Source organism: Trichomycterus rosablanca, chromosome 4, assembly GCF_030014385.1.
Source record: "Trichomycterus rosablanca isolate fTriRos1 chromosome 4, fTriRos1.hap1, whole genome shotgun sequence".
Taxonomy (NCBI): Eukaryota; Metazoa; Chordata; class Actinopteri; order Siluriformes; family Trichomycteridae; genus Trichomycterus; species Trichomycterus rosablanca.
Window position 1 is genome coordinate 15,931,131 of NC_085991.1, and position 72,089 is coordinate 16,003,219.

The following is a 72,089-nucleotide window of genomic DNA, read 5'->3' on the forward strand; positions in this document are numbered from 1 at the left end:
ACATGGATTACTGGAATGCCCTGTGGTCTGACGAGACCAAGATAAACTTGTTTGGCTCAGATGGTGTCCAGCATGTGTGGCGGCGCCCTGGTGAGAAGTACCAAGACAACTGTATCTTGCCTACAGTCAAGCATGTTGGTGGTAGCATCATGGTCTTGGGCTGCATGAGTGTTGCTGGCACTGGGGAGCTGCAGTTCATTGAGGGAAACATGAATTCCAACATGTACTGTGACATTCTGAAACAGAGCATGATCCCCTCCCTTCGAAAACTGGGCCTCATGGCAGTTTTCCAACAGGATAACGACCCCAAACACAACCTCCAAGATGACAACTGCCTCGCTGAGGAAGCTGAAGGTAAAGGTGATGGACTAAACCCAATTGAGCACCTGTGGTGCATCCTCAAGTGGAAGGTGGAGGAGTTCAAGGTGTCTAACATCCACCAGCTCCGTGATGTCATCATGGAGAAGTGGAAGAGGATTCCAGTAGCAACCTGTGCAGCTCTGGTGAATTCCATGCCCAGGAGGGTTAAGGCAGTGCTGGATAATAATGGTGGTCACACAAAATATTGACACTTTGGGCACAATTTGGACATGTTCACTGTGGGGTGTACTCACTTATGTTGCCAGCCATTTAGACATTAATGGCTGTGTGTTGAGTTATTTTCAGAAGACAGTAAATCTACACTGCTATACAAGTTGTACACTGACTCCTCTAAGTTATATCCAAGTTTCATGTCTATAGTGTTTTCCCATGAAAAGATATAATAAAATATTTGCAGAAATGTGAGGGGTGTACTCACTTTTGTGATACACTGTATGTTCTCAGGTATTGTATCTATTTGACCTATTCTCATATACTGACTTTTTCCCATATTTACCTTCGCTTCTGTTCCTCGACAGTACATTTCTAGTATTTCAACTGCTTTTTCTATGCTAGCAGTATCTTGGAGTACAAGTGTTGTATCATCTGCGTATTGGTATATTGGTTCACTGTTTTCATTTCCTTCAATTGTAATACCTCTAATGTCTCTATTTTCTTTAATTGCTAGTCCTAATGGTTTAGCTACCATTGTGTACAAGAGTGCAGACAGCGGACATCCTTGTCTTATAGATCTTGTAACTTTAAAATAGTTTGTTATAAAACCGTTGCACTTAACACATGTTAAAACTTCATAGTAAAAAATTTAATCCATTTTATAAATTTATCCCCAAAACCAAATTTCTTTATGACGTCAAACAGAAACTGATGCTCTACCCTATCAAAGGCCTTTTCAATATCTATATTTATTAAGTATCCGTTTATGTTTTTCTCCTTCATGTACAGTATTATGTCTCTTATGCTACCTATCGTATCAGCAATATCTCTTCCTTCTACCCCATATGCTTGAGTTGTTTGTATAATAGTTGGTATAACCTTTTTTAGTCTGTTTGCAATTATTTTTGCTAAAATGTTTACATCTGTATTTAACATTGTTATAGGTCTATAGTTCTTAATTTCAGTAACCTTCCCTCTTTTCTTAAATGTTAATTGTATCATTCCCATTTTCATTCTTTCACTTAATTCTGCTCTGTTAAAAATTTCATCATAAATTTATTTTAGAATCGGTACTAAAATATCTTTAAAATTTTTATAAAATTAATTTGTTAACCCATCTATACCTGGACTTTTCCCTGTCTTCAGTTGTTCTATTGCAGTTAAAATTTCATCTTCTGATTTCTCATTATCACACTCCTCCTTGTCTTCCTTGGAGACTTCAGTTTTAATTTGATCCAGTAGTTTCTGTTCTGCTGGTCTATCAATACCTCTTCCTCTAAACAGGTCCTCATAAAAATCCTTAATAGCATTTAAAACTTCTTTTGTTCCTTTTTTAGTTTCCCCTGTAATATTTTGCACTTCCTTGATTGTAGCTGAAGCTTGTCTACTTTTTCCTAATGCATAAAATAATTTAGTACTTCTTTCACCTTCTACTGCATATCTTACTTTACTCCTCAGTATTAAACCTCTGCATTTTTCTTCTTCAATGGTTTTCATTTTATCTTGTAATGCTTTTACCTTTTCTATACTTCCTGTACTTCTATTGTTCTCAAGGTTTCTAAGCTCGTTTTCTAGTTCTCTTCTCACTTCATTTTCTGTATTTTTCTTTATTTTCTGCACTAATCGACAGTGTTTAATTGACAACTTTTTAATATCAAACTTTAAATTATCCCACCAAATTGTTTTATCTACATTATATAAATGGTCATTTTTACTCCATATTATCATGTCTTTTACTAGTCCATTATATAATTTATCTTTTAAAATTGCTGACTTTAAAACCCACACTCCTGGGCCCTTTTCCACCTCTGTAAAGTCTATTTTCCAGATTAAATAGTTGTGATCACTAAAAGTTGTTCTTTTATAGTACAGGGTGGGCCATTTATATGGATACCCCTAAATAAAATGGGAATGGTTGGTGATATTAACTTCCTGTTTGTGGCACATTAGTATATGGGAGGGGGAAAACTTTCAAGATGGGTGGTGACCATGGCGGCCATTTTGAAGTCGGCCATTTTGGATCCAACTTTAGTTTTTTCAATGGGAAGAGGGTCATGTGACACATCAAACTTATTGAGAATTTCACAAGAAAAACAATGGTGTGCTTTAACGTAACTTTATTCTTTCATGAGTTATTTACAAGTTTCTGACCACTAAAATGTGTTCAAAGTGCTGCCCATTGTGTTGGATTGTCAATGCAACCCTCTTCTCCCACTCTTCACACACTGATAGCAACACCGCAGAAGAAATGCTAGCACAGGCTTCCAGTATCCGTAGTTTCAGGTGCTGCACATCTCGTATCTTCACAGCATAGACAATTGCCTTCAGATGACCCCAAAGATAAAAGTCTAAGGGGGTCAGATCGGGAGACCTTGGGGGCCATTCAACTGGCCCACGACGACCAATCCACTTTCCAGGAAACTGTTCATCTAGGAATGCTCGGACCTGACACCCATAATGTGGTGGTGCACCATCTTGCTGGAAAAACTCAGGGAACGTGCCAGCTTCAGTGCATAAAGAGGGAAACACATCATCATGTAGCAATTTCAAATATTTAGTGGCCTTGAGGTTTCCATTGATGAAGAATGGCCCCACTATCTTTGTACCCAATATACCACACCATACCATCAATTTTTGTGTTCCAACAGTCTTGGAGGGATCTATCTAATGTGGGTTAGTGTCAGACCAATAGCGGTGGTTTTGTTTGTTAACTTCACCATTCACATAAAAGTTTGCCTCATCACTGAACAAAATGTTCAGCAAATCCAACACTGAACCAGTTTCACGAAACTTTGCAAACAGTTTGCTAACTGTAGCATGGGAGATGGGTGGTCTCTTGCATTGAAATCTGCTGCAATGACCCGGGTACTGCGTTCACCAGACATCAACACAATTTCTATCCGCTCCTCACGTGTTAACCTCTGCGACATGTCAATGGCTGTAAACAAAGAGAAGCTTGTAAATAACTCATGAAAGAATAAAGTTACGTTAAAACCAAGCACACCATTGTTTTTCTTGTGAAATTCTCAATAAGTTTGATGTGTCACATGACCCTCTTCCCATTGAAAAAACTAAAGTTGGATCCAAAATGGCCGACTTCAAAATGGCCGCCATGGTCACCACCCATCTTGAAAAGTTTTCCCCCTCCCATATACTAATGTGCCACAAACAGGAAGTTAATATCACCAACCATTCCCATTTTATTTAGGTGTATCCATATAAATGGCCCACCCTGTAGATCCCTCTTATTTTTCCTTCCATCTCTTTAGTACACAAAAGCAAGTCTATTCTACTTTGCTTTATTGTTGTTTGAACATTTTGTTCTCTGGAATACTCCCTTTTCTGCTCATTTCTTAATCGCCATACTTCTATCAAACCATACTTTTCCATTAGAATTTGTATTTGTTCCCTTCCTTTATCTGCTCTAAATACATTTACATTTTACATTTACATTTTCAGCATTTAGCAGACGCTCTTATCCAGAGCGACTTACAGAAGTGCTTCCACAGTGAACATTTCATTCCTTAAGTTTAGATAGACAACAGTCGAAGAACACAACTCTGGTTCTAACAGGTTTTAGCAAAGTGTCCTTTTTTTTTTATTTATTTATTTTTTTTTTTTAATGGAAAAGATTGGAATAAAGTGTTAGTAAATAAGTACAAATCAGCCTAAGTGTTTAGTAAAAAGGTGTGTTTTTAATCGTTTTTTTAAAGACAGCAAGAGACTCAGCTGTTCGGACAGACAGAGGAAGTTCGTTCCACAATTTGGGCGCTAGAACAGAGAACAGCCTTGATGCTTGTCTTCCTTTAGTCCTGGATGGAGGCTCAAGTCGAGCTAGACTAGAGGCTCGGAGGTTGCGTGGTACAGAGCGGGGTTTGATTAGACCCCGAAGGTAGCTTGGGGCTGGTCCATTTTTGGCTTTGTAGGCGAGCGTCAGTGTTTTAAACTGAATGCATGCAGCTACAGGAAGCCAGTGAAGAGAACGCAGCAGTGGGGTGATGTGGCAGTGTTTAGGTTGGTTAAAGACCAGACAGGCAGCTGCATTTTGAATGAGCTGTAAGGGTTTAATAGTGGCCATGGGAGCTCCTGCCAGGAGGGAGTTGCAGTAGTCCAACCGAGAGATTACAAGTGATTGCACCAGAATCTGGGTAGCTTCTCTGGAGAGAAATGGCCGAATCTTCCTGATGTTGTACAGGAGGAACCGGCACGATCTCGTTATGTTGGCTATATAAGGAGAAAAGGTCAGCTGGTTATCCAGGACAACACCAAGACTTCTTACCTTATCAGATGGTCTAATCTGGAAGTCATCCAGAGAAATGACTAGGTCCTGGGTTGGAGACAGATCTCCAGGAATGAGCAACATCTCTGTCTTGCTGGGATTAAGTTTTAGATGATGAGCTGACATCTATTGTGAGATATCTCGCAGACATGCTGAGATGCGAGCTGAGACTTGTGTGTCTGAAGAAGGAAATGACAGAACAAGCTGAGTGTCATCTGCATAGGAGTGGTAGGAGAAGCCATGGGAGGCTATGACCTTACCCAGAGAGCGGGTGTAGATAGAGAAGAGAAGTGGGCCAAGTACAGAGCCCTGAGGAACACCGGTTGAGAGAGTGCATGGGGTAGATATGGATCCCCTCCATGACACTTGGTAGGAGCGCCCTTCCAGGTAGGAGGCCATCCATTGCCATGCTGAACCTGTTACTCCAAGGTTGGAGAGAGTGGTCAGGAGAATGCCGTGATTCACTGTGTCGAAGGCTGCAGAAAGGTCAAGAAGAATAAGAACAGATGACAGTTTGGCTGCATGAAGCTTCTCAGTAACAGCTACAAGTGCTGTTTCTGTAGAATGTGCTGCCTTGAAGCCAGACTGGTACTGATCGTGGAGGTCATTCTGAGTAAGAAAGGCAGATAGTTGGTTATAGACAGCACGTTCAAGAATTTTGGATAGAAAAGAGAGGAGTGAGACAGGTCTGTAGTTGTTAATGTCTGTAGTGTCTAGTGTAGGTTTCTTAAGAAGGGGAATGACCTGAGCCTTCTTAAAAGCAGTAGGGACAACACCTGATGTCAGGGAGTTGTTGATGATGGGTGTGATGAAGGGGATTAGGTCCTGCGAGAGGTCTTTGAGGATGGTGGATGGTATAGGGTCAAGTGTGCATGTAGTGGGATTGCTGGATGAGAGGAGCTGTGTAACCTCATCCATGGTGAGTGGGGTGAAGCTGGTGAGTGTGTTGGTGGGTTGAGGGTCAGTTGAAAGTGGGTCAGTCGGAGACAAGGATTGATTGATTTTGTCAATCTTGTCCTGGAAGAATGTTGCAAAGTCAGTAGCAGTGAGAGAGGCAGAAGGGGGAGGAGGAGGAGGGTTCAGAAGAGAGGAAAAGATAGCATGAAGCTTACGTGGGTCAGCAGCAGATTGTTCAAGCTTGCTGCAAAAACATCTTTTTACAAAGCCAGTCACATCAGATGAGAACCTGGACAGCAGATCGTGGTAGGAGTGAAGATCAACACTGAGGTTAGATTTCCTCCACTTTCTCTCAGCTGCCCTCAATTCTCTTCTGTTGCTGCGCAATGCGTCTGAAAGCCAAGGAGCAGGGTGAGAAGGTTTTCCTCGTTTGAGGGTAGGAGGACAGAGCTGATCGAGGGATGTTGAAAGAGAAGAAAGTAGAGTATTAGTTGCAGAGTTAAGTGGAAGGGTAGCAAGAATGTCAGGGTTAGGTAGTGAAGTTAGGATGGTGGAGATCAACAGGGAGGAAGATAAAGAGTGAAGATTGGGGCGTGTTGTAAGGGTGAAAGTGTGGTTGGAGGTAGGAAGAGTTGGGAGACAGAGAGAGAAGGACACAAAGTGATGGTCAGAGAGGTGCAGTGGGGTGACAGTGAGGTCCAGAACAGAAGCTGCACGGCTGAAGACCAGGTCCAGAAGATTGCCTCCTTTGTGTGTTGGAGGGCTGTGGTTAAAGAGGAGGTCGAAAGATGAAAGAAGAGGAAGAAGACAGGAGGACTGAAGTGAAGGGAGATTAAAGTCACCAAGAACAGTCAGAGGAGTACCATCTGAAGGGAAGAAACTCAGAAGAACATCCAGCTCTCCTATGAAGTCTCCCAGTGCGCCAGGTGGTCTGTAAATAACAATGACATTAAGAGTAATCGGAAAAGTAACAGTAATAGCATGAAATTCAAAAGATGAAATGTTAAGGTGAGAAACATTCACAGTAGTGAATTGCCATTTCTTGGTCAGGAGCAAACCTGTACCACCACCCCTACCAGATCCTCTCGGTGTATGAGAGAAGGTGTAGGCAGAGGATAAGGCAGCTGGTGTTGCTGAGTTCTCGGTGGTGATCCACGTCTCAGTCAGTGCCAGGAAGTCAAGGCTGTGAGAAAGTGCATAAGCTGAGATGAAGTCAGCTTTTTGGACGGCTGATTGACAGTTCCAGACCCCACCTACCACCACTGTTTGAGACTGTTGCAACAGTTGGGGGTAGATGAGGTTGCTGGCGTTGCTGTTTCTATAATGTGCCCTCTGATGTCTGCAGGGTCTGTGAGATATAAGCACAGGAATGTTTGAGTAGCACATGCTGAGAAAAGTAGATAGTTTAGACAATGTCAGAGAGTGATAGTACTTACCCAAGTTAGTTTAGATTAGTAGTAAAAAAAGATAGATAGGTTAGACAATTCAGACAGATATTAAAACCTAGTGATAGAGAAGACCAGATGTTGTGATAATAAGTAGCTTCAAAAGATTAATAACCTTTTTAATATAAAAGGGGCACCACCGGAATTTAGTTTATTTTAACTTTGGTCCTTAATTTGGTTTTTCTGGAATTTGCCAAAACCTATCAGCTCTATTCTGTAGGATGGAATTCTTTAAGTCTATTCTCGCTTCTGGTAATCAAAATTAACACACAACTTAAATGATTATCATATTTATTGAAGATTAAACATAGTAAAACAGTACTTGATAAAAAGGAATATATGGTTAAACAGTAACAAGAGTAAAATTATGGAAAATACTAAATCAAATATTAAGAACTTATGAATGGAACCTTTTTGGTGAAAAGAGGGAGACATGTCTAATTAGGATGTCTGTTATTAATAAGTTTATGTAAAAAAAATTAATAGCCGACAGAACCAAGCCCTTCACGAAAGCGAGAATGTATTGTCTACCTTTGTAGTCTTCAAAGTCCAGTGATGGTTCCTCACGTTGGAGCTCTTTTGACAAGTTTTCAACAGATGGGATCGGTGACTCCTCTGTTCTGGTCGGCTCAACAACGCGGTGCGTGTAGTCTGGATGTTCACTCCCTTAGAACAGCTCTGCAAGGAGACTCATGCCAAGGATTGCGTGAAGAGGTTGGGTTCTGCCTTTGCGTCCGGATCTGGGCAAGGAGCGTTGAAAAGAGGGCTTGTGGCTGATGTCTGTCTGGTGGATGCGGCCAGCGCTTCTCCTAGACGGTAGTGGCTCTAGAGCCAAGCCAGCTGGGGGTCACGGTTACCAGACTGGGGATTCAGTCGGGTCAGTTGTCCTCTGGACTTCAACAAGGAAGAGCTAAAGCCATCGGACCTGAGAAGATCACCAGAGTGTCGAGTTGGAGCCTTTTTCTTGGGTCCAAAACGTGTTCCTTTTTTTTCCTGAGAGAGCCTCTTGCATCAGCTTTACCGCCTCTTTTCAAGGGACAGTGAGGGGAGGAGTTTTGCTTAGGGAAAACCAATAAGATGACCAGGACCTCCTACCGAGGGTGTGGCGTAATTTTAGCTTTCTACATTCCACCAAAAAGGAGTAACTTATAAGTAACCACTGGATGGCACTATAGCTCTTCTAAATTACCACTTTTATCTAGCATTAAACATTCCAATATTTCTTACGATTTAAACGTTAATACTAGATACGGACTGGTATAGGCACTCTTATAAGTATATCTATATATACTGGGATATGTTAACTTTTAGCAACAAGAATCAACAACATCAAGTGTTTTTGATAACTTTAGCACACATTAATAGGATTATACAGGTATTACTATAAACACACAACCTGATAAATGATTACTAAAACAACTTCATACATTCACATGCAAACATTCTGTGGAGACAACAGAGCATGAAATACTTCCTAAGATTTTAAGCTTATATTGGGTCAGACTAATATTTGAACAGTTTTACCCTGAGCCGGTTATAACATAAAAGAGGGCACACATTAACAAACATGACACAATTGCAGTAGAACTTTGAGGTGTGTAATTGTGGCAAATTATAACATATAAGCAGACAGCATATTACCAAAACCTAGCACATTTAAACTCTGGAATGTGTAACTGTGAGTGGGTCCCTCTGTGGGGGTAGAGGTGTGATCTTTTCCCAGCAGATCTGGGGGACTCTGAAAGCCCCGGTGCCTTACTGTCTAGAGAAGTGTGTCCCTGTAGCAGTGACTGAGTCGTTAGAGAGTCATTAAGAGATAGACTCCCACACATCAGAAATCCTCCGGGTAATAAACATTGAGCCAAATGGGTTTTTATGGTGAAGGTCTGCCTTTTGTTTAGACAAAAGAGGTCTGGAAAGTCAGTCCGAAATCAGGTTCTCCCCAGGGAGCCTTTCAGTGTGTTAGTTCAAAGGGTCTTAAACCCAGAAAGGAGGTGTCAACCGAAGTTCAGGCAGTAACTTTTAAAGATTACCATCTTGTTGATACATCCAGCTTGACTTGAGAAAAATTCTTAGTTTTTAATGTTCTGAAAGAAGAAATGCAAATATCCATGACACTACACGGAGCTTTAATTTTATACTAAGCTTAGCCCTGCCCCTCAATTCACACCTAGGCCTCTAACAACAGGCCTAACAAGTGTCACCTGAAACCACTTTAACCAATCAGCAGAACACTGATTATTAACTTGCTTAACTGTGGCTGCATTAATCTAAGTTGCAGAGATAAATTCTAAGACAAGTTATTCTAAAACAAGTTACAGCAAATAATATACTTTAACCAATAGCCTACCTCACCCAGGAATACCAATGATCACAAAGTTACAAGCACTGATTAATTCAATGGCTGGAGCTTTAATTTTATACTAAGCTTAGCCCTGCCCCTCAATTCACACCTAGGCCTCTAACAACAGGCCTAAAAAGTGTCACCTGAAACCACTTTAACCAATCAGCAGAACACAGATTAATGCAGCCACAGTTAAGCAAGTTAATAATCAAAGTTGCAGAGATAAATTCTAAGACAAGTTATTCTAAAACAAGTTACAGCAAATAATATACTTTAACCAATAGCCTACCTCACCCAGGAATACCAATGATCACAAAGTTACAAGCACTTTTATATTTTTTAATAATGAAATACCATTTCATTATTAACATCTAGCTTGCTTAACACTGTGTTGAAATCCCCCAATAAAAACACATTTTCCCATGTAGACAAATTTACCATAATCCTTTTAAAAAATTCAGCTTTTTCTTTTTCCTCATTCGGAGCATGTATATTATGCAGTATTAATTTCCTTCCATCTTTTTCCCCCTGCACAGCTATGCTTTTTCCTTCCCCATCACTGAAAATAACCTTTTCTTTTTCACGTGTTTCTCCGGATTAGAATTGCCACCCCTCTTTGTTTCTTATGCCCATTATTAAAATAAATATTTCCATCCCACTGTGGCTTATATTTTTTAACACATTCTTTATCCCAACATGTCTCTTGAAAACATATTATTTCAGCATTACTGTTATTGGCTATGATCATTTGAAATTTCTCATTTTTATGTAAACCCTTTGCATTTATACTAACCACTGTTGCTGCAAGCATTACAAGTGGAACAAGATGAAAGGAAAGTATCAACTTTTTCATTTAGCTTAATTATTTATTCCAGTTCTTCTTCTTCTAATAATTCAAATATTTCTGTTCTTATCTCCCCTTCTTTCTTTTTGCCTTTCTAAAGCATTAGTTATATTGGGTTTTATAGCCATTTTTCTTTTTCTTATACATTCTATTTTATTTCTCAGTACCTCCAGTTTACTGTCCTTTCCGCCTTCTTCCTCTTCCAGCTCCATTTCGTCCGCTTGTTGTTGCTGCTGTTCAGATGGTCCCGCTTCAGCCTTGTCCTCAGTCATTTTTTTCATCTCTGCACTGTTGTTGTTATTCCCAGAGATCAGTTCATTGTCCATTTGCTCCTTCCCTTGTTCCTCTCTTGTCTTCGAACTTTGTTCCTCCTCCATTTCTTCTATGTTTGCTTCTTGGTATAGTCCTGCATTCTCCTCCATGTTCTCCTCATCGTCTTGTGTTTTTGCTCCTGGTTCATCCCTGTCTTCTTTTTGTCTCTCCATTTCGTCCGTCTCTGTTTCCTTTTGGCACCTGCAATTTGTTTTTCCATTTCCACAGTCCAGACATCTCCCAGCTCTGCACTCATGTGCATAATGTCCTTGCTTCTGACACATTTTCCGGGCTCATGCACAACCTACAAGTCTTGACCTGCCGGCTGTGGATCACCCGAAAGTACTGGGGACCCGCCACTGTTGAAAAGCGTGTACTGTAGGGTAGTGACACAACTTCTTTTGGAAACCGGACTTTGACAATCCTAGTTCCATCTGTTATGTCCGTTCCTGGGTAAAAACGTCTCCTTATTGGTTGTAGTGGTACAACCCACCACAGTCTTAGTTTTTGTAAAATTTCATCATCCGATATGTATGCTGGTAGGTGTAGGAATGAGACAACTATATCCGTTGTATGCAGCTGTCTCACTTCATACAGCTTTCCATTTATTTGTAGTCCATCCAGAAGTTCTTCAGTTGTTTTTTTGTCGATCAGTGTAAGTTCAAACTCATTTGATTGTCGAGGTCTGAACGCCAGTAGTTTTCCATGTCCAATTTCTTTAATTATTTCCTTCATGATTTCCATCGGGCTGACGTTTGCCAAGCCAGCAGTATCCAGTATAACAGTTTGTTCCTTACAATACTTTTCAGTTTTATGTTGTCCACTGGTATTTTCCATGCGTGTATTGATTTCTGTATGATCCATAGTGTTCTTCTTCTTTGTATTATTATCCATTGTTGTGTTGAAAAAAAGCAAAAATATCCAACTCTCCCCAGTCAGCAAAGCTGCTGGGGAGTACAAAACGTTATACAAAACAAAATTTTATATATATTTGTCTTATTAATGTCTTTTTTGTTCAACAGTCCGAAACACACTGGGAGAGCCTTTCCCTCCCAAACTGCAAAGGTAAAAGGTTGCTTCCTGTCACCACTAGGAGGCGCTCAGAGATCAGGCGTTCTCAAGGTGGTGTGGCCGTAAGCGAAAGAGGCTGGATTTCAAGGCCTGTTATACAGCTAACAGCCTGCTAGCTAGCTACCTGTGCCGGGAGTGACAGGAAGGCCTTTAGATAGATGGATGGATGGATGGATGGATGGATAGATAGATGGTAACTAAAAGCTAAATGACACTAAATGAATGGAGCTAAACAAAAAATAAAAAGCTTACAGCACTCAGTATTCCCAGGCGGTCTCCCATCCAAGTACTGACTGAGCCCAACCCTGCTTAGCTTCTGAGATCGGACGAGATCAGGGTTTTTTTTTTTTTTTTTTTTTTTTTTATAACAACATTGACAATAGACATAATTTACACAAGCACATAGTATTTACATTTAAAAATACATGATAATATAGCAGATACAATATTTAAAAGAAATCAGGTAAAACAACTTTACATGTTCTCCAGTTAAACTCTATTAAGGAGTTATTTCTAATCAATTCTTCAAAAATATCCAACTTTGATTCATTATTAAAATAATCAAAAAGCTCCTTTATTGTTTTTTCCATTTTTGTTTTAAAAAGTTGACATAATGATAAAATGACTCCTCTTTGTTTTAAAATTGTTCTCCTTTTGTACATTGTAAATCTCGCAATTGTTAAAATAAATCTTCACGATTACAAAACATATGTTTAAAACCTTCGTCTTCTTTAAAACAAATTTTGCATCTTGGATCTGTCTCCATATTTATTTTAAAAAGTCTCAGATCGTTAAAAATCACATTATGTTTTAATAAAAAAATCGAAATTTTGTAGTTGGAGGTTTTTGTAGTTTTGGAAAGTGTTTTGCCACATGTTTTCCGCTTTGAAATCAGGAAACAGCCTTTTCCAGTATTGTTTAGATTTAGCTTCTGCCCACACTTTTGTTAACAATAATTTATAGAAGGTTTTTAATTTGTTTTCATTTATCAGAGTCAATTTTTTTATTTGATTGTATTTTGATTTCTATATTTGGGTTGTTCGGATTCGTCTCTTTTTTTTTTTCAATTTCTTTTATCCAATTTTTGGGTATTGCTTGTTTTAGTGTTTGGTATTGTGTTTCGATTTCCGTTTTATTTATTCTGTTTTGATTTTCTTGTATCGCATCAGTTATTGCTTGTGTAGGCAACAAACCTGGGATCACTTCATATAGAATGTCTTTTATTTGGTAAATCCCTGCTTGGAACCAGCTCCTGAAATACATCATTTCATTTTCGTGTTTTATAGATGGATTTAAAAACAAAGGTTGATTCAGGAGCTGGTTCCTTCCTTTTATCATAAAAACAGTAAAATCCATAAAATAATTCCATGCTAAAAAAAACCTCTTTGTAGAATTCCGGTATGTCTTTTATCATTTCTTTTTTAAGTTTCATACATAAAATATTTGCTCCCATATTTCCTTTTCCAATTCTATTAAAAATACTTTCAAGATAGTCTTTCCAGCCCTGTTCTTGGTTGTTAAAAAAGGTGCTTATCATTTTGACTCTTGCTGCATTCACTCTTGTTTTTATATCTATTAAACCTAAGCCTCCTTTGTTCATTGGACCTATTATGGTATTGTAGGCTATTTTTGGTGGTTTACCTTCCCATAAAAAGTCTAAAACGGTCGTTTTGTACGCACTGTACCATGCTTTGGATAAAAACAAGCTGTTTAATATTAAAACTTTGCCCTTTAAAAATAGCTGTCTTGCTTTCCAGAAATTTAATTTTGTTTTCATTTTATTTAAAATCTCACTCCATATCCTGTCACTATTTTGTTTTTCATTATCTCCCATTCTTATTCCTAAAATTTTAAAACTTGTCACTGGTTTAAAGGGAATATGTTCTGGCAAGTTTATAGCATCACTGATTTTCATATATATTGTTTTTTCTTTATTTACTTTTGCTCCTGAACCTTCGCAGAATTTTTGCAGAGTTTCTATAGCCTTTTTTACGCTCTCAATGTCTCTTAGTATTAGAGTGGTATCGTCCGCATATTGATAGATTTTTTGTTCATTATTTTTTATTTGTATTCCTTTTATTTCTTTGTCTATTCCGATTGTTAACCCTAATGGTTCAGCTGCTAGCGAGTATAGTAGAGCGGATAGAGGACATCCTTGTCTAATTGACCTCGTAATCTTGATAAAATCAGTTAAAAACCCGTTTAACTTTATACAGCTAAGACAATCTGAATAGAGACATCTCAGCCAGTTGATAAAATTTTCTCCAAATCCATATTTTTCTAGTATATTAAAAAGGTAATTGTGTTCTACATGGTCAAAAGCTTTTTCGAAATCGATACTAATAAGATACCCTTTGATTTGCTTTTCTTTCATAAACCACAGGGTGTCTCTTATATTGTTTATATTATCTGAAATATTTCTGTTTAGGATACCGTACGCTTGGTTTGTTTTAATAATATCTGGTAAAACCTCTTTTAGTCTGTTTGCTAAAATCTTTGCTAAAATCTTGTAATCCGTGTTGAGGCAGCTGATTGGTCTATAATTTTTAAGATTATTTTTGTTTCCTTTCTTTTTGTATATTATTTTAATTAGTCCTTTTTTTCATACTTTCAGAAAGTTGTTGGGTGCATTTGATTTCTGTAAAAACCATGTGTAAAATTGGTGTTAAAATACTTTTAAAAGTTTTATAAAATTCTGAAGTAAAACCGTCTAGCCCAGGGCTTTTCCCATTATTTAATTCTTTTATAGTGTTTTCTATTTCTTCTTCATATATTTCTTCTTCACATAATTTTTTATTGTTTTCTGACAGTTTTGTGTCTATGCTTGATTTTAAAAAGTTTTCGCTTTTGCTGTTTGTCTGTCTACTTTTGAAGAGGTCTTCATAAAAAAGTTGTACTTCTTTTAGAATATCTTCTTTTTTATTTAGGGTCTGCCCATTCTCTTTTTGAATACATTTGATTAAATCTGCATTTCTTTTGCTTTTTTTCTATTTCAAAGAAATATTTATTACATTTTTCTCCTTCCACTGCATATTTAATTCTGCTCCTTATCATTGCGCCTTTACATTTTTGCTCTATTATTTCTGTAAGGTTTTCTTCTAGACTTATTATTTTTTCTATATTATCATTCTTATTTATTGATTTATCCAGTTCATTTTGGAGCTGTTTTCAGATTTTTTCTTCATTGTTTCTTTTTAATTTCTTTTTTTTCTTTGAATATTTTATTGTATATGCTTTTATATCTTCTTTAACATTGTCCCACCATATTCTTTTGTCGTTTAGAAATAATTTACAATTTAGACTGTTTAGTATAATATTTTCTACGTCTGTTTTGTAATTTAAATCTTTTAAGAGTTCGTTATTAAAAATCCATACTCCTGGTCCCCTCTCTACCTCAATAAAATTTAATTTTATCTCTTAAATCTCATGATCGCTTTCAGTGTATATTTTGTATTTTGATTTTAAAATATTGTGCTCATATTTTCTATTTAAAAAGCACAGGTCGATTCTACTTTGTTTTAAAATGCCGTTAACTATTTGTCTTCTCGAGAAATCTCTTTTATCTTTATTTCTTTTAGACCATGCTTCTATTAGATTATGCCGTTGTATTATTTTATATAGTTCTTCTCTTCCTTTGTCCTCTCTAAAAACCATAGCATCATCCATGTCATCTATAGTTAAAACCGTGTTAAAATCTCCTATAATAATAGTATTTTCCCAGATGTTTAAAAGATCATTCAGTTTATTTAAAAAAAATTTCTTTTCTAATTCTTCATTTGGTGCCTGTATGTTACATATGGTTAAAATCTCATCATCTGTTTTTATTTCTACTGCTAAAAGTCTTCCTTGCTCGTCTTTATATACAATTTTTGCCATTACATAAAATCCTTTTTTTTAATAAAATAGCTACTCCTATATTTTGTGTTTGGTCATTATTATAAAAAATTTCTCCGTCCCATATGCTTATATACAAGTTTACTTGCTTGTTTGTTAATTTGGTTTCTTGTAAACATATTATTTCATTATTTTTATTCTGTTCTATTAATCTATCAAACTTTTCTATTCTTCTATAGTTTAAGATGCTCATGAGGACGAGCAGAAAGTGGAAGTTGTTATTCTTTATCTTTAAAATTTTTATATAATTCTTTTCTTTGTATTTTTAACAACTCGTGTCTTTTGTTGCTTTTGTTACATTAGGCGTTATTTTTTTTGTTGCTCTTCGTCGTGCGAGACTCACCAACACAAAGGGTCTTCTTCTTCTCTTTCTCCTTTGCTTGCTTCAATGTTTTTATCTTTGTCGTTTTCAATGTCATCTGTCTGGGTCCATAAAATTCCTTTGTCCTCTGTTGTCTCTTCTTCTTGCAGTGTTGTTTGTATGTCCATTTCATCTTGTTCTTCCTGTTGTTGTTTATTGTTGTCTTGTGTCTTCTCTTCTCTGTACTGATATTCTTTGTCTTTTTGTTGTTCTATTTCCATGTTTTCCGTTGTATTTTTCCCAGGTAGTTTAGCATCCGTCTCTATCGTCTCATTCTGTTCTTCAGTGTCTGTGAGGTGTTCGCAGCAACATCTGCTTTTGAAGTGATTGCAGTCTATGCATTTTTCATTTATACAATCCTTTGCATAGTGTCCTTGTTCTTCGCACAATCTGCACAAAAACTGGGGGCAGCTCCTCATGACGTGGTCTGCTGCCATACACAGTCTACAGATTTTCACTTGTTTGTTGTGTATTACTCTGAAGTATTGGGGTCCATCGGCAGTCTCGAATCTCATGCTGTATGGTAGTGATACCATTTCTTTTGGAAATTTCACTCTTAAAAACCTTGTTCCGTCTGCGATGGTGGTACCCGGGTAAAAACGTCTTTTTAATGGTAAGATTGGAGTAACTCCCCATTTTATTAGTCTATTAAGAATATCTTCATCAGATATATATGTTGGTAAATTTAAAAATGATACCATTATCTCTGTTGTTGTCAGCTTTCTTACCTCGTAGAGTTTCCCTTTGATTTGTATTCCATCCATGATGTCTTTACACAGATCTTCATTTTCAAAGGTAATTTCAAATTCTTTGTTTTGTCGAGGTCTTAGTCCAATAATTTTTTTGTTAATCTCTGTGATAATGTCCATTGCAGCGATGCTGTCATTTTCTGTTGTTTCGATTATTAGTGTTGCTTCTTTCTTGTATTGTTTTTGGTGAATTGTTCTGTATTTGAGCAGTTCATAAAAGGTAGCTTTTTCTTGTATTCTTTTTTTCCAGTTTTCTGCTGACGGACAGACAAGCTTGAGGACGCTTGTGGAGATTTAAAATGTATCTTCATCCTTTACCTCATTTTTTGGAGATAAAAGGAAGCATTGTCTGATCGTCAGTGGTCTGCCCTGTGCTACTGTCCGTACTCATACAGGTGAGAAAGAACCCTTCTTTGTTTTAGTAGTAATTCTGTAATAAAATAGTGATTTAATTAGTTCTGTGGAACTGTGTGTATACGTTGTCCCCTAGAAGCTGACCGAAAACTGAGTTTTCGGGGTCGAGACCTCCCGTCCCTCGACTAAATGGGATTTTTGACCAAAGTTTTTCGATAAAACTTGGATTTACATTGACGAATGTAACTTAGCGGGGCAACGGCGAATAAGTTAAACTCTGGGTGTTTAATTGAATGCATGGTCTGGGACCTGCAACTTGTGAACGGGTTGGCAAGTAGTATTCGTGACGTGTTGTGGCTGCAAGGCGTGCGCATTTAGCTAGGGGCATATACACAGCACTTGCACAAACTAAAAGACTGGATTCTTAGTAGATTTGAGGAGTTAAATGTTGTATGTTGTCTTGTTACATGTATGTTGTAGTTGTATGTGTTTTGCAACTTTTGTGACTTGCCATTTGCCATTCTTGGATATATTATTTCGTATATTATTTCTAGTGGTATATTATCATTTGTTTTAATATCATTAAAACTTCTGAGCCGCTACTACAAAGCTGTAGTACGTATGTAAGTAGGTATGTAAAAACTAAATAATTATACATTTTTCTTGTTGAAATTTGACACTTTTCCGCTAAAATATGGGCCAGAACATGAGCAAAAAACATTCTGTGATAACACTTATGATTACCCTAATATATGATTTATGCATGTTAAATATTGATCAGACAGTGTAAGACAAATAAGTTATTGGATAGAACAAGGGAAGTTTTGGTGAAAGTTAGAAATGTTAAAGTGACTATTGTATGTAAAGAAAAAAAAGTAAAAAGTAAAAAACATTTTAGGGAAAGAGAATTTGCAGGTAGGGAAAAGAAAAGAAGGTAGTGCAGGCAGGGCAAATTAATCTGTCTCTCAGTTTGTTAAAATGCAGGCCAACGCTGACCTGGACTCCACCCCAACATGCATGCAACAGAAACATTCTGCTCAACAGCATCACCAGCAACAGGAAGTACGAGACATGGATTCAGACGACCACATTAAGGAGGGAGGAGCAGCAAAAGACAAAGGAGGGGCAGACACTTCCAGTGCACAAAGACTCTACACCCAGATCCTCCAACACCTCCACCACTGGCCACAGCAACCAAAGGCCTCATGTCATCTGCTCACACAAGAGGTGTCAACAGACAAAGCCACCAGACATCAGTGATGACTCCGCCCAAGCTTGACATCATGAGCAATCCTGCTCATATCATCTCATGGAAGACACATCTAAAATGAACTGAGACCTGAGATTTGAAACACTGTAAAAACACTTGCATTACCTGGGATTTTGCCTGATTAAAGCACATACAGTCTATGCTACAAAGACTGTGCTAAAAATAAATAAATAAATAAAGAGAAGAAGAAGAGAAAGAAAAAAAATAGGAGCAGGGACCTGCATGCAGCCAGTGGGCATTACCATAAATTAGGATGGGGTCATGGTGGACATGGGGCTATCTGGATACAGTGTGTTATGATTGCCGGAAGACTGGACATTTTTCAAAGGACTGCCCAAATAATATCAGTCACATGCTGTAACTGTGAGAAGAAGGGACACACAGCCAAGAACTGTTCCAGCGGTGATGAAGAGACCAATCAGCTAAAAGCAGACTGGAGGGTGGAGTCTGGGGAAGCAGCCTACTGATTGAACAGATGAGTATGGTTCTACACACACACCACCTAAAACTATCTTAGTGTATTTCATAAGTGTGTTTAATATTCTATTTTGTATTTTACTCACTTATAGGCCCAAATATAGAACATTGCTTATAGCCACTTGAATGCATAGAATTGTGAGTATGACACTTACTGCATCTGTGTCTGATTTCTCATGTGATAAATAGAGAATCAGCTCTGATGCAGTAACCAAGGTCACTACATATCTTGTAGATTTGGCTAAAGAACAAGTTAGGAGTGAGGAAGTAGTTTTCATATCACCAGATGAGCTACATTTTACAGCATGTTCATATGGATCATATGTAGATTTTGAGGCAATATGGTACAGAAAATATTTTTTTTAACAGAATTTTTTTTTTCCTTTCTAGAAAATATCTATTGATCTAAAACTAATGTATAGCTTGTCCAATGTTTTTTGCTCTGTCCTGGTCATTTGTTTGATGTACTAGGTTTCGTACCGCATGTTTTATTAGCAAAGCCTGGGCATGGCAAATGGCAAGAATTGGGCCCTGAGTTTTGTAGGGCCAACAAGCCAAACAAGTGGGAATAAACCACTGATCCTACATTTGTTTAATTTAATAATCAGAGTGAAAAAAAATAAATAAAAATAAGGCTTTTAATTACTGTGCATGCAATTAGAACAGTTTAAGTTAAGGACTGTGGGGATTCTCACTTGCACCGCCTTGCTAAGTCTGTTGTCTACAGACATACAACCAAGGTTGGCAGAGGTGCCAAGCCATTTGTGGGCTAAGGGAAAAATTATTTTGGGTTGGTAAAGGGGGCCGGAGGCTGTGAGAATTAAACCCCTGAATTAGCCTAAATATTGTTCTTTTTAAACACAGTACCTATTAAAGACTAAAGTATTCAAAGGGATCGCACCAAGGTTTAAGTTATAGCCAAGTGTCATTGTGCCTTGTCTTAATTCATCGGTCCGGACCCCTATTTTAGTTTGATTTATTTTTAGTTTTTTTGGTGAACAAGGCGAGACGTCCGCCACAACCAGATGACTGGAGATTTGTCCAAAACCTTTAGGCAGTTAATATAGCAGTGGTACTTAGAGCTATACACAATTTTGAGTCAAGTACCACAGGATAGTAAGTATCCTCCAGGCTAGGCCAGGGTTTTTGGTGAATCTCCAACCATCTACAATCAAGTGTTGAAGAATACTTTGAGCTCATTAAATTTTACACCAGGGTAAGCCTTACAAACCATTGTACCATCTATTCACCATCATGTACTAACACTTGTCTTTAGTCCTGTCTTCTAATTACTTGTTTAGATTAGGGATAATTAGGAATATTTTTTGTAGTTATTTATTATAGGATTTTTTGTATTATTGTTGTACTTACACTGTTTTTGTCTTGCACTTTTTGTACCGTGTTACACCGTGATCCTAGAGGAACGCTGTTTCGTTTCAATATGTACTTGTATGTAGCTGAAATGACAATAAAACCTCTCTGACTCTGACTGCAGTATGCTGATAATCTCATGATTGAAAAAGTCATAATAAATAAATGAATAAATAACAGTGCTAGGATGACACAGTGGTACAGCTGCAGCACCTTGTTAAAGAGGACCACAAAGCTAGTTTGTCTAAATTAGAATTAGTCAAAAATCAGGTAATGGTCATGGGATATTGGCATGATATTTCAGCATCAGATAAGACTATTTTACCTGATTACATTGCTGCCATTAAGAAGATTCCTAAACATGCATATTCCTAAACATGTTACTAACAAGCAAGCGCTATCTTTTTGGGCATGTCATACCGTAGAACCTTTATCCCCTAATTATTAGATGTTGGAGGCACCACTGAGACAAATTGCTCATGGACAAGGCCTCACTGCACACAGTAAGTCAAGTGGACAGAAGATGGACTGTGCAAGCTTTTGTTGACTGAAAATTATGCTTGCAGACTACACCTACACTTGGACTGTCTGACCCATCTAGACCTTTACCCAGACTGTGGACGAGAAACATGACTGTATGATTTCAGTTTTGCTCCAGAAGTACGGTGACAGATGGAGACCTCTGGACTATTTTATTTTATTTTTTTTATTTTCAATTGTTACAATTAATGTTTTTTTTTTTTTTGAATGATTAACATTACCATAAATGGTACACTGTCTTGAATCCAGCTACTAGGTTGTACGCAGACGAGGATGCTGAACCACATGACTGTCTTAATAACTAATAAGCTTTCCTCCCCCAGGCCAGATCTGCTGGAAACCTCACCCCTTAATCCTAAACTGGAATTGATTGTTGCTGTATCAGCTTCTCGCAACCCTGAAACTGGCAAGAGACAAGTGAGCATTATATTGGTCATTGTTCATGATGTTGTTAGATTCATGATGTGGTTACTTAATATCATATTATTCTTAATTGAAGTTTGTAAATTTTGTGGAAGGCAAAACCTTATCCATTACATAGACAGTAGGGAATTTGGAGACAAATGTTTTTTTTTTTATTATTAGCTCTGATAACCACACTGCTCACAACTCTTTGGCTTCACAGTTGCTTGATGCTATCTACTTCCAAAACAGGTTGCTGTTCATAAGTGTGGAGCTTATACTAACAAGTTTGATTTTGTTTCACAGGGTAGAGGCAAAGTGGAAGCTGCTGCTAAAATACCATATACGAATGTTTTGTCTGTTGTACATGATTCTAACACCAAACTATTTTTCAGGTTCCTAAAATCCAATAACGAGCTACTTCCGATGAAAAGGCAGAGGTGAAAAGCAGGTGGTGTTGTCTCTGGTGGTGTGTGGTCTAGCGCTGATGGTAACAGTATCTCCCAAAGTATTTGTTTAAAATTGACCCATGGAAAGCACCATGTGTAAAAAAGGGGGGATTAGTGCATTTCTTAGAAAACATGATTCACTAGAGCCTCTACTTCTTATGCACAAAAATTTTGTCTACAGTTTTGTAACAACACTGTCAAAGGCCAAGTGATGGGACAGGCTGTATACCCTGCTCCAAATAAATGTTTCAATCACCTGTAGATGAATTTAATTTAATTATCACTCAGTGAAGACAAAATACTGCTTGGTGAATTTAGACATGTTCTTCAAATGGATTAAACCATTATCAACAGCCAAGATTCAGAAACTTAAGCAAAAACACTGGTGAAAGAAATCATCTATCGATGGGGGATTCTAGCCAGCAGTGGAGCTGTGAAAAGAGAAAATGGCACCCAGATAAACAAGCTCACTAAGTGTTGTGCTGGAACAAACTTGTCCTGGACTAAGGTGTTGCCCCTGATGCTCATGCAAATGAGAATGAGGGAAGATCAAAACATAGATCAAGCCCATATAAAATTCTGTACGGGACACCTTCAAATCTAGGAATAGAGTCAAGTAAACCCACACCATTAGACACATCCCAATGTAATGTCAAAATTCTCGATTATTGTGCAAATCTGTCTTCTGCTCTAAATATGATTCATAGGCAGGTAAAAGAAGCCTTTCCAACACCAGCAACAGAGCCACTGCAAGACATAAAACCAGGAGACTCAGCAGTGGTTAGAACCTTTGAAAGGATGGAATGAAATAAGCAGAGGTGGACCAGATCATCACAAGTACAGCTGACAACCTGCACAGTGGTGAAAGTGACAAGCAGAGCCATGTGGATACACGCTAGCCACTGTAGGAGAATTCCAGAGCCACAAGAACAACAGTCACAGACAAAAGAACCAGCATCAAATATCGAGATATTTAAGATCCAGCTTCAAGCTTGAGTTAAATTTGAGTTAATTTTTAGATCCATAAAAGTGTTAGTGCTCCAGCCTACAGACGACTGCATCAACAACATCCTGGAAAGATCACGACTAGAAACCAGAGACGCATGATGAAATTTTTTAATATGGGTGTGAACAAGTTGTGATGTTACATGACATATTAATGAAGCAATAGCTTAAACCTTAAACCTTAAAGTATTACAGATGTATTCCATGTAAATTTTTTTTATTACGTTAATACTTAGTTTTATCTGCTAGTGTTTGCCAACTTTATTAATTTAATTTTATTGTCATAAAATGACAAAAAGAGGGAATGTTAATGAAAATGTTAATTAATACACATAACAAAAGGTGCATGGTTTGCTCCTACTCCCAGATCCTGTGATGACGTCCAGATCCTATCTTGCAACAATTGCCATACATAACAAAAGACTGTCGCCTGCAATCAAGAGACTTACAAATCCTGTTCCCGCTGACTTCAAACAGTTCCTACTCCGCACCTAAGAAACATCTGTTAAATGTGTGAACTTTCCCACACAGCAATAAGGGCATTGTCACCATGTATATAAGAGATACTGTATCTTTGTTCCACATCGCACTGCTGAGGTTTTCTACGTGAAGGGCTTGCCAGTGTGATCCTTCTCTGCAGACAAGAATAAACCTCTTTTTCTACTTATAATCCAGTCTACAAGGTATTTATTAAAAGGGTTTTTTCCACCACAAAACCTTCACAAACCTTTTTTGAACTGTTTATTTATTTGTTTGTTTATATATTTATTTATGTATTTATAAACGTATTATTTATTTTATTAAGATTATTTTACAGGTCTAGGGGACACTGAGCTTGGTTGTGTATAATTAGCTAAAGTAGCATACTACGTTTAATACATTAATTAACAGAACAGTTACCAATCACTTTTTACAAGGTTGTTATAGGTGTTAAATATCATTTTGTTAAATAATACAAGATACTAACAATCAATCAGAGAGAGCAGGTGCTATTTATATTATACTATGTATGTGTGTGTGTGTGGTTCACTGATAACAAGCTGTGAAAATAAACAACTTTGATCTTCTGAGCTTTGGGGAACTTCAAATAAGTGAGTTTTTGTACAGCATCTCAATAGCTTTGTATCACTGGGTGTCTCTAAGAGCACAGTGATAGAGAGCAGAATCTGTCAGCTTTAGATTGTTGATAGTGAGTTCAGTAGATGTATCATCTGTGTTTGACTTTAATCGAGAGTCAGTAGGTTTGCGCTCCTGATTACTATCTAATTTGGCACCTTTATACAGTAAAAACTGTGGTGCACTGTTAGGATTTTGTTTGTACCAGTAAAGCAAAATGTAGCTGCTGCTGGACTGATATGAACATTTTAGAGTAACAGTCTCTGTTTCTTTTGCAACAATATTGTCTTCTACTGGTCTAATTTCATCTGCAAAACCACCTGTTGTAAAGAAAAAGAAAATAATTTAAACAAAATTTATTTGCCAGCAAACACAATGTAATAAATAAATAACCTTTATTTATTGATGAATATGTTTATTATTACCTGATGCTAATGTGAGAATCAGTGTTATGTATCTCCCAATGTGCAGCAGGTTGCATAACTGAGGCATTTCTGAACACAGCTTTGTGAGGACTCGGTATAACAGTTCTGTATGAAAGTCAGCACTCACAAGTTTCTAGGAAACCACACACAGGAAGTGCAGAAGCTTCAGCACAACTACACACATTAGTTTCAGTATCCATTGTTCACTAAGACACTGCTGGAAACTTTTGGAATGTTGTTAGTCATTTATAAAAGAAATATAGTAAAACTATTTTATTCTAAATGTAAGCACTGTGTCCAATTAAAGAATTTACTTCCCTTTCATACACTTCTTCTCATCAATCATGTTTTAACTGTAAACTGTCTTATTAGCAATATTCAGATAAATAAAATTTAAAAACACTTTATAAATTGAATCTTTGTGTCTTATGTACTACTATTAAAACATTAAAATGAGCTGAAAATCAGTCCCAGAGAATACAAATTCTGATGATTGGACTGTGCTGAGGTGACCTAGGATGGAATTCCACACTGCTTACACAGAGAGATAAAGGCTGTATGAACAAATGCATTCATATGTAAAATGTGTCAGGTACAACGATCAGCCATAACATTAAAACCACTTTTTGTTTCTACACTCACTGTCCCAAAAAATCAATGTGAAATACTGACGATACCACAGCAGGTAATTATTTCCTACATGTCCACTGTAATTGCAGGATAAAGTGACAGAGTTTCCTTCCATGCCATTTTCAGGTAGCCACTGAGGTATATTTAACAGTCTCATGCCACATCATAGTTGAAAACTGGCAAATGTTGGCATACGTGCTAGAAGCATGCTCTGTTCCTGGACAACACACTGCAGACAATATCTCTTTACAATTAACCAGAATCGTGCAAGAATGGGGCATAATGGGCAAGATTCTGGCTGTAATAACCGATAATGGTGCCAACATGGTTGCTGCTGTGCGCAAAGCAGGTTGGGCACACTACCCACATTTCGCACACTGTAAATTTGGCGGTGAAAGACTCTTTCAAGGCTCACCCTGACTTGCTTGAGATTCATAAGAAAAGCAGTGCTGTTGTTGCTTTCATTCACCATAGCAATAAGGCTGCAGACAAGCTCAAAGAAATTTAGAAGTAGCAGAACTAATTCAAGCAGTTGAAACAAGGTGGAACTCTGTGTTCTACATGTGGAAGAGATTGTCTGAGGAGAAGCCACAGTACTCTGTCTCCTTGGAAAGAGCTCACTTTGTTTAAGTGAAGAAGAATGGTCTGTCATTAGTCTCTCCATCGATGCACTGAGACCATTTGAGGAAGCAACCATGGAGATATCAACTGAAAAGCATGTTTCAATTTCAAAGGTGATTCCCTGGTGTCACTGCTTCTCAGTTAATCATCTGCAATGTCACTGTCATTTCGGGGCTATTGAAATGTTTTATGGTCTTGCTGTCAGCACCTACCTGGACATTAGATTTACCTGGGATTTCATGACTGCAAATGTTGAGCCTGTAAAAGCTCGACTTGTCACTAAAATGCAGTCAGTGAGTCAGACCTCAGCATCGTTATCATCTGCATTAAGCTCGAGCTCTGCCCCAGTTCTTCCATCTACTTCAAGCTTGTCTGCAGGGGCTGCTGCATCCCCATCTGCAGCAAAAGGTGGGATATGGACAGTCCTTGCATCTCAGCAGCATCGGACAACTGGGACTGATGCCCTAACTGAAATGCGCAGGTACTCAGAAGAGAGGCCAATTCCTTGGGATCAGGATCCACTACTTTGGTGGAAAAACAATGCACCCCAAAAACATTCCCCTCTCTGAGCAAACTTGCCAAGAAACATCTGGGAGTGGTTGCAACATCAGTGTCAGCTGAGAGGATTCATTCAAAGGCAGGACAGTTACTAAGTCACAGGGATGTGCAATGAATGCAAAAAATGTGAACATGATACTGTTCCTGAACAAAAACCTCTAAGCAAAACCTCTGTTCTGCACAGGGGGACAGGGCCCACAGGAGGACTTCTGGGAATAGTTCTTTGAACTCAAGGCTTTGGGGGTTGTTAAGTTATTTATAATTTATATAATTTTTGTACCTGAAAAAAAGAATGTATTTAAATTTGTTTATTAAGATAATAAAGCATTTTCTATTTGCCTATAAATGTTGCCCAAATTCTGTCCTGGATTTTAACTAATTAATAAACCAAAGAAAAATCACAAAAACACTTAAAGATCATGAAAATTCATTCAGATTTAGTAATTTGATGATGCATTTACCTTAATTATTAAGAAGTATCAGTATCGGTGATACTGGCCCTGTATTTACTTGGTATCGGATCGATACAAAATTTTGCAGTATCGCACACCACTAGTGTGTAGATGTTTTACACTGATCATCCATAACATTAAAACCACCTCCATGTTTCTACACTCACTGTCCATTTTATCAGCTCCACTTACTGTATAGAAGCACTTCATAGTTCTACAATTACTGACTGTAGTCCATCTATTTCTCTAAATACTTTGTTAGCCCCCTTTCACCCTGTTCTTCAATGGTCAGGACCCCCACAGGACCACTGCAGAGTAGGTATTATCTAGGTGGTGGATCATTCTCAGCACTGCAGTGACACTGACATGGTGGTGGTGTGTTAGTGTGTGTTGTGCTGGTATGAGTGGATCAGACACAGCATCGCTGATGGAGTTTTTAAACACCTGACTGTCACTGCTGGACTGAGAATAGTTCACCAACCAAAAACATCCAGCAAAGCAGCGCCCTGTGGGCAGTGTCCTTATGACCTCTGATGAAGGTCTAGAAGAGTGGACAGTGAGTGGACACGGTATTTAAAAACTCTATCAGCGCTGCTGTGTCTGATCCACTCATACCAGCACAACACACACTAACACACCACCACCATGTCAGTGTCACTGCAGTGCTGAGAATGATCCACCACCTAAATAATACCTGCTCTGTGGGGGTCCTGACCATTGAAGAACAGGGTGAAAGCAGGCTAAAAACGTATGCAGAGAAACAGACGGACTACAGTCAGTAATTGTAGAACTACAAAGTGCTTCTATATGGTAAGTGGAGCTGATAAAATGGACAGTAAGTGTAGAAACAAGGAGGTGGTTTTAATGTTATGGCTGATCGGTGTATATAAAAGTGACAGATAGGAAACTGACATTTAATTTCTGAGTAAAAATGATTTGTTGCTTTAATATTAGCATATCATTACCCACTTATTATCTGTAATATGAAGTGCTTCTGAAATGTACATATTTTATCTAAAGGAACTAAAATATGTAACTTAGTGTTTAGTTTTTGTACAGTATAGAATGAGTTTCTGTCACTGTGGGCCTCAGTAGTAGAGAGCAGAATCTGATACTGCAGCAGAGGAGATGTTCAGATCCACTCGATTTTTATCGTCATTTATTTTTACAGAAAACCCAGAAACTGCAGCTTCTTTCTTATATTCATTAACCAGAATAATGAGCTCTGGTCTGAATGTGGAGTACTGCCTGCAATTACAAAGGATCTGGTACAAATAATGACCTGCAGTGGTATCGTCAGTACTCCACATTCAGACCAGAATGTGGTCTGAATGTAATAGAGTCTCTCTCCAAGACAGTTTTAGTGGTTGAAACTGAATTAATTTCCTTTGCGCTGTTATAACCTGTGGACAGAGAAAGAATAATGTTTATTTATTGAAAGATATGAGTGTAAGAAAAAAAAAACTGAGCAGCAGATACATTGTAACCTTTATTTAAGGTTTGGATAAAGGTTCTCATGTGTTATGTGATGTTATTTCTCACCTAAAACAATGGAAAGAAGACACAGAAATCCAATCCAATCTGCTATCATATCTTATGCATAATTAAACCATTTCCTCTCTTTAACTTCCTTTTCCAGCAGTACAGCCCTGTTACAGAGTTTAGTAACATGTAGATGGAGCCTGCCATCATGTGCACACTTACACTCACTACATCTGTGTGGAACAAAACCTACCATCTATTTGTACTGTATAACTGATGCAAATATTAATATGTTTATTCTTACAGAAATGCTGTCTTTTTATATTTGATGTAAACATTAACTTAAACTCTTGATTTATGTATTATTATGTATTTAATGTATTGTGCTACTGACACATAACTGTTAGTACATTTGGTTAATAATAAGTGAAGTATTTATCATGGTAAGCAATAAGCCAAAGACACTCGCAAAAAGTGCACTGAAAGACACGTCAAAAATCTGCACACAAGCATTTAGAAGGAAAAAAGAAGGCTTACCATATAATCCCAACAGCACTGTACTTACTGTAAAATATGTACAGGGTGAGTCAAAAGTCTCAGGACACTCTTTTATTTCAGAAACGAAAGGGAAAATGACATATCTAAATACCCCAGCAAGTAATGGGTGAGGGGGCCTATCTTTTAGGCTATGTCCTTAACATGGCCGCCATCTTGAAAGCTGCCATATTGGATCAAGGGCAAGTTTTTCCAATGGGAAGGTGGTCATGTAGCATATCAAAGAAGACCAGAATTTTCTCAGAAATCGATTGCCGCAAGATATCTCTTGTGTATGGTTCTCGGTACCTCAGATCCAACAATGCAGGTCTTGTCAAAGTGGAAAGAAGTCACTGATGCTGGTGTCCATTATGGTCTAGCGGTCAGGATTCCATGCCATGTTGCTGTAGCTCAAGAAGCTTGTTCTGTTGGAACTATGACTTCAGTCTATCAGGGACTAGTGGACATTAGCTGGTTGTGGCTGACCGTTGGAATGCCGTGATCGTATAGTGGTTAGTACTCTGCGTTGTGGCCGCAGCAACCCTGGTTCGAATCCGGGTCACAGCAGCGTATTTTTGTATGCCGTGCTTCAAAGTTTTCTATTCTCTATTTGGTCAAAAGACAGAAATGAGGGCGGAGCTTCATGGAAGTAACAAGTATAGTCCCTCAGGGCCAGTGGTGCAATGGATAACGCGTCTGACTACGGATTAGAAGATTCTAGGTTCGACTCCTGGCTGGCTCGGTTACCTTGTGCCACTTTTGTCTTTCTAACTCCTTGTGTTTGGTTCTCGGTACCTCAGATCCAACAATGCAGGTCTTGTCAAAGTGGGAAGAAGTGACTGATGCTGGCGTCAGCCGATGGTGAGTCCTTCAGTTTCCCATATGGTCTAGCGGTCAGGATTCCTGGTTTTCAGCCAGGCGGCCTGTGTTTGACTCCCGGTATGGGAATTCGCCTTTATGATAAGACTCGAGCAAAACTTTGCCTATTAGTTCCTCTGTGCCATGTTGCTGTAGCTCAAGAAGCTTGTTCTGTTGGAACTATGACTTCAGTCTATCAGGGAGCGCTCAACGTGAGGTGGACGTGGCTGATCGTTAGAATACCGTGATCGTATAGTGGTTAGTACTCTGTGTTGTGGCTGCAGCAACTCCGGTTCGAATCTTGGTCACGGCAGGGTGTTTTTGTATGCCGTGCTTCAAAGTTTTCTATTCTCTCATTGGTCAAAAGACAGAAATGAGGGCGGAGCTTCAGGAAAGTCACAAGCGCAGTCTGAGGGCCAGTGGTGCAATGGATAACGCGTCTGACTACGGATCAGAAGATTCTAGGTTCGACTCCTGGCTGGCTCGGTTACCTTGTGCCCTTTTTGTCTTTCTAACTCCTTGTGTATGGTTCTCGGTACCTCAGATCCAACAATGCAGGTCTTGTCAAAGTGGAAAGAAGTGACTGATGCTGGCGTCAGCCGATGGAGAGATCTTCAGTTTCCCATGTGGTCTAGCGGTCAGGATTCCTGGTTTTCACCCAGGTGGCCCGGGTTCGACTCCCGGTATGGGAATTTGTCTTTATGATAACACTCGAGCAAAACTTTGCCGATTAGTTCCTCTGCGCCATGTTGCTGTAGCTCAAGAGGCTTGTTCTGTTGGAACTATGACTGCAGTCTATCAGGAAGCAGTGAACATAAGCCGGACGTGGCTGACCGTTGGAATGCCGTGATCATATAGAGGTTAGTACCAGCAGCAACCCTGGTTCGAATCCGGGTCGCGGCAGTGTGTTTTTGTATGCCGTGCTTCAAAGTTTTCCATTCTCTCCTTGCTCAAAAGACAGAAATGAGGCCGGACCTTTAGGGAAGTCACAAGCGCCGTCCCTCAGGGCCAGTGGTGCAATGGATAATGTGTCTGACTATGAATCAGGAGGTTCTAAGTTCGACTCCTGGCTGGCTCGGTTACCTTATGCCCTTTTTGTCTTTCTAACTCCACAAAGTGGAGACCTTTAAACAACGTGTGGTTACTAATCTGTATGTCATTAACATTATATTAAAAGAATGGCTGCATAAGATGAACTACTTCTATTTGGTGTTACAGTTGTGATTTTTTTGTGTGAGCAGCACCAGATCTAAAAGCAAGAGTTTCAGGGGTTTTGTTCAGTGGTCTGGTATTCGTACCCACGTGTGCAGAGAACAATAGATTAGCCGTCCATCACCTTAACCACTCGGCCACCTCGTCTTGATTTACCTGTCTGTTTCTGGTCTGATTGGTCTGATTGATCAATGTAGTTTTGTAAAAGACTAAAGAGCAGAAAGCTCATTTTATTTTAGTTCTCTTTAAAACTGACTGTTAACAAATAATGCACTAATGCAGTGTGCGTGCACATTCTGGTAAACACCCAGATATTTCTTAAAAGGCAATGTAGCTGTTCAAGCCGTCTGGGTTAATCAATCCGACCAATCGACCCAGAAACACATTTCCAACACATACAACCCCTGAAATTCTTGCTTTCAGCTCTGATAATTAAGCTCTCACCTTTACAACATATTGGCACTACTCACAAAAAAATCACAACTGTAACACCAAATAGAAACAGCTCATCTTATACAGCCGTTCTTTTAATACAATGTTAATGACATACAGATTAGTAACCTCACATTGTTTAACTGTCTCCACTTTGTGGATTTGTGGAGCTGGATTATTGAGCATGCATTAAGAGTTTAAAAGATAATGTTTTCGACGAGGATGGGATTCGAACCCACGCATGCAGAGCACAATGGATTAGCAGTCCATTGCCTTAACCACTCGGCCACCTCGTCATGTCAAGCTATGAGGTGTTACCAGGAGTGCTATTGCAGGTGTGTCATTTATAATCAAGTGTGGCAGGAGGAGCTTCAGAGGGCTGGATTGCCAATTGGCCTGAAAACGGGTGGAAAGAGGCAACACAGACGATCTAAACTACTACTCTTATGTCCGTTTGCTTTTCCACATAGGCTGCAATGTTTTCAAAGCAGACTGAGGTCATTTGAGAGAGTTTTTAAAAGTGCTTTCACCTCCACGAGGATGGGATTCGCCTGCACTTTTAAAAGCTCTCTTGAATTACTTTGGTCTGCTTTGAAAACATTGCCGCCTATTGACCATATAAGGAAGAACAAACAGACGTAGGAGTAGCAATTCAGTACGTCAGTGTTACTTATTTCCATGTTTTCAAAGCAGACTGAGGTTATTTAAGAGTGCTTTTAAAAGTGTGTTTACTTCGACGAGGATGGGATTCGAACCCACGCGTGCAGGGCACAATGAATTATCCATTCTTTGCTTTGTTCATCTAGTTGTAGACCTTCCGATCCTTGGTAGTTCATAGCCAAATTTATCAGCCATGCACTGATCTCTGTTACTTAAATTGTAACCATTAACCAGCAGGGGTCAAAACTTTTATATTTTGAGGTAGTTTGGAGACTTTTAGCAGATGCAAGATTTAAACACACAAGTTTGACATGTCAGTTTTTACTGCTGCGCCTCCGAAGTACCATAATCACACATGTAATAACACCTACCCTATGGAGCTTTTGTATTATTTTTGTACAGTTACAGTATAATTAGCACTCTTTAAGTGTATTGATCACTAGTGTGACAATAATACACTTAAGTGCACTGTAGCATATTGCAGATTAGTATACTTAAGTCTACTTTATAGCTTTATGAAAAATACACTTAAGTAAACCTTTGTATATGGTATTTGAAGTGTGCTTTAAGTGCATTAGTTCAGCAGTTGTTTAACATACTTTGCAAAAATATACTAAACATTTATTTAAAAACAAGTATTTGAGAAGTATATATATTTTTTTTAAAAAGTGAGCTGAGGTGCAGTTTGTTTTCACTGATACTGCTTGAGAAGTTTCTACAATTTAATTGGAGTTCACCTGTGCTAAATTCTATTGATTGGACATGATTGGGGATTACCAACACCTGCCTATATAAGGTCCCACAGTTGACAGTGCATATCAGAGCAAACTCCAAGCCTTGGGGTCAAAGGAATTATCTGCAGACCTCAGAAACAGGATTGTGTCAGGGCATAGATCTGGAGAAGGGTACAGAAAAATTGCTGCAGCTTTACAGGTCCCAAAGAGCACAGTGGCCACCATCATTCATAAATAGAAGAAGTTTGAAACCACCAAAAATCTTCCTAGACCTGACCATTCAGCCAAACTGAGCAATAGGGGAAGACGGGCCTTGGCCAGGGAAGTGAACATGAACCCGAGGATCACTCTCATAGAACTCCAGCGTATCCTTGTGGAGATGGGAGAATCAATCAGAAGATCAACCATCCAGGCAGTACTCCACAAATCACACCTTTATGGTAGAGTGGCCAGACGGAAGCTACTCCTTAGTAAAAGGCACATGACAGCCCGCTTGGAGTTTGCCAAAAGGCACTTAGAGGACTCTCAAACCATGAGAAACAAGATTCTCTTGTCTGATGAAACCAAAATTGAACTTTTTGACCTGAATACCAAGCATCACGTCTGGAGGAAACCAGGCACCTCTCATCACCTGGCTAATGCCATCCCTACAGTAAAGCATGGTGGTGGCAGCATCATGATGTGGGGATGTTTTTCAGCAGCTGGACCGGAACGATTAGTCCTGATAGAGGGAAAGATAAATGCAGCTAGGTACACCGAGATCCTTGAAGAAAAACATTTTCCAGAATGCTCTGGACCTCAGACTGGGGTGAAGGTTTACCTTCCAACATGACAATGACCTGAAGCACACAGCCAAGATAACAAAAGAGTGGCTTTGGAGAAAGTCTGTGAATGTCCTTGAGTGGCCCAGCCAGAGCCCAGACCTGAATCCATTGGAACATCTGTGGAAGGAGATGAAAATGGCCGTGTACTGAAGCTCCCCATCCAACCTGACAGAGCTTGCAAGGATATGCCAAGAGGAATGCTTGTTTATTGAATGATTGTTTATTAGATACAAGAAGCAAGTGATAAAATGTAAACATGCTAATAGCTCCCTCCTCTGAGAGAAGGTTTTTGTACAGTATAGCTGGATTTCCTGTCACTGTGGGCTCCATGGCGCAGTAGTACAGTGCAGAATCAGATACTGCAGCAGAGACGATCTCCAGTTCCATTGTTTTCTTTGTTTTTGTTTTGTAGCGTTTCATTGAGATTCTTGGGTCAGACGCTTGAGCTGTTTTAACATCTTCACCATCTCCAATAATCAGCACTAAATACTCTGGTTTTGATCCAAGTTTTTGTTGATACCAGTGAAGACTATCAACCGATCCATCATATGTACAGGACAGTGTGATGCTGCTTCCTTCAGCTGAAGAATAGCTGTTTTGATCTGGTTTAATGCTCTCAGCAGCTTCTGATATAAAACATTATAACAACTTATAACATTTAGTTGATACCAAATTAAACACATTTTATTTCTAAATATAGAATTTATACTTCTAATAGTAGACAATACAAACATATTTAAATAAGATGCCTGTTGTTTATTACTTACCATTATCATCAACAATAATGAAAATGAAGAAGAGGAGTAACATCATTGTGCTGAGTGACTAATTCAGATCTGGCATCCAGAGTTGAAAGTGTCTCTGCTGTATGTAACCACATCTGGATCCCCACCCCCAATCCAGTTACATCCATGTCAACTCATGTCAACCTTTATCTGATATTGTGAAGATAGACTAACAAACCATTGTATATAAATAAAAACAAAACCTTTATGTAGATAATAAAGTGTAGCTGCAGTTTATGATCTGTTTGTTGCTACACTTCAACAGCATACAGATGTTACTAATATTTCTACTGGCACATTACTGAAACACTATATACATTAACTGCACTTTACACATATCACTATCTATATCCATTTATCTATATTATTGATTCTGAATCTTTAGATGACTGTTTTAAGGTGTATGTTTACAGTTAAGTTTAATGGTAATTTATTATATATATTAAAAAGGTACTGTGGTTAATACAGTGGTTTAGCAAAATGCTGATGATTAATTGAATCTTCTTTTTATTTTCTACCTTCCTAGGATATAGACCATAACTAACTCAGGTCAAATGGCAATCAACGCAAATAGGGGCAGTGGTACATTAGATGTTAGGATGCTGGACTAGTAATTTGAAGTAGCTAAAGCGGTTTAAACCTCACTGCTTATTATTGTATTGTACTGTATATTTGGACAACTGGTGTTACTTTAACAGCTTGTCATCTTGGTGTATTAGAGGTGAACTATAAACAGACAAATAGCTCCCTCTTCTGGGGAAAGCAGGTGCTATCAAAGTGTTTTCCCCCGTGGGGACCCGGGATAGAATAGGTCCTCAACCCCCTCTGGTTGTTCGCAAGAGGCGAACAAATGAGGCGCTCTGTTTGCCGTGGGGTGCGACCCGTGTCTGTGGAGGAAGGGATCCTGGTGTTTGAGGGGAGTGGTGGCTGCGGCTACCATATTCCCAACACAGCACTTTGGCCCCGACTTCACATAGACGGGAGGTTGGAGTGGCCCGCTCCAATCAATCGGCTGGTCAGGACATGCCCTAGGTTGTATCTCATATGAGATCCCTAGAAGGCGCTGGCTCAGGGTCAATCGAACGCTAAGAACATCCGGTGTGTCGAGTATACTATCTTTATAACCCTGGTATGTAACCGCTGGATGTCCGCGGCTCTGCATATCCCCGAATGGGGCTCCGAGGTGGGTGGGGAATAAGGATAATGAAACAAAGACCTAACAACCATGAATTCCAAACATACCCCTAAACGAAAACTCCTGGACTATGAGAACGAACAAGAACTGGCAACTTACTTAAACTCTGGACCAATTGACAACTGGCCTAGATTTGTGGTAATGGAATCTACCCAAAGTGATATGATGCTGACTAAACTATCACCATTCGCCATTCAGAAAGGTATCATGGGAATAGCGGGGACAGTAAAAGATGCAAAGAAGTTACGATCAGGTCAAATACTGATAGAGTGCCTCAAAAAAGTACAAACTGAAAACCTGCTGAAAACAAAAATATTTGCAAACATTAATGTAAAGACCTTTCCTCACCCAACACTTAACAGCAGCAAAGGAGTCATCCGCTGCCGAGACCTAGGAGACATGAGTGAGGAAGAAATAACAAAGGAACTGACTTCACAAGACGTAAACAATGTAAAAAGAATCACAATCAAGAGACAAGAGAGAATCATCGAAACCAATACATATATCATAACCTTTAACAGAACCACTCCCCCAAACAAACTCCTAATAGGATACCAAAGGATAGATGTTGATATATATATCCCAAACCCTACAAGATGCTACAAATGTCAGAAATTTGGACATGGATCGACTGGATGCAGAAACACTACAACATGCTGCAACTGTGGGGAAGAGGGACATGAAATGCCATGTACCAACAAACCAAAGTGCAGAAACTGTGGAGGCCCACATGCTGCCTCAGACAAAAACTGCCCAATATGGATGAAGGAGAAAGAAATTCAAAAGATCAAACATACTAAAAAGATCAGCCATGCTGAAGCAAAAAAGCAGGTCTCAGACACTCCAAGTTTTAAATTTACAAAAACTTTTGCTGATGTGATAAAAATTACGCAAACAAGCAGCTGTCAAACAGACTATACATGGCTCAACAGAGACAAACCACAAATAATAAACCCTACTAAAGACTCAACCTACTTAAAATCAAAAAACATATCCACACAGAGCTCAAACATGGCTCTACAACTGACAGCTGACACCTCTAAACCACAAGAAGAAACAGGCAGCAAGAATGACAAAACACAAAAAACCAACTGCTCCCAACTACCAAGCACCTCAAATGATGACACACATAAAAAAGAGACAATTAAGGACATAGAGATGAAAGAAGAAGGACGTAGCAGACATCGCAGTACATCCCCAAAAAACAGAAATAAATCTCGCTCAAACATACCTAAACCCAAATGACAAACACTATACTACAGTGGAACTGCCGGGGCCTTAAAGCAAACTATAACGAACTCCAGCGATTAGCACTACTCATTAACCCATCGGTTATTTGCCTCCAGGAAACCCAAACGACCCCAAATAATAACATACATATAAAAAACTTTGCTGCATATCATAAACCAGGACCAAACATTGGTAAAGCAAGTGGCGGGACCATGATATACATAAAAAATAATGTCCCCCATAACCATATAACGCTCAACACCCACCTACAGGCTACTGCAATCAGAACGTCAAATATCATTCATAAAAACATTACCATATGCACAATTTACATCCCTCCAAACACTATGTTAAAACTAACAGATCTAAACAATTTAATCGAACAACTCCCAATACCATTCATCCTATTAGGAGACTTCAATAGCCACAACATAATATGGGGGAGCCAAAATACCAACAGTAAAGGAAAAACAGTGGAAGAATTTATAAATACAAATAACCTCTGTTTAATGAATACACCTGGACATACATACTTACACCCAGGGCACGGAACATACACAACAATTGACTTAACAATATGCAAACCAGAACTATATATTCAATTTTCTTGGAAAATATGGGATGATCTGTGTGGCAGTGACCATTTTCCTATCCTCTTAAGTCCTGATAGACCCCATCCTGTAGCTACACCACAAAGATGGAGAATAAACAGAGCTAACTGGCCGGCCTTTCAAAACCTTTGCAAAGAGAACATGAAGGCGATACCCACAAGAAATGAAGACCCTATAAAATGGTTCACAACAACTCTGAATAAAATTGCTGAAAAAACCATACCAAAGACATCACAAGGAAAAAAGAAAAGAAATCCTTGGTTCAATAATGAATGCAGACAAGCAATCAAGACACGGAAAAAAGCTGAAAGAAAGTTTAACAAACACCCCACAACAGACAACCTTAATAATCTACGAACCTCCAGAGCAAAAGCCAGAAGAAGAATAAACCGAGCCAAAAGACAAAGTTGGAAATTTTTTACAAATAACATTAACACAAACACACCAACAAACCAAATATGGAACATTATTCGAAAAATGGAAAACAGGAATACACAACCACGAGTCCAGTATCTGAAAAATCAACAGGAAACTGCAAACAATGAAGAAGAAATAGCAGAATTACTGGCAAAAACTTTTGAAAACATATCCTCAAACAAGAACTACAATGATGAATTTCAAAGAATGCGAATACATAGGGAAACAAATGAAATAAACTTTCAGATGGATAATAAAGAACCATACAATCAAGCTTTTACATTGGATGAACTACACCACTCTCTCCAGAAATCCCATAATACCACAACAGGCCCGGACAACATTCACTACGAAATGCTGAAAAAACTACCCCTAACATCGACAGAACTACTCCTGCAAATATACAACCACATATGGAAAACCGGAAACATCCCAATGGCATGGAAGCAAGCAACAGTAATACCCATCCCCAAACCTGGAAAAAATCATCAAAATCCAGAAAACTACAGACCAATAGCCCTGACAAGCTGCCTTAGCAAGACACTAGAAAGGATGGTCAATAATCGCCTAGTCTGGTACATGGAAAAGAACAATGTCCTTAGTGAGATCCAAACTAGCTTTCGGGAAAAAAAGGAGCACAATGGACAACCTTACTAGACTAGAAACATACATAAGGGAAGCCTTCATCCACAATGAACATACAGCCGTCATCTTCTTTGACCTCGAAAAGGCCTACGACACTACCTGGCGATATGGAATATTACAAGACCTTCAACAAATAGGACTTAAAGGCAGACTTCCAATCTTCATAAAAAACTTTCTAAAGGACAGACACTTCAAAGTCCGAGTCAACAACACTTTCTCTGAAGAACTCATCCAAGAGACGGGAGTCCCCCAAGGATGCATTCTTTCTGTAACTCTCTTCAACCTCAAAATGAGCAAAATTGCAAAGGAAATACCACCTTACATCTTCTGCAGTCTATATGTGGATGATCTATGCATAGGCTACAGGAATCAGGACATGGCAACAATAGAACACAAACTTCAACCCTGCATCAATAAAATACACAAATGGTTAAACACAAATGGCTTTAAAGTATCTAAAAGCAAAACAACTTGTATCCACTTCTGCCAGAACAGAAAACTACACCCAGATCCAAAACTTTTCTTAGACGGAGAACCCATAAAGATAACAGAAACTGTACAATACCTGGGCCTAACACTAGACCACAAACTGACCTTCATCCCTCACATCAAAGCACTAAGAGAGAAGTCTTTCAAAAAACTAAGAATACTAAAAGTACTAGCCAGTACTAAATGGGGAGCAGATCATGCTATACTTCTACGAATATACAGAACTCTAATCAGAACAAAACTGGATTATGGATGCTTTATATATGGATCAGCCAGAAAATCGTACACCAAGTGCCTTAACACAATACACCACCTAGGGATCAGAATTGCCCTAGGAGCATTCCGCACCTCTCCCATCCAAAGCCTCTACATAGAAGCACAAGAGCCCTCACTGGAACTCAGAAAACTTAAACTAGCATTGCAATATACAGTCAGAACCATGAGCAACCCAAGAAACCCAGTAAATAGAACCATACACCCACCACGTCCTCCAACTCGATACAACAGACAAAATAAAATACAACCATTTGGGACTCGAATCAAACCATATCTTGAGGACTTAAAGCTAAATTCAAATATAATGGCCCAGAGCCCCAACAATACCATTCCTCCATGGAAAATCAGAAAACCAAACATCTTATTTGATCTTGCCGACAAGAAGAAAGGAACTACACACCCAAACATATACATCAATGATTTTCTTAAAATTAAAGAAAAATACCCACTCCACCTTGCAATCTATACAGATGGATCCAAAACTACTGACCAGACAACAGCAGCCATATATGCAAACGGATATACAAACAAAGACAAACTGCCCCAACAATACTCAAGTTACAGTGCAGAAGCCCACGCCATACTTATGGCATTAAAATATGCTGAAAAAGAACAAAAGCAAAAAATACTAATTTGCACAGACTCTAAATCATGCCTCAAAGCAATACAATCATACACATCAGACCATCCTATCATTAATAACATACAATGGACAATTAACATTTTAACAGAGCAAGAATATGACATACAACTATGCTGGATACCAGGACACAGTGGAATTACAGGAAATGAAAAAGCAGACCAAGTAGCTAGAGGAAAAACAAGACAAAATACAATGAACATCAAAATCCCATCAACCGACTTAAAAGCATCAATAAATCTCTACATCAAAAGAAAATGGCAAAATGAATGGAACGCCCAGCACACTAATAAACTATATGAAATACACCCAAATGTTAATACCAAGCCAAGAATTCACCAGGGACGACGCATAGACCAGGTCATATACACGAGGTGCCGAATCGGCCACTCCAGAATAACCCACCAACACCTGATAAAAGGAGAAAACCCCCCAATATGTGAAACCTGCCAAACACCTATATCAATAAAACACATCTTGATAGAATGCCCAAAATACACTAAAGAAAGAGAACAAGCACACATGCCAGAAACTATCAAAGAGACTCTCACACACGACAACACAAGAAGACTTTTAACCTACCTTGCAACCATAAAAATAAAAATGAACATATAATATGGACCAAAATATGAAGACAGATACATAATACCTATTACTGCCATTAAATGACACCAATGTGTTAAACATGGCGTTAAAACTTAAATAAATAAATAAATAAATAAATCAAAGTGTTTTTGTACAGTGTGGCACTGTGAGATGCAGGGCAGTAGTACAATGCAGAGTCAGATACTGTAGTTGAGAAGATATTGATGGATCGCCTTTATATGTCATATTTACATTAACAGTACAATAAAATTCTTCTTTTGCATATCACAGCTGCTTTGGAAGTCAGGGTCAGAGCGCAGGGTCAGCCATTGTACAGAACCCTGGAGCTGAGAAGATTAAGGCCCTTGCGACCAGTAACAATAACAATACAAACATTCAATACAATAAGAAATAACAGCATCAAGCAGTGGAAATGTCTTTTGTTGACTAACAAGGCAAAGAATAAAGTGTACAAGAGAAGTAATTAACCCTTTGAAATAAAAAAAATACAATTAAATTAAACAAACAAACCTATTATTATTATTGAAGGTGATGCTCTATGTTAATATACCAATACTTCATTATTAATATAAGGACTTCAAACTTGCCACTCACGGTCCAGGACCTCCTTTTTGTTTTTTGTTTTTTTGTTGGGGCAGGCCGGGAGTCGTGCATATAAAGGTGCAGTTGTGTATCAGGCGGCGGAGACCGTTTAGATTTTTGGTTTGCTCCTGTCCATTAAGCTCCTGTTTGTTTGTTTTGATTCATGCCTTGTTTAGTCGTGTTTCTGTTTGTCTTAGTCTAGTTTATGTTTAGTTCTGTTCAGGTGTGTTTAGTGTAGCATTTAGCTTAGCGTTTAGGTTTCATGTGTTTAGATTAGCATTAAGCATTTAGATTAGCATTTAGCATAGGTTTGGTTCCTCCATGTTCTTCAGATGTTTCTACCTTGTTTACGATCCCAGGAGCCAGTAAACATTCATCAGTTCACCTTTAATAAGCAACGTAACTTAAACCAGCAGTTTATTTTTTAATGCTTTTTATTTTTATTTTGATGAAGGAAAAGTTTCTGGTGCTCATCCTGTGGTTTGCAGGTTCTTCATTCCATCTTCTCCAGATGATCAGGAGGAACGATCCCTGTGGAGCGAGGATGTTCTGAAGGACGCCACAGCGCTGCAGAACACAGCAGAGCCGATGAGACGTATTTTGAGGATGGCAGCACCAGTACAGGGCGCACGGTCCAGCGGCTCGTTCTCTTCAGCTTCAGCATGTAGACCGGGGGCACGGAAGCACCGGCGGGCACGGACACGCCTACACAACACACACACACGTTACAGGAACACTCCAGCCTTCATCTGCTCACTAGGATGAAGATCTAGATCTAAAAATAATCACCTTGATTCTCCACCGTGGTCTCCATCAGTCTCTCACACTCTTCAGGTTGGGTTATAAATATGGGAGCAATCAGAACATGCTCGTCCTGGACGTTCTGCTGCTGCACCACTTCATCAGATGAGGACCTGAAGATCTTCTCCAGAACAGCCTCAAGTGGATCTGCTGCATAAATGAAACCTGATTCAGCACCATGATGGATTAAACACCACACAGCTGAAAAATCGCTTCAAGATGTACCTTCAATCCCTTCTTTAACCGGGTTCTACTCTTCTGGCTTCTTCTCCTCCATGCTCTGCTCCACCTGCTTCTTCTCTTCCATTTCTATCACCTGTACCTCTGGTTCCTGCCCTTGGTCCAGTAGAACCTGTGTACTCATCCCTGCATTCTCCTCATTTCCCATCATCTGATTCTCCTCTATGGTTGTCTCCTCCTGCCTCTCCTTCTTTTTGAGACTCTGCCACCATTTCTTCTTCTTCTTCTTCTCAGGTTTGGGTCTGTGCGGCTCCTCATCCTCGTCGGCCGGGACGCTACAACACCACAACTTCTTAAACCAGAACATTTTAGCTGCTGCTGCTTCGATGCTCCGTCTCAAAGTGAAGCAGCACCAGCACAGGAGCTCAGATCAGAGCTTGTAGAATGTTGTGACATCATCATGATGTCACAGTGTGTGCTGGAGCTGAGAGCAGAGCTGATGATCACAGCACCACTCAGTGTCTTTAACATTCACTTCAGATGTGGACACGCACAGTGTAGATCTGTATAGCCAAAAGTATGTGGACACCCCCAGAGATCTCACACACACACACACACACATTAAAGCATTTCTATTTTAAATGTAACTGAAGTTAATATTACTGACCAAACTAGATATAGATTTGTGTATAGAATAGATTTGTGTGTGTGTGTGTGTGTGTGTTAATCCTCATAATCTGAGCTGAATCAGGATCAGTGTTGAAACGACCTGCAGGTTCACCATCATGTTAACACACAATACTGTGAGATGCAGCTGCTAGAGTGGGTGAAGCACAGAATTACGGGTCCCCGGGATTACTGGGTTACATACTAAGATCTCATAACTACACCAACCAGGCATAACATTATGACCACTGACAGGTGAAGTGAATAACACTGATTATCTCTTCATCATGGCACCTGTTAGTGGGGGGGATATATTAGGCAGCAAGTGAACATTTTATTCTCAAAGTTGATGTTAGAAGCAGGAAAAATGGACAAGCAAAAGGATTTGAGCGAGATTGACAAGGGCCAAATTGTGATGGCTAGATGACTGAGTCAGAGCATCTCCAAAACTGCAGCTCTTGTGGGGTGTTCCCGGTCTGCAGTGGTCAGTATCTATCAAAAGTGGTCCAACAAAGGAACAGTGGTTAACCGGCGACAGGGTCATGGGCGGCCAAGGCTCATTGATGCACGTGGCCCGTGTAGTCTGATGCAACAGATGAGCTACTGTAGCTCAAATTGGTGAAGAAGTTAATGCTGGTTCTGATAGAAAGGTGTCAGAATACACAGCGCATCACAGTTTGTTGTATATGGGGCTGTATAGCTGCAGACCAGTCAGGGTGCCCATGCTGACCCCTGTCCATCGAAAGGAATGTATGCTAAATCACTGCAGTACTTGCCACATTCTGCCACACTCAACGTTTTGAGTTTTATTTTATTCCAAACACAAAGCTGCACCCCAGCAGTGCCCACGTTTCTGTAGTATAGTGGTTATCAAGTTCGCTTACATCATTAGAAAATTCTGGACCAAAATTAACTCAGACAACTTTTATTTGAGGGGAATTTGGATGGAAAGCCCATGGACTTTAAACGTTTTGAGAACATTACAAAAGCTGTTATGAAATGGATCGCATCGGACTGCAGACCCATTAACATAGTTAACGATGTGGGTCTGTGTGACGTCATACATGTTGCATCTGGAAATAGTTCATATGAATTGCCTTCTCGAATGAGTGTCACAAAGAAAATTTCGGATCTTTATGAAACACAACGAGCTCGTGTGCAGAAATTGATTGAGGAAGCTACATGGGTGGCATTGACTGGTGATTACTGGTCATTTGTGCCAATGCTAACTATATGGGCATGACAGCGCACATCATCGACCAGCAGTGGAAACTACGGTCAGTGTCACTGGGTGTTTATGCTAGAAATGTGGTTAAAGACATGTCATCTAGTAGAGGGTTAAGTTCAAACAAGTTTGTAATTGATTAATATAAATGTTTGAAAGAAATAATTGTTAATGATTTGTTATGTAATACATGCACTTGTTTATTCTTTATTTTGAAAAAAGGGGGATGTAATATTCATGCATGATTGCACTGAATATGTTGTATGATTGATTTAGAATTGATTGCATATTAAAGGGATGCTGTGATTGGTTAATGAACATGCTAATTTGCTATTGGTTGAATTATGCAGATATGTATGAAGTGGGTGGGACGTAAGAGAATGTTGTTAGTAGAAATGGCAGAATAGTAATGTGATATGTAAATATGCTGATGTTGAATAAACCACGCTTAAAACGCCAATAACTCGTCACCCTGAATCTCTTTAAAAACGAGAATAAAACACTATTGAACGCTGATGTTCTTCAGAGTTTGTCCAAACTTGAACAAGACCTAAGTGAAACATTCACAAGGCTTGAAATAAGAGGCAAAAGAGGCCGCAAAGTTCCTGTTTTGCTCACTGACCGAATGTGTACCTCTTCATGTACTCATGGAACTCTGAGGAAGAGTTGGCGTACAAGTAACAAACCCTTATATGTTTGCTAGAATTGGGGCAGACACACACATAAGAGGTTCAGACTGTCTCAGAATATTTGCAAATGCCTGCAGAGCAGAATTCCCTGAACACCTCACTTCAACGAAACTGCGCAAACAAGTGGCCACTTTGTGTCAAATCATGAACTTAAAACCCCTTGGTGGTCCTTAGCCCGTCGACGGGCTAGGAATTTTTATTATTGTGTTTCTCTGTATACTGTTACACCGTCAAAATATCATTGTTGGTAAACAAGGAACCTTCTGATAGCTTAAAATCTCTAGTTTTTAGCAACGTAAACATTGAGCTTATTTTGTTTATAAGTTCTTTTAAAAACACAAAAGAATTGTAGGTCTGAAAAATTTCTGCCAGAAGTACAGCGTTTATATTTTGTAATATTATACTGCGGTACTTACTTTCATACCGACAACATTTATACCAAACAAGCCAGCACAACTTCACCATCACATTTCTGCTGTTTGTTTTACTTCAAATACATCAGCATAAAAAATATCCCAGAAATGATTCATATCTGATAAAGCTCTGCCATCAATGCATAGCATGCAATGCATCAAGCACTCGGTAAACAACACCACCGTGACAAATGTATATCAAACAAAAGCATGAGAGCTAAACCAGCACATACCTGGATCATTTATCTTCAATCTGAGTCCAAATTTATGTTCATTAGTCCTTCCATTCCAGATAAAATCCACTTTTTGTAAATGTTTACAAACACCGGCGGCCATTTTGAATTGTTGCAAGCATGTTTTTATAACTTTATAAGTCAATATCACGCGAATATCAGCTCGTATTATAATGAGAGAGCGCTCACAGTAATCACAAAACCTCCCTCTAACTGATACTGCTCAGAGTTTGGCTGTTAGATTGCGCAATACCTTTACAGCCAATGTAGAGACAGTATCCATCACACCACAAAATACTTGTTTTTCATTGGAGAAATGCAAAAATATTAGCATATTTTGCTTTTGATTGGAGGACCAGCTTATATCCCGCCCCGCTTTTTGCATTTAGCCTCTCGGATTAGTCTTAACAGCTGTATTTCACCAGCCGTCACCATGGATACAGATTACGCACGCTGGAATGTGAAGCTTCTGAGTCAGTAAGAGAGTCAAACTTCCCTCTTAGGGCTGATAATACAGTGTGATTCAATTTAAACGACTCAGTTCGTGAAAAGTTCAACCGGCTGCCTGTATCTTGTTACAAAAGTAGCGGTTTGTATATGTGTGTGTGCGCTGGGGGAAGGGAGCGCTTACTGGCTCACTGTGAGAGTTCATCACTCCAAAAAACACTCAAATGTTATAAATAATGACTTTATAAAGTATAAATAATGCATTTTACACATTTTATCTGCAGTATAATCTGTTTATTCTGAGTTAGAAAGCTTTGGAAAGCTTTGGAGAGCAGTAAAGTGTGATGCCACTCCAGGTGCAATAACTCAAAATCAGAATGAGTTATAGGCCTAAGATTTGGGCTGGTCACAGAAAACCCCTTTGGCTACAACTCTATAGTGTTGTGTAGGTGGTCTGCAAACCTGCAGTCCTACTTATACTCACTGAAACTTTGGATTTTAAAAAAAAATGTAAAAAGCGCCTACATTTTGGGGGGTTTTTGTCATCATTTGATCATTGTAACATAACATCATGGCATTTGGCTGTGTTTTTCTGATACTTTAAAGGGTTTTCTATAACACTGAAGTATAATTTTTGTGTTATCTTATAAACTTTCTGAATGAGAAGCCTTAGAAACTAGGTATGTCTTTCAGGCGGAAAATGCACAAAAATAGGCCGGACTTAAAGAAAAATGAAATGGACCAGCTGGCCAAATTCATGGGGCATGATATCCGTGTCCATCAAGAGTATTACAGACTTTTGGAGAATACCCTTTAGCTTGCAAAGTCATGGCCAAATGTTTTGAGAATGGCACAGATTTTGGTTTTCTAGATTGTGAAGAGTGATCAGATGAATTGCAATTAATTCCCTGCCATGAAAATGACCTTATCACAAAAATTACTGCATTCCAGCCACTGCATTTCAGCCCTACAAAATGACCTGCTAACATAATTTCAGTGATGATCTCGTTAGCTCAGGAGAAAAGGTTAATGAGGACAGGACAGCTGATATCACTCTGTCAAGCCGATTGGAAGAGCAGACTAGATGCTTTAAAAGTATAGTGGTGCTTTTAAGTTTTCTTCTGTTAACCATGGTTACCTCCAAGGAAACACGTGGAGTCATCATTGCATTGCATCAAAAGGGTTTCACAGGCAAGGACATTGCTGCTTGTAAGACAGCACCCCAATCAACCATTTATCGAATCATCAAGAACTTCAAGGAGAGTGGTTCAATTGCAGTGAAGAAGGCTTCAGGGCGCCCAAGAAAGTCAAGCAAGCGTCAGGACCATCTCCCAAAGAGGATGCAGCTACGAGATTGGGTCACCACCAGTGCAGAGCTTGCTCAGGAATGGCAGAGGGCAGGTGTGAGTGCATCTGAACGCACAGTGAGACGAAGGCTTTTGGAGGATGGCTTGGTGTCAAGAAGAGCAGCAAAGAAGCCACTTCTCTTCAAGAAAAACACCAAGGGCAGACTGACATTCTGCAGGAAGTATAGGGATTGGGCTGCAGAGGACTGGGGTAAGTTATTTTCTCTGATGAAGCCCCCTTCAGACTGTTTGGGACATCTGGAAAAATGATTGTCCGGAGAAGAAAAGGTGAGCGCTACCATAAGTCCTGTGTCATGACAACAGTGAAGCATCCTGAGACCATTCATGTGTGGGGTTGCTTCTCATCCAGGGGAGTGGGTTCGCTCAAACTTTTGCCTAAGAACAATGCCATGAATAAGGAATGGTATCAAAACATCCTCCAAGAGCAACTTCTCCCAACGATCCAGGAGTAATTTGGAGATGAACAATGCTTTTTCCAGCATGATGGAGCACCATGTCACAAGGCAAAAGTGATAACCAAGTGGCTCGGTGAACAAAAAAAGTAATAAGTAAATAAAAGACTCAGTTAAAAACTATTAATTAAATAGGCTAAAGGTTCATAAGAAATAATAAGTAAGCATTGCAGTACAATGTTGGTAGAAATAAATACAGTATATATGCAATATGTAACATAATAATAATAAAAAAAATAAAATAAATAAAAAATTACAAAAGTGTCTTGCCATTAAATGTCCAGATGTGCAATGAAATAAACAGAGTGACAGATCATGTTCCATGAGTCTGTCCTGATAGTCCTGGTATTAACTCAGTGAGCGATGATGTCCCGGCACAGTGGGGATGAGTTATACAGTGAGATCGCTGTTGGTACAAACGATTTCCTGTATCGTTCCTTCTTACAGCTGAGCTGAATGAGTCTGTTACTGAAGGTGCTCCGCTGTCTGACTAGGAGGTCATGGAGGGGATATGATGGATTGTCCAGTATGGAAATGAGTTTGTTTACAGACCTCCTTTCGACCACCAACTCGAAGCCTTCCAATGAGCAGCCCAAGACTGAGCCAGCCTTCCTGATCAGTTTATTAAGTTTTTTTGCATCTCCCGCTCTGATGCTGCCTCCCCAACACACTGCTGCAAAGAACACAGCTCCCGCAACAACACACTGGTAGAAAATGGTCAGCATCTTGTTGCACACACTAAAGGATCTGAGCTTTCTCAGAAAGTAGAGTCTGCTCATCCCTTTCCTGTACACAGCCTCTGCGTTGGCCCTCCAGTCCAGTCTGTTGTCAAGCCAGACACACAAGTACTTGTACGTGTCCACCAGTTTAACATGCTGACCCATGATGGTAACAGGGCTGGTCACAGTCCTCCTCTTCCTCCTGAAGTCCACAGACATCTCCTTAGTTTTGGAGACATTCAGGAACAGATGGTTCCTAACGCACCACTTGCCAAAGCAGTCCACAAGGTCCCTGTATTCACCTTCCTGCCCATCCCTGATACATCCGACCACCACACAGAAAATTTCTGAAGGTGGCAGAGGTCTGACCTGTACTGGAAGTCGGTGGTGTACAGGGTGAAGAGGAAGGGGGAGAGCACAGTTTCCTGTGGTGCTCCGATGTTACTGACCAGGCGATCAGACTGGTAGGTCCCAAGTTGCACATACTGGGGTCTTCCAGACAGGTAGTCCAAGACCCAGTCGATCATGGCTTTGGCCAAGATGTTTTCCACATCACTGGTACCCGTTTTTGTTTGAGGCTTAGGTTGAAGAGATGCTGGAGAATCCCACATAGCTGAGTGGCGCAGACCCTCAGTACTCTCGTGCTGATTCCATCCGGTCCGGCAGCTTTGCCCAGTTTGAGTCTCTCCAGCTGTCTCCTCACCTGGCTTGCATATGTGGGGTGGTGCCACTGAGCTGAGGCATATATGGGGATTTAAGAGAGACATATGCTGCCATTAATGTAACTTCTTTTCCTGAAGGTGATGGTTCTTTAAGCAAGACAATACCAGGCGTCATTCAGCAGGCGCTACAACAGAGTGGCTTTGTAGAGACAGAGAACTTGTGCTTGACTGTCCTGCCTGCAATCCACATCTGTCTGCTATTAGAAATGTATAGGACATCAACTGTTAAGCAGCTGTATTAAGTCTTCCTTGTACTTTTGTTAGTAAAATGTTTTATTGTTTTTATCAGTTAAAGCAGCCATGATTATCAGTCATAATAAATGTGAATGACTTACCAATATGCTAAATAAGTGAACTGATTGTTGGATGCCAGTTATGAAATGTATTATGAATTGCTTGGACTAATTTCAAATCATGAAGTCCATAAGTAAAAATCATTAAGTAAAATATGCTTAAGCTTTGAAGTACATTGACATTCTATGCTAAAAAGTAAAAAAGCAAATGTTATAAAAAGGTTAAAACATAAAACATGTTAACAGCGCTCTCCTCTGAGCAAATACATTATATGCAGTGTACCAACTCATATTTCCATAAATGTTCAAACAATGCTGTGAGAAAATAGGTTCATTTAAATTATTCTTTTAATTTCAGAAAACTTAGGACAAAAGTTGAAATGCAAATGAAAAGTGTTATGTAAATTCATTTTTAACTGTTTATAAGCATAACAGTACAACTATATTCAATTGTTTGACTTTATAAACTTAACTTTGCCAGTAAAGTGCCAGTAAAGACTGTAGTGCCGCAGTAATCACAGGGGCAGCCATAAGTCAATGCCAAATGGATGACTATGTAATCACAGAGTGTGGATGATAGTCTGTCCTGTCCACAGCCAGGCTAAATGCTTGTATAAGTGAAAAAAAAAAAAAAAAGATTTTTTGTAATGTTAGGGCCTCTAAAATATTTATGTAGCTAAAAAATAAATCAATTTAAAAGATAAAATATAAAAATAAAAGTTTTTGGTGTTTTTTTTTTTTTTGTTTATTATAGAATAAAAAAAAAACTCCAGCAATTCCAACAACTACAAATTAATATTTAAATGTAAAGTTGAGGTGCATTAACAACTTTTAACCCTATAAGGTGCATGATTGACTTTACTTCAGGTAAAGGTGTGGTGGCCAGTTTTCAAGTATGTCCAGTAAGCATCCGTAATTCATTCATTTTTTTGTATTTATTTATTTATGTATTTATTTTTGTTCTAAAATGCAAAAAGCTCTTCTACCTAAATATAAAAAAATGTATATATCTAGGATGGGACAGGAGCAACTTCACCACTGTATTACATCATTTTTCCTTTTACATATACAATACTTATACTGAACTATCCCTATTTAAAACTTGCTTTGAATTATTAAATTTACTCCAGATACTGTATGTTCATTTAGAACTGGAGTTAAATGGTATCGTGTGTGTGTGCTGGTACTAGTGTGTCATAGTACTGTGTGTGTATGTAGTGTTAGTACTAGAGTGTACTAGTGTGGTATATAGCCAGACTGGTACAATAACATACAGACCCTATTTTTTTTACACTATTCAGAGCAAAAAGGCATTTCAGAACATGTCCAACATTGAGGAGGATCGACTAGACAAACAGGTTTAATGACAATAAGCCACACCAAACATAACAAGTTGATTAGTCGATCTGCCAAAACATCTGTGTTAAGGTTTTTGTACAGTGCAGCTGTGTTTCCTGTCACTGTGGGCGTCAGAGCACAGTAATATATTACAGAGTCTGATACTGCTGCAGAAGAGATATTCAGATCCACTTGTTTTAAATCCTGATGACCTTTAGCAGACAAACGTAATGGAATATTCTCATTTGGTTCTCCAAAGGGAAGAGTGGAAATAAGGAACTCTGGTTTAGATTTTGGATATTGCCGGTACCACTGCAGATTGTTAACTGTATCAGTGAAGTCTTTGTAGCTGCAGGACAGAGTAACAGTATCACCTTCAGTTACACTTTTATGTGTATCAAGTGGCTTGATTGGATCTGTTGTAGAGTCACCTGTGATAGAGAACAGAGCATAATCACATTCTGATCACAGACTAATGTTTCCATATTTCATAAGTTAACAGTTTTTACTCACCTAGTGAAATCCACATACACATGAATATAAAGGTGAACATGATGGGTGTGTATCAGTATGAGAATATTTCTGTAAATGCTTCTCTACAGTGGTGGTAGCATCATACATTATGATGAAGCTCCACCTCATGGCATCACATGAGAGTGACACAGTTACTTCCTGGCTTTATAATTAAAGTTGCAGATGTGTTACATGAGTTGTTGTATTGAGCACATTGTAAATAAACACAAGCCACATCGACTATACTAGAAATATTTTGTATATACAGTCTGTGTTTAACTCAACAAGCTACATCAGTTATTGTACAAACACCATTGTCAACCGTCAAGCCAAAACCATTGACTTCTTGTAAAAAGACGTTGCTTTGATGGCTGCATATGCTTCTCTAAAATCCAAATGTATGCCCCTGCACCAATGGTACCTCTTTACATAAGCAAATTATCATGGGCGTTGCTGCATACCCATACCATGACAGATGTTTTGCTAATAACAGTTTGGAGGGTCTTTGACATAGAACTTAACTGACACATCTGAATGATGTATCTGTGTGTAACTGGTGCTTTTTGAGAAAATAAAGATGTTTTGATGAGCATTTTAAGTTCCAGCAGGTTGTTCTGGTTTTCTAACCTCTAGAACAGGCTGAATTTAATGTTTGTTCATTTTGTGTGATTTTTACTGTAGATTATAATGTTAAATATTAGTATTTTAGGATGAGTGATGTTCTTACTAATAAACACAATTGCAGTGTAATGAATACTAAGAAATGTTAAAGCAGCTTGACAGCTTATAAAGATTTAGGAGGTAAATTGCTAGACAGATACTGTAGCTCCCTCTTCTGAGAAAAGCAGGTTCTGTCACCAACATCCCAAGTTTTGCAAGTGACATTTTTGCCCATTTTTGCTAAATACAAGACTTCTGTCTCTGGTCATTGTAGACTGATTAACCTCTTCATGATGCAGCATGTATTTGCAATAGGAGACAGATCTGTAAAAGATGTTGCCTGACAGTGTATCGGGCACATGAATTGCTCCACACTGATTAAGTTTCCTTTTTGTATTTTTAAAATTCATGTACAGATAATAATTAAAAGCCTAAAATATTACAATCTGTTGCCGACAAATGTTATTTATATAATATTTAATCAACCAATGAGATGGTCAGCCAAAACATTGTCATTTCTTTGAACCTTTGTCATTTAAATAAATCACAGATTTTTGTTTTGTTACATTTTACAAAATGTCCCAACTTTTATAGAAATGGAGCTTGTATTATAATGTATTTACAAGTTTAATTCATCTTCATTTAAACATACCATATGGTTATTTTTAGGGATGCATCAATACCATTTTTTCCCAACCGAGTACGAGTACAAGTACATATATTTTTGTACTCGCAGATACCGATACCTATTTAGAATGATGCAATCTAGAGCATTATGGAATAGTGTAGTTTTTAGAGTAAAATAGTGCAGTGGAACAGTTGCTTGGGTTGCCATCACTTGTAAAAAAAAAAAAAAAAAAAAAAAAAACACCGCACAGACATCATTGAGAAAGCTTCTGACAAGCTAACGTTAACGTTCATTAATAAACGCAGGTAATTAACGTTGTGCACACCATACATGCGATGCGATTCTGCTGATTGAAATATTTACTATTTAATATTTAAGATAATACAGTCCGATCAGATCTGAGCCGATTCTATCAGCACATACATTCGTGGTTCACCTCGGTAAATCGTAAACGACTCTGAGTCGGCTCCCGCTCTGTGGTAATAACCAGTATAATTAAGCCTGAGCTTTATAAGGTAAGCGAGTCACACAAAATGTTCTGTAGTAGTTGGTGTTTATTTACAACCGCAGCATTCATTATAACAGTAAACACAGAGAGATGACTGAGAAAAGAAACTTACGCTGCGCTTAAAACGAGTCGACTCATGAATCACTTGTATCGACACTGTAAACAGAGTATTAAACACAAACACGTCCTATAACAGCGGTCGCTGCTTTGTAACCGGTTATCTTCGCTGTTAGCTCTATTTTTAAGGGTTTTATTTTTTTTTTGTCAAACGGAACTAAATAACATTACGTGCGTGTGAGCGTGGTCAGTGAGAATAATTCAGTCTGTCTCCCGTGGGTGAAAAATGAATTGCTTTAGTTTTAGAAGTAAAAAAATCTCGTAATGTCACGCCCCCCCCCCCCCCCGGGTAAGGCACTCGCGCCCCCCAGGTTGAAAACCCCTGCATTAACGCAGCAACGTGCACTAGGCACAAGGTATCGGATGTTTAGTATCGGAGCCTCGTTTGCGAGTACGAGTTAATGAGTGCGGTATCGGGCCGATACCCGATACTAGTATCGGTACTCATGCATCTCTAGTTATTTTCATACAACCCCAAATCAGAAAAAGTTGGGACAAAATGGAAGTTTCTTACATTTACTTTGACTTTTATTTGATTGCAGACAGGATGAACCTGAGATATTTCATGTTTTGTCTGCTCTTAACTTCATTTCATTTATTAATAAACATCCATGTCACAGAGAGCAGGTGCTATTTGTGTGTGTGTGTGTGGGGGGGGGGGGGGTTAACTGATAACAGTGCAAAAAAAATTATCGATCTTCTATGTTCTGAGGAACTTCAAATATGTGAGTTTTTGTACAGCATCTCAGTAGCTTTGTATCACTGGGTGTCTCTAAGAGCACAGTGATAGAGAGCAGAATCTGTCAGCTTTAGATTGTTAATAATAAGTTCAGTAGATGTATCATCTGTGTTTGACTTTAATCGAGGGTCATCAGGAGTGCTCTGTGAACTGTAATCTTTTGCACCTTTATACAGTAAATACTGTGGTGCCCTGTTAGGATTATGCTTGTACCAGTAAAGATAAATGCTTCTGCTGCTGGACTGATATGAACATTTTAGAGTAACGGTCTCTGTTTCTTTTGCAACAATGTTGGCATCTATTGGCCCAATTTAATCTGCAAAACCACCTTTTTGTAAAGAAAAAATGTCTAATTTAATACAAATACAAATAAATTTATCTTAAAACTTGAGAAATGTCTAAACTGTTAATAAGATGAACATTAATCAGCACACTGTTTTACCAAATATTAATAAATATATATTTTTGTATTATAATTACCTGATGCTACAGTGAGGATCAGTGCTATGTATCTCCCAATGTGCAGCAAGTTGCATAATTGAGGCATTTCTGAACACAGCTTTGTGAGCACTCTGTACAACAGTGCTGAATGAAACTCATAATAAGTCTCTAGGAAGCCACACACAGGAAGTGCACATACTGCAGCAGCATAACTACTCACATCATCATTTACAGTATCTAATGTTCACTGTGTCACTGCTGGAGACTTTTGTGCTGTGTTGTCTGTCAGTATGTAGAAGATTTTTATTTCCTTCATTTTATTTTTATCCAGATCTTGGTTGTGATGGGTCCAGTTCCATCAGAAAACGCAGGAATACTCTGGACAGGGCAAATCTATCAAAGGGCTTCAACCAACCTCAACACAGCTGATCACATCTGTGTAGATGTCATGATTCCAGCCTCTATGTGCTCCTGGAACTTGGGTGCACCTGCCACGCCCACCTCTCCAGGAGGTCTGAGATGGCATTTAAAGAGGCAGTTTCCAATCAGTTTTTGGAGACTCTGTCATGTTGCTTTGCCTTATTTTGGTTTGTTTGCTCCTGCTTGTAGTGATGGCCAGATGAAGCCTCATGAAGCCTTGAAGCTTTCCATCCAAATGGTTCAAAAAAAGGTTCATTTCTTGAGGCTTCATGTGCACACAAACCCCCCTGCTGGTCAAAACCTTTACTGTCATTTCAATTATGTGTGATGGCCTCTTGGCTGTCTTGCAACAGTGTCAACAACACCGACGGCAGTTCCTCCTCCCGGCCACCAGAGATCACACTTAGTGTGGTTCATTCATCTAATCTGTTTTTTATGTGTATAGAAATAGAGGTCTATTAATGTCAAAAAACTTGTCAGTATGATTTCAGCCAATGTTTAAATAAATTAAATAAATAATAATTGCAGTGTTTTCCAAAGATGGGGCTGTGTTTGTATTTATAAATACTGGGGTGATGGTGATGGTTGACTTTGGATACATTGTGTTTCATATATGTTCATAAATTACACCAACACTCGAACCAGCGAGGCTTCAAATGTCGTCAGTGATGTCACTCGCCCTTAAAGACACAAGCCTTGATATGCTCTTCTAAAAGACTTCCTGGATTTCTAGACACACGCTTCGAAGCCTCGGCACAGAACATTGGTACCAGGATAGTATAATGGTACCTTGAAACTTAACGTCAGTTGGTTCTGGGAGTGGCACTGAGTTTAAAAGGCATTGAGTTTCAAGGTTTTTTTTGGTTTTTACATAAGGATGTATGGGAAACCTGTTAATATGTTTCATGGTCCCATGGAACTGCAAATATTTTAGCTTAATGTACAATAATGGGGTTGTTTTTTACACTACAAATAACACAAATATAATATAAAAACACTAAAATACAATTGCAAAACAGTTAAAAATCAATATAAAAATACAATAAAAATTAATCGTGGAGATGCTTGATCTTGAAACACTGTATTCCTTAGCGAGGTCAGTAAGTGTGCATTCACATGAGCACTTTTGCACTGGCTGTGCCGTTCATTTCTATGAAGTGTGGCGGCGCACAAAGCTTAACGTGACTTATTGTACTAAAACAAGCAAGGAATTTCATTACATTTACAGCATTTAGCAGACGCTTTTATCCAAAGCACAGTACTGTGACAGTGTACTGCCTTGCTCAAGGGCCCAACAGGTGCAACCTGGCAGTAGTGGGGCTTGAACCAGAGACCTTTTTGATTACTAGTCCAGTACCTTACCCGCTAGGCTACAACTGCCCAACTACTGCCATCAGTGAAGAGAACTTATGAGCAGTAATTATTTAGAGGGGTTTAGTGTTTCTATGTTCTTTTAATACATTGTCACATTTTTTTAACGATAAGCATTTTAGACTCTCTGATAAGCTGATTCTCTCAATTTCTCAGCACCCCGAGCTAAAACACAAGTTTAAAAGTTATAAAGCTGAAATAAAAAGGATTAAGGTGCTTTTTTACATTGTTTTATTAAAATTTTCAGTAAGTGTAAGTAGAAATGCAGGTCTGAAATCCCATTACTAACATTGTATTCATGTGGCAAATCACCATACCAAATTTTAAGCTTCAAATTCTGATCTGGTTTATTGAAGTTGGAGTAAGAGAGTCCATGTTGGCTTTCAAAGATCTCCAAAAACTACTCTGTCCATGCACATGAAATTTACCCCATTACTTCTGCTTGTGTGCTTGTGTTTGACTGACCTGCTTTTATTCCAGATGAAGCTTTTATATCAAGCAAGAATGGGCAAAAATAGCATTTACAAAACTGCAACAATTAGTATTTTCAGTTTCCAAATTATTATAATGTGTAATAAAGTGTATAAAATGTATAAAGTGTGTCCCCTTTTTTGATGCAGAATTTTATTATTTTTATACTTTATACTTTATGCTGTAAAGTTTGTCAGTAAAAACATCTTTGTATTTAATATAAATAATATGACTTTATAAGTTTGTCTTGAATCTAAAAAACTAAACCATGTGATACTCGGTCTGTGATCTCTATATACTGGTTTTTGTACAGCGTAGTAGAGTTTCCTGTTACTGTGGGCTCCATGGCACAGTAGTACAGAGCAGAATCTGATACTGCAGCAGAGGAGATCTTCAGATTCACAAGGTTTTCTGATCCATTAACTGTAGCTGATAAACCAGAGATGCTGGAACTCTTGTAGGATTCATATGCACTGATAAGAACAATAAACTCTGGTGTAGATCCAGGATACTGACGATACCAATGCAGGTTAGTTGCACTCTGATATTTACAAGACAGAACAATGCTGTGACCCACTGCTGCATTTAATGTATCATTCAGTGGTGTTATTGACTGTGCCAAACTCTTACCTGCAAATCAGATAAATATGTTATATATGATGTAATAAATGTTGTAAAATAAAGAAAAAATAGCTGTTGTTATTCAGTCGTACAGTAAAATGAAAACACATTGTGTACTGTGACTGCATAAAAAATACTGAGATGTACTTACATTGTATAGATAAGAAGAGAAGAAGAGAACACAGGAACATCATGTTTGTATTGTGAGCAGTGAAGGAAGGACGGGGTGATTGTACTACTTTACAGTTCTATACAAACTCCTCCTATTTTTAGTTGATGAGTGGGGAATAAAAGCAGTGCTTTACATTAATCACTCACAGCCATACTAAATATTTTAACTGAATACACTGTATTTTTTCACATAGATAAAAACATTCTACCTAATTATATTATATACATTTTTGTTTGCAACATAATTCCACAATGTAGATTAGTTAATAAACTTTTGACTGGTACTGTATACATACACACATCTGTTTAGCATTTGCATTTTTTATCAGAGAAGATCAGAAGTGTAAGTGGAAGAATCTATTCCAAAATCATATGTGGAAAAATACTGAAATGATAGATGATTGTACAATTACTTTACCATTATCTTACTGTAACCCAAGTTCAGTGCAAGGTGTCTTGCTGCCCCCTATCGGTGGTATCTTTCCTCTGAGTTGTGTTATTTTTGATGAAACAGAAATAAGTATTTTTGTTCAATTTTGTACTAATTACTAATTGTGAATTGCTTCTAAACATTCTGCTGTGTTTTTGATGACAATGTAACTCATTTCTATGGTTAGTAAATGCACATGTACCCATCATCTTGGGATCACAAAGCCCTTCCATGGGGGCACCAAGGAATCTGTTTGTGAGGCTCAGCAGCTGGATTCTGATGTTGGTAGTGGCCCTTTAAAACTATATTCATGCCCACCACAGTGTAATGATGGATAAACTTTTGCTGTTAATAATGTAAAAAGCGCTCAGTGGTGTTATTGACTGTGCCAAACTCTTCCCTGCAAATCAGATAAACAGGGTGTTTTATGTAAGATAAATAAAAACAAGTTATGCACACACTCTTACACAACATGAACACATGTTCTGTGATTGCATAAAATATAATGAGATGTATTTACATTGTATAGCTGAGAGGAGTAGAAGAGAATACAGGAGCATCATTACAAAAAAAATCACAATCACTTTTTACAAGGGTAATATGGGTGTTAAATATCATGTTTTGTTAAATAATACAAGCTACTAACAATTAATCAGAGAGAGCAGGTGCTATTTATATTTTACTGTGTGTGTGTGTGTGTGTGTGTGTGTGTGTGTGTGGTTAACTGATTACAAGCTGTGGGAATAAATAACTTTGATGTTCTGAACTTCATATTAGTGAGTTTTTGTACAGCATCTAAATAGCTTTGTATCACTGGGTGTCTCTAAGAGCACAGTGATAGAGAGCAGAATCTGTCAGCTTTAGATTGCTGATGGTGAGTTCAGTAGATGTACTGGTTGTTTCAGACGTGAATCGAGGGTCATCAGGAGTGCTCTCAGCTGTACTGCCTTTTGCACCTTTATACAGTAAAAACTGTGGTGCGCTGTTAGGATTTTGTTTGTACCAGTAAAGCCAAACACTGCCGCTTGACTGATATGAACATTTTAGAGTAACAGTCTCTGTTTCTTTTCTGATAATGTTGGTATCTGTTGGCTCAATTTTATCTGCAAAACCACCTGTTGTGAAGAAAAAAAAAAAAAGTGTAATTTATTACAGAAATTGTCAGTGAAACAAACTGTTTTAACTCCTAATAATATGAGCATAAATTAGCATGTTTTTTGCCAAATATAAATAAATATTGTATTATTACCTGATGTTACAGTGAGAATCAGTGTTATGTATCTCCAGATATGGAGTAAGTTGCATAGTTGAGCCATTTCTGAACACAGTCTACTGAGGACTGTATAATAGTTCAGTATGAAACTCATGACGTCTCTAAGAAACCACATACAGGATGTGCAGATGTTACAACATCACTACACACATCAATTTAGAGTAATAAAAAGTGTCTCTATTGTGCTGTATGAACTGGAACATGATACAGCAAGTTTGGCAAATTTTACCTAAATGTTTGGCAGGTGGCACCAGCAGTAGAGTAAGAGGTTGGTACAGACTTAAGTGCTTTCTGAGACATTAGGAACAAATGTGAGTGATGGCGTGTGAGAGGCCAAGTTTTGAGTTTTATTTTTTAACTTGGAGTGGGTTTAATTTACCTTAAAACAATGAGCACAAGATGAGAGTATAATTATCACTGTTTGAAACACTGAAACTACATCACAGTTCCAAATGATTGAGATGTCATCATCTTCCATTTTGTCACTTTGTTTCATGTTTTTATATACTCCTCCACATTGTACGTCATAAAGTGTTGGTGACTCCAAAATATCCACAATCTGGCTTGACAGTCTAAGTACAAGACAATAAGAACCAACTCTAAGATTATAGTCAGTGTCAAATTTAGATTTACAAAAAGAACAGACTGTTGGAGCTGTCTCCCTGGGTCATATGTAACTTTCACATTTAATACAATAAAAATGTGGCACATAGTGGCCAAACTGCCCGTAGGCTTTATCAAAAAGATACAGGGTAACTGGAAAGCCTGGAAAATGTTCATTGAAAATGTCGAGAAGATGCTGAAGAGCTACACCAGTCAGGTTGTGTGTCAATACATATGACATGAGCAACAGCAGACTCTGTCCTTTAGTGAGAGATGCACCAGGGTACACTGGGTCATCGCCATGTTGTATCTGTGATAGCAGACAAATTGCTTATTTTCATACATCAAGAAAACTAAAATGATTTAAAGATCCATAAGCCTTAGATCCATAAACTGATTTGTAGTGATGACAGGGAGAAGAGAAGTAGACTGAGCACACAGCCCTGGGGCACGTCTGTATTCAGGATCAGGATTGAGAGGTAAGATGGATGAGCTTAACAGACTGTGGTGTGTTAGTAAGAAAGTCCAAAGTCCAGTTACAGACTGGGAAACTGATGCCCAGATCTAAGAGCTTTTCAACAAGTTTGGAAGGTCTAACAGCTTCCAGTCTGTGTGCTGCAGCTGATGTTGTAGGGAGATATCAGCCCACTCGAGTCATACTTTAACACTGCTTACAATGGGTTTCACACGCCAGATGATGGGGGAGAAGAAACACAGAAAGTGGTCTAATTGTCAAATGTGGGGGAGGGGAATTTATTTTTATGCAACAGCAATGCTGGTGTACACACGATCACAGTTGGATCTGAGAATGTTTGGCATGTACTCCGTAAGCAACACCTTGGGTTAGAATAATAATGTTGTAAAATATAATAATTAAGGTTATTAAGGTTAGTTAAGGTTGTGTAGGTTTCCTGATAAAATCTGTGTGGATCCCTTCTTTAATCCCCTGCTCTTTCACTAAAGAATGTTGACTTATCAAAATGTCTCTTCAAAATGTATCACAGTGTGCAATTGGAAATCAAAGGTGGCATTAAATTGGTAAACATGTAAAGCCTGTCTAATTCCATGGGACTAATTAAAAGAAGTTTTTACTATTTGGAGCCTTTAAATATTTTTCATGTTTCAACTCTTTAAAAAGAGGTTATAACCAGTCTATGTACTGATACTGGAGGTTTTGATAGTTTTGTAATGCAAGCACCAACCACACTTACCAGCTCAACCAGACAACATAGTTTTGACAGTCAGTCACGCAGATCAAAGTAACTAATCAAAGTAAATCCCAGACGAGCCCTCGTTTAGTCGAATGCTTCATTGAACTATACAAAAAGCTTATCAAGTGTCCCATTAAAATCTAATGATCAAACTGACACATGCTGATACATTGGTAGAAGTTGAAAAAGATTTTAGAAAATCTTTGGGCCAATTTAAAGCATTGAAAATGTTTACGAAATCCAAACATTCATGTCATGAATACACTTCCCAGTGCAACCAGTCAACATGGTTTTGATGCTAAGCCACAGATGTCAAAGAAATGCCCTGGCATTTGACCAGGCTGGCAGGAAGCGACGCAAGCGATGCGAGAGACGACGCAAACGCGGCACTCGAGCAGGTATTAGCAACAGGCTAAAGGCTAACCCACACAGACCTACACTTCCATCTGTTCTGCTTTCTAACGTCCGCTCGCTGGAAAACAAAATGGACTATTTGAGACTGGATTCAACCACCAAACACAAGGTGAGAGACTGCTGTGCCCTTATATTTACTGAAACATGGTTAACCTCCAATGTTACTGATAACGGCATTAGCGTGGATGGGCTAACAGTATTCTGTGCGGACAGGGACCACGCTCTCAGTGGCAAATCTCGAGGAGGTGGTGTTTGTATTTACATCAATAACAACTGGTGCACAAACACTAATATTATCACGTGGCATTGTTCGGAGGATTTAGAATTTCTGACGGTGAAATGTCGACCATTTTACTTGCCGAGGGAATTCACAGCCATTAACATCACAGCTGTTTACATCCCCCCAGTGCTAACACAAAAAACGCACTAAACACTCTGTACCAGACTGTCAGCACGATGCAAAATGCTAACCCAGACTGTGTTTATATCATTGCTGGAGACACTAACATCAAGCAGGCATTCAGAGCAACCCCTCACCCACACCTTGGTAATTCGGACCATCTCTCTGTTATGTTAATTCCTGCATACAGACCACTACTAACCAGAAGCAAGCCATCAGTGAAGCAGATAAGGACCTGGCCAGAGGGAGCAGTCTTAGCACTCCAGGACTGTTTTGAATGTACAGACTGGAATATGTTCAGAGAGGCTGCCACAACCAACCAGCACATCAATCTTGGGGAATATGCTGAGTCTGTGACAGGATATATAACAAAGTGTGTGGAAGACGTGACTGTCATCAAGAACATCACCACACGTGTCAACCAAAAACCCTGGCTCACTAGTGAGGTACATGCACTTCTAAAATCATGTGATGCTGCCTTCAAATCTGGGGACAAAGATGCTCTTAGGAATGCCAGAGCAAACCTGAATCCGGGGCATGAGAGCAGCAAAGCGTGCTTATGGACAGAAAATCCACAGTCATTTCACCGACTCAAAAGACCCCAGCAGCTGGTATTTTGGCCCATTCCTCCATGCAGATCTCCTCTAGAGCAGTGACGTTTTGGGGCTGTCGCTGGGCAACACGGACTCCACAAATTTTCTATGGGGTTGAGGTCTGGAGACTGGCTAGGCCACTCCAGGACCTTGAAATGCTTTTTACGGAGCCACTCCTTCGTTGCCCGAGCGGTGTGTTTGGGATCATTGTCATGCTGTAAGACCCAGCCACGTTCCATCTTCAATGCTCTCACTGCTGGAAGGAGGTTTTGGCTTAAAATCTCACGATACATGGCCCCGTTCATTCTTCCCTTAACATGGATCAGTCGTCCTGTCCCCTTTGCAGAAAAACAGCCCCAAAGCATGATGTTTCCACCCCCATGCTTCACAGTAGGTATGGTGTTCTTGGGTTTTTCTTCTTCCTCTAAACACGACGAGTTGAGTTTTTACCAAAAAGTTCCATTTTGGTTTCATCTGACCACATGATATTCTCCCAATCCTCTTCTGGATCATCTATATGCTCTCTGGCAAACTTCAGACGGGCCTGGACATGGACTGGCTTAAGCAGGGGGACACGCCTGGCACTGCAGGATTTGAGTCCCTCTCGGAGTAGTGTGTATACTGATGGTAGCCTTTGTTACTTTGGTCCCAGCTCTCTGCAGGTCATTCATCAGGTCCCTCTGTGTAGTTCTGGGATTTTTGCTCACCGTTCTCATGATCATTTTGACCCCACGGGATGAGATCTTGACCCCAAGGGAGATTATCAATGGTCTTGTATGTCTTCCATTTTCTTACAATTGTTCCCACAGTTGATTTATTCACACTAACCTGCTTGCCTATTGTAGATTCACTCTTCCCAGCCTGGTGCAGGTCTACAATTTTCTTCCTGGTGTCCTTCGACAGCTCTTTGGTCTTGGCCAAGGTTGAGTTTGGAGTCTGACTGTTTGAGGCTGTGGACAGGTGTCTTTTATACAGATAACGAGGTCAAACAGGTGCTATTAATACAGGTAACGAGTGGAGGACAGAAGAGCTTCTTAAAGAAGAAGTTACAGGTCTGTGAGAGCCAGAAATCTTGCTTGTTTTTTATTGACCAAATACTTATTTTCCACCATAATTTACAAATAAATTCTTTAAAAATGCTACAATGTGATTTCCTGGATTTTTTTTTCTTATTTTGTCTCTCATAGTTGAAGTGTACCTATGATGAAAATTACAGACCTCTCTCATCTTTCTAAGTAGGAGAACTTGCACAATCAGTGGCTGACTAAATACTTTTTGACCCCACTGTACCTGCTCACACTTACGGACTGTCTAACCTCATATATTTATTAAGATTTAAATACCTACACCATGCTGCTACTCTTTTATTATATTCTGTGCAATAACTTAAGTGTTTAACACCAGGCATTTTATTTATTTATTACACCGGTACCTCATCACTGCAAATTATGTGCAATATTTCTTATTTAATGTGTATATATTTTTACTTTACTTAACGTGTGTTTTATGTCTGTTTACAATGTATGTGCAATAGTGCTTGTTTATTTTTTTATCTTTTTTACTGAATGTATATCTTTTTTTAAACTGAATGTATATTTTGTCTTGTATATGCTCTTTTTCTGTCTTGTTTTATATTCTGCACATTGGAGCTTGGGAAACGCAATCTCGTTCAGCTGTGCACTCCTAGCTGTATAGTCTGAATGACAATAAAGTTCACTTTGACTTTGACTTTATCTTAAACTTTGTCCTCATACAGTTAAAACAAACAAAAAATCCTTTATAAAATCATGCTGCCAGAGTTATTCTAAAAGCCGTCAAGAGATTTTGTGAATCCATGTTTAAATGTGAAGCACTGTCATTGTGAAGGAAAGTCAAACAGTACAGAGTATGAAGTCCACACAACAAGGAAAATCTCATGTCAACGTAAATTTCTTTCAATCTTTAGTATTAATAACCGATAACACAAAACATTTTGTTTTATGTAGAAAAAGAAATAAATATTACTAACTTTATTATTAGAATATTAAATGCTGATTTCTTGAGTTTTCAATTCAATGCAATTTATTCATAAAGCAAATTTAAAAGCCAAAACTAACCAAAGTGCTGTACAGCAAAATTCAACAATACAAATACATTTATATATACATTATTAGATAAATATGGAATAAACAAAGAATAAAAACAGCAAGAGTAAAAGAGTCACCAGGTTAACCACCTTCATATGCCAGAGAGAAAAGGTAGGTTTTAAGACAAGTTTGAAAAGCATCAGTTGAAGTCTGGGATTTCATTCCAGGAGGTGGTGAATTCTACAGTCTGGGAGCAGCGACTGAAAAAGCACGGTCACTCTTGTGTTTTAAGCGACACTAAGGTACATTTAGTAAAGATTTGTTTGAAGACCGGAGTGTGCTTTGTGCCTTATAGGGACATAACATGTCACTGATGTACTGACACAGACTTTCTTTAATCTCGGTTTCTGGAATGGAAAACCTAGGGTTTCCGCTAATTCTGAGTTAACTTACCCGGCTTGCTTAACCCGCTTTCTGGAATACCCTCCTGTTAATGCTGTTGTTGTTAATATTAATATTCACACTTTATTATTATTAATGCTATTATTATTTTATTACTGTCATAATAATAATTTATGCTGCACCATCAGGACAAAAACAAACCATGAGGTCTGAGGAACCGCTTCTGAATCTCCACTATCAAATTATGGCAAGAATATAAAACAATAATTAAGGATTTAAATCATCACCAGCATCATTGTGTCCTCAATACTTCTAAAAGAGAAGAAGTTTGGCATGACTTTGAACCCTCCTAAATTAGGGAGGTAAAGAAGGACCCAGCGGTCCCTCTAAAAAAGTTCTAAAAGTCCTGAGATGGGAGAACATGTTAAACCTGTTGTTATTTCTGCAGCCTCCACAGATCAGAGCTTTATATAGAGACGGAAGCACCACTGAAAAAAATGCAGAACATCTGAAGGTGGCAGTTCAGTTTGGTTCCTCCATGTTCTTCAGATGTTTCCACCTTATTTACGATCCCAGGAGCCAGTAAACATTCATCAGTTCACCTTTAATAAGCAACTAAACTTAAACCAGCAGTTTATTTTTTAATGAACTTTATTTTTATTTTGACGACGGAAAAGTTTCTGGACGATCCCTGTGGAGCGTGGACGTTCTGAAGGACGCCACAGCGCTGCAGAACACAGCAGAGCCGATGAGACGTATTGTGAGGATGGCAGCACCATTACAGGGCGCTCAGTCCAGCGGCTCGTTCTCTTCAGCTTCAGCATGGAGAGGGGGGACACGGGGGCGCCGGCGGGGTCGAACATGCCTACACAAAACACACACACGTTACAGGAACACTCCAACCTTCACCTGCTCACTAGGATGAAGATCTAGATCTGAAAATAACCCACCTTCATTCTCAATCGTGGTCTCCATCAGTCTCTCATACTCTTCATATTGGGTTATAAATGTGGGAGCAATCAGAATGTGCTCGTCCTGAACGTTCTGCTGCTGCACCACTTCATCAGAAGACCTGAAGATCTTCTCCAGAACAGCCTCAAGTGGATCTGCTGGAGAAATGAAACCTGATTCAGCACCATGATGGATTAAACACCACACAGCTTAAAAACCCTATCAAGATGTACCTTCAATCTTCTGCTCCTCTTGGTTTTTCTTGTCCAGGTTCTTCTCCTCCATGCTTGGCTTCACCTGGTTCTTCTCTTCCATCTGTACCACCTGTACCTCTGTATCCTGCCCTTGGTCCTGCAGAACCTGGGTACTCATCCCTGCGTTTTCCTCGTTTCCCATCATCTGATTCGCCTCCATGCTCGGCTCCACCTGGTTCTTCTCTTCCATCTGTACCACCTGTACCTCTGGTTCCTGCCCTTGGTCCTGCAGAACCTGAGTACTCATCCCTGCATTCTCATTTCCCATCATCTGATTCTCCTCCATGCCCGGCTCCACCTGGTTCTTCTCTTCCATCTGTACCACCTGTACCTCTGGTTCCTGCCCTTGCTCCTGCAGAACCTGGGTACTCATCCCTGCATTCTCATTTCCCATCATCTGATTCTCCTCCATGCCCGGCTCCACCTGGTTCTTCTCTTCCATCTGCACCACCTGTACCTCTGGTTCCTGCCCTTGGTCCTGCAGAACCTGGGTACTCATCCCTGCATTCTCTTCGTTTCCTATTATCTGTTGTTCCTCCACATTCGTGTCCTCCTGCCTCGCCTTCTTTTTGAGTCTCTGCCACCATTTCTTCTTCTTCTTCTCCTTCTTTTCAGGTTTGGGTCTGTGCGGCTCCTCATCCTCGTCGGCCGGGACGCTACAACACCACAACTTCTTAAACCAGAACATTTTAGCTGCTGCTGCTTCGATGCTCCGTCTCAAAGTAAAGCAGCACCAGCACAGGAGCTCAGATCAGAGCTTGTAGAATGTTGTGACATCATCATGATGTCACAGTGTGTGCTGGAGCTGAGAGCAGAGCTGATGATCACAGCACCACTCAGTGTCTTTAACATTCACTTCAGATGTGGACACGCCCAGTGTAGATCTGTATAGCCAAAAGTATGTGGACACACACACACACACACCAAAGTAATTCTATTGTAAATGTAACTGAAGTTTATATTACTGACCAAACTCTGAATAGATTTTTGTATTTGAGTGTTTGTGTACATATATATATATATATATATATATATATATATGTGTGTGTGTGTGTGTGTGTGTGTGTGTGTGTGTGTGTGTGTGTATACACAACCCCAAATCAGAAAAAGTTGGGACAGCATGAAAAATGCAAATAATAAAACAGAGTTTCTTATATTTACTTTGACTTTTATTTGATTGCAGACAGAATGCACATGAGATTTTCCTTGTTTTATCTGCTCCACTTCATTTTATTTATTAATAAACATCCATTCCTGCATTTAAGGCCTGCAACACGTTCCAAAAAAAGTTGGGACAGTAAAGCATTCACCACCTCATAATGTTGCCATTCATTTTCACCACACTTTTTGGCACCGAGGAGACCAAGTGATTTAGTGTTTCAGATTTAATTTTGTCTCATTCTTCCTGCAAACACGTCTTAAGATGTGCAACAGTACGGGGTCGTCGTTGTCACATTTTTTGTTTAAAAAAATTCATTCCCACACATTCTCTATTGGGGACAGATCAGAACTGCAGGCAGGCCAGTCCAGTACCCGTACCCTCTTCTTCCACAGCCACGCCTTTGTAATGTGTGCAGGATGTGGTTTTGCATTGTCTTATTGAAAAATGCATAAACGTCCCTGGAAAAGATGACGTCTTGAAGGCAGCACATGTTGCTCTAAGATCTTAATGTACTTTTCTGCATTAATGCTGCCATCACAGAAGTGTAAATGACCTGACACAATGACTGACACAACCCCATACCATGACAGACCCTGGCTTTTGGACTTGTTTGCTGATAAAAGTCTGGATGGTCCTTTTCATCTTTGGTCCGGAGCACACATCGTCTAATTTTTCTAAAAAAAGACCTGGAATGCTGATTTATCTGACCACAATACATGTTTACACTGTGTGATGGTTCATCCTAGATGCCTCCAAGCCCAGAGAAGTCAACACCGCTTCTGGACATGGTTAACGTAAAGCTTCTTTTAGCTTCTTTCGGCTCCTTTTTTTTAGTAAAGTTTTAATTTTTTCTGAGCACGAAGCACTTGAGGAGACCAGGAGCTGTCTGTTATCTAAAAAAAAAAAAAAAAACATTTAACGCATAACAATTAATTAGCTAATTAAAGTTAATATATATTTAATATTTTTTTATTAATATTTAATATTAATTAAAGTTCATCATTTGGCAAAGGGTGGCGATGTGTTTCCTCAGTTTGGTTGACGTTAACCGCTCTGGGTGTTTGGCCTGGCATTTAGCTGCAAAAAGACGAAGACAGTCCGACCCTCTCATATTGCTGGTTCCTGAGGTTCTGGCAAACACAAAAGGCTTTTCTTTGGAAACACCTACTGCAGTTCGGTTCTTTATTGGAATGTCCAGAGATGCCTCCATGTCATGTATAAGGAGCAATGGGACTTTTCTTTCTCTCTTTCCTTAGATTTCTAGTCTGGTAAAATTGTTGACAGGTGATTGTTTAAGTTTGGAGAGGCTGTCATATATTTCTGGGTGAGGAGGAGCTTTGTTCCGAGCTCTGTATGTTTTTAGAAGTAATTTTAAAGCTTCTCTCTCCTTCTGTTATAGAGTTTTATCTGTGTGATAAGACTCTGGCATAGTTTCTTCCAAGCTGAAACATTTGGTACATCTGCCAAATCATTTAAAGCATCTTTCTCTATGGTTTTGAGATGCTTTAACTTCATTATGTCTTCGGTTAAGAGAATTATTTAATCTTTGTTCCACTTGGCTGTTTTCAAAGTTTTTGAGGCACGTCCAGATATATAGGTGTTCCACTGTGTCTCCATCAACTTTATGAACTGCTTTGCATCCCTCTCAACATCTCCTTGTCCATTTATTAAGCTTTCACCAACAAGGATTTGAGCAGCCCTCTTGAACGAGTATCCAATCTTACATGCCAGAAAGGGGGTCTTGTACTTGTACTTGCATTCTCTTCAGCCATAAACCCACTGGCAATTCTTGTTGCTTTCACCACAGTGTGGAATTTTGCTGGTACAAAAAGATCATGCAGGTTGTTTACAGTCTTATCAATTAGAAATCAGAAACCTCCCAATTCTTGTACTTATAATCACTGATCAGCCATAACATTAAAACCACCTCCTTGTTTCTACACTCACTGTTAATTTTATCAGCTCCACTTACCATATAGAAGCACTTTGTAGTTCTACAATTACTGACTGTAGTCCATCTGTTTCTCTGCATGCTTTGTTAGCTCCTTTCATCCTGTTCTTCAATGGTCAGGACCCCCCACAGAACCACCACAGAGCAGGTACAGTGGGGTCAAAAAGTATTTAGTCAGCCACTGATTGTGCAAGTTCTCCTACTTAGAAAGATGAGAGAGGTCTGTAATTTTCATCATAGGTACACTTCAACTATGAGAGACAAAATGAGAAAAAAAAATCCAGGAAATCACATTGTAGGATTTTTAAAGAATTTATTTGTAAATTATGGTGGAAAATAAGTATTTGGTCAATAACAAACAAGCAAGATTTCTGGCTCTCACAGACCTGTAACTTCTTCTTTAAGAAGCTCTTCTGTCCTCCACTCGTTACCTGTATTAATAGCACCTGTTTGACCTCGTTATCTGTATAAAAGACACCTGTCCACAGCCTCAAACAGTCAGACTCCAAACTCAACCATGGCCAAGACCAAAGAGCTGTCGAAGGACACCAGGAAGAGAACTGTAGACCTGCACCAGGCTGGGAAGAGTGAATCTATAATAGGCAAGCAGGTTGGTGTGAATAAATCAACTGTGGGAGCAATTGTAAGAAAATGGAAGACATACAAGACCATTGATAATCTCCCTTGGGGTCAAGATCTCATCCCGTGGGGTCAAAATGATCATGAGAACGGTGAGCAAAAATCCCAGAACTACACGGAGGGACCTGATGAATGACCTGCAGAGAGCTGGGACCAAAGTAACAAAGGCTACCATCAGTAACACACTACGCCGAGAGGGACTCAAATCCTGCAGTGCCAGGAGTGTCCCCCTGCTTAAGCCAGTACATGTCCAGGCCCGTCTGAAGTTTGCCAGAGAGCATATGGATGATCCAGAAGAGGATTGGGAGAATATCATGTGGTCAGATGAAACCAAAATTGAACTTTTTGGTAAAAACTCAACTCGTCGTGTTTGGAGGAAGAAGAAGAACCCAAGAACACCATACCTCCTTCCATCAGTGAGAGCATTGAAGATGGAACGTGGCTGGGTCTTCCAGCATGACAATGATCCCAAACACACCGCTCGGGCAACGAAGGAGTGGCTCCGTAAAAAGCATTTCAAGGTCCTGGAGTGGCCTAGCCAGTTTCCAGACCTCAACCCCATAGAAAATTTGTGGAGTCCATGTTGCCCAGCGACAGCCCCAAAACATCACTGCTCTAGATGAGATCTGCATGGAGGAATGGGCCAAAATACCAGCTACAGTGTGTGCAAACCTGGTGAAGACTTACAGGAAACGTTTGACCTCTGTCATTGCCAACAAAGGTTATGTTACAAAGTATTGAGTTGAACTTTTGTTATTGACCAAATACTTATTTTCCACCATAATTTACAAATAAATTCTTTAAAAATCCTACATTGTGATTTCCTGGATTTTTTTTCTCATTTTGTCTCTCATAATTGAAGTGTACCTATGATGAAAATTACAGACCTCTCTCATCTTTCTAAGTAGGAGAACTTGCACAATCAGTGGCTGACTAAATACTTTTTGGCCCCACTGTATTATTTAGGTGGTGGTGTGTGTGTGTCTGTGTGTGTGTGTGTGTGTGTGTGTGTGTGGTTAACTGATAAGGTGTGAAAATAACTTTGATCTTCTAACTTCAAATATGTGAGTTTTTGTACAGCATCTCAATAGCTTTGTATCACTGGGCTTCTCTAAGAGCACAGTGATAGAGAGCAGAATCTGACAGCTTTACATTGCTGATAGTAAATACAGTAGAACCTGATGATTCTTGTTTATGCCGTAAATACTGTGGTGCACTGTTAGGACTTTGTTTGTACCAGTAAAGATAAGTGTTGCTACTGCTTGACTCATATGAACATCGTAGAGTAACAGTCTCTGTTTCTTTAGCAACAATGTCAGAACTCACTGGCCAAATTTTATCTGCAAAACCACCTGTTAACAGAAAAGAAAATATGTTAAATAATACAAAAAAAATTGTAAAGAAATTAAACGTTTTAAAAACGTGCATTGATTAAAATCTTAATAAATTACCTGATGCTATAGTGAGAATCAGTGCTGTGTATCTCCCAATGTGCAGTAAGTTACATAGTGGAGCCATTTCTGATCACAGCTTTGTGAGGACTTTGTGCTGAACTCATCACATGAGGAAACAAGTCTCTAGGAAGTCACACACAGGAAGTGCAGGTGCTGCAGCAACACTGTACACACATCATCATTTCATATCTATTCTTTACCAAAACACTGCTGGAGAATTTTAGCATTTCTGAGCTTTGGTGTAAGACTATTGAAATATTTGTATGTACTAAAATACGTTATTCATGTTTGAGGTTCAATAATGACATGGCAGGTAATAATTTAATTAATACCAGCTTTATTTGTATTTCATTAAACAATAGAGATTGTTGTCAACAGCTTTACAGATATGTGTGAAGATCCTTAGTAAGCAAACATCTCCCACATACAGAAGAAATCTTAAAAAGAACCAAGAGGAACCCATCAGATTCTGTAATATAGCCACTGTTTCTATTACCATGCAACTGTCATTAACGTACATTGATCTGTTATAATGCTCCACTGTGAAAAGCTGCTCCTGCCCTGTCCATCTTTGAGTAATCTGTGTATATTGCAGTGTGCATAATATACAGTTCTAATATATACTTACAGTATATGTTATAGATTAACATACTTTAATTTTACCTTTACATGTTTTTCGTTTATCCAGATTAATTTCTGTAACTTATTTGTTGGATTACCATGCAAAACACTCTGCCCTTAATATGTATTATTGTTTCAGGTCTTATCCAGCACTATTTTTGTGGGAGATGTTTGATTGTATTCTTGCAAACTAACCAAGTATGTCACTGACACTTTCTGTCTTGTTGAATGTTGTACATTGTACTTACTCATGCAGAAAAACGATGAGTGCTAATGAGCCTAAATAATGCTGGCCATTGTAGTTTCCAAATTAATACACTTGTGTTAGTGTCACATCGTTTGCTGTTCAGAGTGGGCATGGCAGGTTGGTTAGTTACACTACTGGTTCTGTGGGTCAGTAGGAGAGGTTTTGAGTAGTTAGGGAGTCTCACTAAGCCAAATAATTTTAATGTTTGCAATGTCTTCTTACATACAGCTAGCTATCAGAAATACCAGGTATGATCACTAAATTGAAAATACATTCATGGGTGAAAGGGCACATGTGACAGGGGTTATAGTCAATATTCTGTTTTTGATCCTGGCTTCTTGACCTTCTATAGAAATGGTAACCACTTCCAGCAAGCAAGTGGCAAAGCAAAGCTGTTATTGGTGGATATTAAGAGGTGTGGTGTAAAATCTGGAACATACAGTGGGGGAAATAAGTATTTGATCCCCTACTGATTTTGTAAGTTTACCCCCTTACAAAGACTTGAACAGTCTATAATTTTTATGGAAGGTTTATTTTAACAGAGAGAGACAGAATATCAACAAAAAATACAAAAAAAAAACATTAAATAAAAGTTATAAAT

At 38.9% G+C, this 72,089-nt stretch overlaps 1 protein-coding gene and 3 non-coding genes across 5 annotated transcripts; 2 read left to right on the plus strand and 2 right to left on the minus strand.

The window, feature by feature from the left end:
- The first annotated feature begins 29,687 nt into the window (after positions 1-29,687).
- trnar-acg (transfer RNA arginine (anticodon ACG)) lies at positions 29,688-29,760 on the plus strand. The gene has a single exon. It is a non-coding gene; the product is annotated as a tRNA-Arg (tRNA).
- Positions 29,761-29,894: 134 nt separating this feature from the next.
- On the plus strand, positions 29,895-29,966 carry trnae-uuc (transfer RNA glutamic acid (anticodon UUC)). The gene has a single exon. It is a non-coding gene; the product is annotated as a tRNA-Glu (tRNA).
- A 1,166-nt stretch (positions 29,967-31,132) lies between these two features.
- On the minus strand, positions 31,133-31,214 carry trnas-gcu (transfer RNA serine (anticodon GCU)). Its single transcript has one exon. It is a non-coding gene; the product is annotated as a tRNA-Ser (tRNA).
- A 33,628-nt stretch (positions 31,215-64,842) lies between these two features.
- On the minus strand, positions 64,843-66,136 carry LOC134311420 (putative mediator of RNA polymerase II transcription subunit 26). 2 transcript variants are annotated; one of them, XM_062993060.1, is made up of 3 exons: positions 65,394-66,136; positions 65,160-65,315; positions 64,843-65,074 (listed from the first exon to the last, which is right to left on the minus strand). In XM_062993060.1, exons 1-3 carry the CDS (start codon positions 66,100-66,102, stop codon positions 64,851-64,853), a joined length of 1,089 nt encoding a protein of 362 aa, XP_062849130.1. In that variant the 5' UTR covers positions 66,103-66,136; the 3' UTR covers positions 64,843-64,850. The 2 variants fall into 2 exon arrangements, with proteins under 2 accessions (XP_062849130.1, XP_062849129.1); XM_062993059.1 differs by having other exon boundaries at positions 65,160-65,318.
- Positions 66,137-72,089: the final 5,953 nt, after the last annotated feature.

Bases quoted from the DNA above. Each gene is read 5' to 3' on its own strand.
- LOC134311420 (XM_062993059.1), bottom strand. From the start codon at position 66,102: ATGTTCTGGTTTAAGAAGTTGTGGTGTTGTAGCGTCCCGGCCGACGAG. The intron at 65,319-65,393 runs GTACATCTTGAT...TCATTTCTCCAG, and splicing joins AGAGGAGCAGAAGATTGAAG to CAGATCCACTTGAGGCTGTT. The intron at 65,075-65,159 runs GTGGGTTATTTT...TGTTTTGTGTAG, and splicing joins GACCACGATTGAGAATGAAG to GCATGTTCGACCCCGCCGGC.